Below are 72089 nucleotides of genomic sequence, written 5' to 3' on the forward strand. Positions count from 1 at the left end.
ATACATTTTACCTCCTCAAACATAAAACAAAAAGTCATATTCGGCTGGTATGTGTACAATGCACAGTCCATACCTGTGTTAATGCAGATATGTATGTTACCTTTGCTAGTTTGTGTGTTTTTAGAGCAAGGAGACCAGACATTAATGATCCAGGTGATCCAGCCTCTCAGAGTACCTCTTTTGCAGTTTCCTCAGAGTTCTACAAGCAGAGCAACATCAAGGCTGAGATGGTCCAGTCTCACAGATTACACTAGCTGGAACTACAGACAAGCGTTGGGCTTTCCCATGGCACTGGACAGCAAATGTTATAGCTAGTTTTCCTGGGACTTGACTATTATCTCAATTTTCTTAGGGTCTCTAAAGATGCCATCACCCATAAACAACAAGAAGCAGTCTAGAGAACACAACACCCACATTCTCAAGAGGTGGTGGGAGTGGGTTTTTTTTTTTTTGGTGTTTGGTGGTTTATGAATATTTGTCATCATTTAGGAGGGGTTGGTTACAAATTTTTTCTGGTCATGGTCATGGAGAAAGCTAAACAAAGAAGATTAGATTCAATAGTTTCTTTCTAAAGGGGAAAAGAGGGGGTATAGTGTAGAAATGATAGGATAAAAGGGTGGATTATTGAGTCTACCACTGAACAACCACTAGTAATAAATATTTTACATTAGTATGGAATTTTGTTTATTGATACAAATTTAAGGTTATTTTTGTTACATTGTATACATGTTTCTATTCTTGTTTAAGGTATTGTACTTATGAAGTTCATTTAAAAATGTAATGTAAAGTTGTAGTCCTTGAAAGTTATTTAGGATGACAAAGAAATACAGGTTAATAGTTATCTATAACAATTAAAATTATAGTCATGTTAGGTATGTTTTTCAAGACTGTACAGAGATATATTTTAGATAGATCATTTTCAAACACATCAAAGACCTACTGAATATGACATTTAAAATGTTTTAATAACATAAAGCTTTTCATGACTGAGACAGATCTGCTCCTGGCAGCACCAATTTACTTCAAAAGGGATGATTGGGCATTGAAGAACCTCCATATGAAGTTTTCTTTCTTTGTGGAAAAAGCTAGGCATCTGAGCAAGAAACTGTCCTTGTCTCAACTATTGACAGTATGCTGTCCAAATTGGACAAGCATGACACAAAAGAAGACAACTGTCAATTTTGCCAAGAAAAGGTAGGACAATCCTTCAAAATTCCTGCTTCACAGAAAAGTCTGTCAGATGTTTCAGACCTATAAGCTGAAGATGGAGGCCCCAATGTTGCAAAAGAACCTTGGGTGACTGTCCAGGCAGCCATTTGTCTCTGTCATTTCTATAGTGTTGGAAGATGCTTGCTATGACTTCTTGTTTGCTCAGATATTATCCTTCTCAGGTCTCTGATGTAGTTGAAGACAAAGATAGTTATAATTACAGCTTTCCTTGTTACCAAATTGAGAAAAAAACTTACAAAAGGTTGTAAGAAATAAAAGTTGTTTATCTAAGAAAAAATTTAAGATTTAGAAAGATATATTTAGGTTAGTAATACAAGCTATGATAAAAAATGGTTTAGGTATAAAACTCTGGACTCACAAAGATAGGATAGGTAATACAAGTTTGTCAAATACATATGGACTGGACATTGTAAATGTAATTCTTGAAAATTGTTCTTATTGTATATAGTTTTGCTTTGTTAAAGTTAAAACCTCCCGTTTTTGTTTAGACAATACCTGATAATTATTCTTACTACATATAGTTTTACTGTGTTAGAGTAAAAACTTTTCTTTTTTATTTAGGCAAAGGTATAAATGTTGTGGAATAATCTTTTTGTACACTGTGCAGATGTGTCTTTGCCAAGGCACCTTCTGATTGGTTTAATAAAGAGCTGAATGGCCAATAGCCAGGCAGGAAGAGGTCTGGCAGGACTTCCAGGCAGAAAGAGAAAGAGAAGAAGAGATGAAGCTAGGCACAAGAAGATAAGAAGAGACAGGACATGCAAGATAGAAGAGAGGTAAAAAGCTTGGAGGCAAAATGTAGATTAATATAAATATTAATTTAAGTTATAAGAGCTAGTGATGCAAACCTAAGCTATAGGCTAAGCTTTCATAATTTCATAAGTCTCTGTGCTGGTTTTTGTGAGATGGAGGACCAAAGTAAAATCCATCTACACCCAAAACATGCTCAGACAAAGAGGATGGCCTTCCTCAGTAGAGGAGGACCTTCAAGGGTATACAAGGAGTGATACTCCCCTTCCAGAACCCCAAAAACAAGCTCTCAGAGTTTCTGTCACCTCAATATTGCCACATGAGGGGCCACATTTCCAGCACATGAAATTCTGAGGAACACACAAATCTTATCTGAGCCTTGACATATGTGCTTTATAAATAATAACTTTTATAATCTTGTTATGCCCTGTAAGGTCCCCTTAACCCCCTCACAGATGATCTAGCTGTCCCCATAACCTCACACACTAAAACACATGGTCATTCCCCACTTGGTGGCACTGTTTAGGAAAGTTGGAACCTTTGGAGGTGGAGCCTTGTTAGAGGAAGTACATCACTGGGGCGGGGGGATATTTGAGGTTTATAGCCTCATTGCACTTTCTGTTCTCTTTCCATTTTCTATTTTCTATGTGTGGATGAAAATAGCATCGGCCAATGCCTTCCCTGCCATGATGGGCTGTATCCTCTCTGGAGCTGTAATTCCAGATAAAACTTTCACTCTTCTAGTTGATTTTAGTTGTGGTATTTTATCACAGTCACAGAAGAGTAACTAATACAGAAGCCAAGGCTAAGTCAATCATTCAAGCTCATCACTAGGTAGAGGCAGAGTCACTGGCTCCTCCATAACAGCAACTAGTAACTAACCACAGCCAACAGCCAAAGGATGTCTGAGTGTCTTCTATATAAATGGATGATATTTGTTTCCCTCTGAAACCACACTGCCTGGGTTCAAATCCCAGAGCCACCTCTTACTACCTTTGCAGGGGATTTTCTTCTCTGCCCTCTTCTTTCTAATCTGTAAGATGAAGCCAATAAGAGGCCTCACTGAATTATTGTAAAGATTGAGAAAACAGTGCAGGCAGAGTTGTGAGTGATAACTGGCATACAGGAAGTAGACAATGACATGCCAGCCAGTGCTCATAAGTTCTAGAATACAGCTGGTTACAAAACACGAGCCTCCGAAGGGCTGAGATGTCTCAGTGGGCAAGACACTATGCGTGTAAGGAATAGGATGCAAATTCAGGTACCCAGAGCTAAAGTGAAAAGCCAGGTAAAGTGTGCACATCTGTAGCTCCAATGCTGCAGGGCGGAGAAGGGAGGATCCCTGTGACTTGCTGGGTAGCCAGCACCACTGAGGAGTGAACTCCAGACTCAGTGAGAGACCCTGCCTCAAAAGATACCACAGAAGAGTGAAGACATCTGATGTTGACTTCTGGTGCTCTCTCTGTCTCTGTCTCTGTCTCTTCTCTGTCTCTGTCTCTGTCTGTCTCTCTCTCTCTCTCTCTCTCTCTCTCTCTCTCTCTCTCTCTCTGTTTCTCTCTCACACACACAAACACACACACACATACACACACAGAGAGAGACACACACACAAACACACACACACATACACACACAGAGAGAGACACACACACACAAACACACACACACACACACTCAAATACTCACATGCACACAAACACACGCATTCCCACATATGAGCACACATACATGAACACCCACAACATGCCATATATATATGAAACCATGGAGTTGACCTGGCCTGGCTGCCTTGAGAGGCATGCAGTGTAGGTTTTTCAGGTTAGAGTCTGTGGCTCCTGGGCACAATGTGCCTTCCAGTTCCTGAGAGACCAATGCATTCCCTCAGGCAGTGAAGCGTTCAGGCCACTTTGTGTTTCTCTGTGTGTTCCCTTAGTAGTCAAGGAAGCATGAAGGCTTGACAGGACAATTGGTCTGAGACATTAATCTTGTGTGCCCTGTATGGCTTGCAAATTTCACTGTATCCTGGCAACTACAACTGTATCGATCCTGGAAATTGCCATTATATTCTGTTTCTGATAACAGTATAAAAGGTCTGATTGCTCTCGATAAAATTGTCACCATCTGGGTTGTGCTGTGGTCCCTCCAACCCGCTTGATTTAATCCCTTGAGGCCATATCAAGTGACCTTGGCCTAATAAGTTTGGGCACTTACATGTGTCTTTAAGTCCACACTAATAATTTCTTTTCGTTCCCAATGCTGCTGAATATGTTATAATCCTAAATATGATCCCAGAATAGGGACTTGCTCTGTATTACCCCAATATATAATTCAGTGGCTTAAAAAAATCATATTTATTTTCTGACAGTTTTTGTGGGTCAAAAGCCTGGGCAACAGCTTATCTGTGTGTCCTCCCTTCAGTGTATTGACCTACAATCAAGATGTCAGCTGGGACTGGCATCTCATTGGAAGGCTCAAATGGGAACCAATCTGCCGCCTGGCTTACTCTGCAGTCACTGGCAGGATTGGGTTCTCCCATAGCTGTTGTACTGCAACTACACCTCCTTCCTGGGTAGGCAGGGCTAGTGATGGCTGTTGGTGGCCCTCAGCATCTTGTCACAAGGACCTGTGTAGTTCAGGGCACATTCAAAAGAAGAATGAGGAAGAGGGTGCAGGCAAAACAGAGCTTGAGCTCCTTGCAAGCATCACTCTTACAAGTCACTCACCAAGTCCCACTCATGTCAAAAGGGGAGGGAATTACACAGGGTGTGGACCACAAGTCAAGAGTTGCTCACACATACCCACTTGCCATCACAGGCTCTTCTGCTGAAAGTGGCAAACCCAGAGGCTAATTGTTTGGGGCTCTGCCTCTGGCTCTGGCCCAGAACAAGCCCCCCTTGAAACCCTCCAGGGCCCTTGGTACCCACTCCCATTTGCCTTGCCCAGGGGATGTCTGAACTGTCTTCCATTCAGCTCTTCAGAAACCCTGGATCCTTGAACTCCACAAATCTTAATTCAATTAAGCTGATAGAGTTAGATTTCTCTGCACTCCTGGAAGGCTTCCAGCTAGACAATCATATGGGTCCATTCCCAGATCCCAGACTGATAGGAGCAAAGGGTGGCTTTCTGCCCGGCTTCCCATCAGCCATGCTCCATACCCCAACAGGCCTTGCAGAGAGGCAAAAATCTCAAGAAAGAAAAGGCCTACGGTGTCCACTTACCTCCCTCACACTTCCTCGTCCTGATGGCTCTGAGACAGAATGAGAGCCCGGCACAGTCGGCCAGGCAGGCTGGCATCAAACCTCAGCAAGATGAAAGGCCCTTTGGAGGTGCATAATTCACAAAGCAAGCCCTGCATACGGCATGTGATTAGAACAAATGTGTGTCCCCGGGGCAAGCACAGCTCTGCGGCAGAGAGAGCTCCCACTGCTCCCTCTGAACCCCTCTCATCTCTAGTCCTACCACTCATTGCCCTGAGAATGACAGCTCCAGAGAAGCCCACCCAATGGGCCCCATTTCTCAAACAACATACTCTTTGCCATACAAAGAGAGCCATGCGAGAGTTCACAAAGTCAGGGGTGTGGTGAAAAACTGGGTGGGGTCTGCAGAACATAGCATGGGGACTGGTTGGGTTCCCAGTCTGAGGCATGGCCCCAAAGGAGGCCCTTTTCCTACTGAGCCTAAATGATCTCATGCACTCCAAGACAAAGGTTAAATTACAAGACTCCCCAAATGACATCTATAGCTCTTCCTTCTTGTGGTTCTTAGAGGTCCCCAGGTTGGGCAAAGACATCTGGGGTCACTAGATGAGTTAAGATGTCTTTGGCTGTGAGGAACTGCTAAGGTTTGAATGGAGGTGTCCATTTATAAGTTCCTGTTGGAATTGGCTCTCTGTGGTGGGTAGTTTTGTCAATTTGACACAACCTAGAATCACCTGGGTAAACAGTCTCACTGAAGGATTGTCTGGGTAACTGGTTCTCAGCCTGTGGGTCATGAATCCTTTGGAGGTACAACTTTTTCATAGGGGTTGTTATGATAAAGCATGAGGGGAACCTTAGCAGATTCCATGGCGGGTGAGGGGGACCAAGGTGGGGGACATGCCAGCAGACAGAGCTTAAATGAGAAGTTGTATTAGAAAGGGGAGGCAGAGGGAAGGGTAAGGAAAGAGAAAATAGGTAAAAAGACACAGAGACAGAGAGAGGACAGAAGAGAAAAGGGAGACAGGAAAAGTCCTGTCTGCCCCAGGGGAACATCGGGAAAGAGACCATAAGTGGGTGGGTGGGGGGCTTTCTTTTAAAGGGGTCCTTTGCAACTGAGTGCAGACTGTGCAACCATGAACCCTGGGCTGACCAGGGTACTGTCTGAGTGTATTCTTCCAGGTGACAGGGGCAGGCCAGCATAATGCATTAATCCTTACAGGGGTTGCATAAGACCATCAGAAAACACAGATATTTATGATTCATAATAGTAGCAAGATTACAGTTATGAAGTAGCAATGAAAATAATTTCATGGTTGGGGGTCACCACACCATGAGGAACTGTATTAAAGGGTCTCAGCATTGGGAATGTTGAGAACCACTGGTCTAGGTCAAGTTACCTGGGGGGCATGTTTATGAGGGACTATCATGAAGCAGCTAACTGATGTGCTTCGTGGTCTACTTCATAGTCTACTGTGGGTGCCATCATTCCCTAGGCAGGGGATTCTAAATTGTTTAAGAGTGGAATAACCAAGCATGCGTCAATTCATTCTCTCCCATGTGTCATCCTCTGGAAGGAAAGCCTTTTCCAAAGACCAGCCTTGTCTTAGTTGTATTGAATTCTGTACCCTAAGGGACAATATCGAAGTGCTTTAGACTGTGATATTGTTCATTCAGACTGCCACAGTCCCTAATCTAATGTGCCACAGTTCTTACCACAATAGGGGAGCATGAGAAGATAGCCACACAGAGAGGGAGGAGCACAGGGAGCACAGATGGAAGTTACTCAAGGCAGCTCTAACCCCAGACTAGATCACAGCTATTTGTGCACAGTTATTGGCTAGTCATCCATTGTTCAAAACAAAACAACACCTGTTATTAATCAAGTGCTGTGAATTTAAATGTGTTTGAACATTTGATCTCCAGCTAGTGGCCCTGTTTTGAGAAGGTGGTGGGACTGTTATGAGGTAAAGCCTTCCTGGAGGAATTGTGGGCCATTAGGGGTGGGTCTTGAAGTTTGATAGCCCCATCCCACTTCCTCTTCATGCCTAGCTTCCTGGATGTGGATGTAATGTGACCAGCTGCCCTCACTCATGCCGCCATGGGTTCTCTCTTGTGATGAACCAGGAGAAACCTTTTCTCCATTTCTCCATTAAGCTGCTTCTTGTCTGATATTTGGTTTTGGTGGCAAGAAAGATAACTTAAGTATCAAGTCGACAGCAGTTGATCTGAACTCACTACTTCAGGAGAAAAATCAGTTTCTACAAGGGATCCGCCCTGGATGTTCCCTGTAGGCTTACTTTGTTGGAGGCAGGAGCAGAGGAAAGACTGGTCTTGGCTCCCAGATGTGGGTGGGTAGAAGGGTTTGGAATCCTAGCAAAGGAAGGATGAGGGGGCCTGATGGAGAGATATGAAGGGTAGGCACCAGCCCAGGACAGCTGCTGTGGTCTGAGCAGCAGGTTCCCCCACACACACACAACTCAACCCCCACACACATTTCAATGAACTCCAAGATCTGGGCAGCTGCAGGAGCCTAGGGAGGTCTGCAGGAATACAGAGCATCCAGCCTGTTTTCCCCACCCCAGAAGCCGATTGGCAGCACACACAAAGATAACACACGACAGTACTTTCTCATCGTGTGCAGTGAAATATGTTTGTAGAGCTCTGCTGAGAGCCAGCAGGCAGGAATGGAGGGCAGTGAGATACTTAAGCAAGGATTCTGGGTCCTGTAGCCCTAACAATCATTTTCCATCCCTCTTTGAAGTCCAAAGATTCCAGCCCAGATAGAGCCCTTTCTGGTTCTACAGTGGGATTGAGGCATCTCAAAAGGTAAAAGGCAAGTGACTAGCTGTTTCCACAAGAAAGGGTTAAATGGAAGAGGATCTGGAAACCTCTGCTAACTGGCAACCTATCTTGGGAGTCCTGGGTCCTGAGTACAAAAGCCTAGGGCAGAAAGAATTTGAACAGTGGGGGAGGAGGGGTGGAGTAAGGAGAATGCAGGATCAGTGTCTCTAGGGAAATGCTGGGCTTTCATTCATTGTGTCATTCATTGTGTCATTCATTGTGTCATTTACTCCTTCAAACCTTTTCAAGGAACAGAGGAGACAGCTCTGTCTGTATAGTGCTGGCTATGAGCATGCTAAGGAGGGTTCAGATCCTCAGCACCTACATAAAAACCAGGTACAGAGCACAGCTGTAACCCCATCACTGTGGATGGGAGTGGGCTGTAGGATGACGGGATCCCTGGGGCTTGATGGCCTGTCACTCCAGAAGAATCAGCAAGCTCCAGACCCAGTAAAAGACCCTACCTCAGAAAATCAGGTGGAAGGAGATAGAGGAAGAAACCAGAAACCTCTGGCCACACACACACACACACACACACACACACACACACACACACCTCTATCAAGTAGCTATTATTGTCCCTATTTTACAACCCCAAGGAACTAAAGCTCAGAGAAACACACAACTTGATGAGTGGTCCCACCACGCCTAAGACCAGTGTACTGACCTTCAGAGCCTCTAACTCCTGCAGTAGCTATTATGTCCTGCCTCAAATGCATAGAGCCACACTGGTGTGCTACCTCAGAGTCAGCCTTAATTACCAATCACACAACACATGGTCTGCAGAACTGCAGAGCAGCCAGTTCTGGGTGACGGGTCTAAGAGTCTGGGTTCAACTGTGCAGAAGCCATCACTTAGGCATTTGAGGCCATCGCCCAGGCATTTGAGGCCCAATCATCTTAACTCACGCTGCTAACCACTTTCCTGGTCTGGGGTCCACATTTCTCTGGGACTCAGTAGCCTCGATCTAGAGTGATCTAGATTTTAAACACAGCATCTGTCTTAGTTTCAGCCTTGACCATCTCTCCTGACTTCCTGAGCAAAAACTGCCTCTGGTCACCTTCAACACAGCAGCTACCAGAGTCCTTTCCATCAGACCCTTGTGTCATCTCCCTTATAACTAAATCTCCCAGGGATACTTCATCTGGAAATGATCCCACATATCTTTATTTGGTTCTCTTAGGACCCACACTTCAGTGAGTGTGGTGATTTGACCATTTTGCCATCCTGAGCACACCTCTGCTTCTAACCCTCTCCCTTCCGATGGATCAACTTCCCTGTAAGCAAGAGGTATTTTACCTCATGTCTTGGGGTTTCCAAGAGACACCACGACTTCGGCAAATCTTATAAGAAAATATTTAACTGGGGCTGTCTTACAGTTCAGAGGTGAGTCCGTTGTCATCATGGCAGGGAGTTGGTCAGCGTGCAGGCAGACAGTGCTGGAGAAGTGGCTGAGAGCTCCACATCTGGATCAGCAGGCAGCAGGAGGAGCAAGTGAGCTGCTGGGCCTGGCTGGAGCTTCTGAAACCTCAAAGCCCACCCCCAGTGACACGCTTCCTCCAGCAAGGCCACACCTCCTAAAGTGCCACTCCCAATGGGTCTATGAGGGCCATTTCCGTTCAAACCACCACCCCTTAGCAAAAGGCCATTGCTTTAGATCAGTTCTAGTGTAGCGGTTCTGTGAAGGTTTTCCCAGAATCCTCTTCTCCATGCTCAGTATCCTTCAGTTGTCTGAGTTGCTGCTTCATATGATGATGGTAATAAAGGTGAATGTTGGTGATGGTAATGATGATAATGATGATAATGGTGGTGGTGAGGATGGTGGTGGTGAAGACAGTGGTGATGATGCTGTGGTGGTAATGCTGTGGTGATGGTGGTGGTGATGATGCTGTGGTGGTAATGCTGTGGTGAGGATGCTGTGGTGGTGATGCTGTGGTGATGATGGTGGTGATGATGCTGTGGTGATGATGCTGTGGTGATGATGCTGTGGTGGTGATGCTGTGGTGATGATGGTGGTGATGATGCTGTGGTGATGATGCTGTGGTGGTGACACTGTGGTGATGATGCTGTGGTGAGGATGCTGTGGTGATGATGCTGTGGTGAGGATGCTGTGGTGAGGATGCTGTGGTAATGATGGTGGTGATGATGCTGTGGTGATGATGGTGGTGATGATGCTGTGGTGATGATGCTGTGGTGATGATGCTGTGGTGAGGATGGTGGTGATGATGTTGTGGTGAGGATGCTGTGGTGATGATGGTGGTGATGATGCTGTGGTGATGATTCTGTGGTGATGATGATGGTGGTGGTGGTGATGATGGTGGTGAAAGTACCAGCAGTCGCTCTGGGGAGCAACCCCTTTGCCTTTGTGCATTCACTCCTTTTGTCCCCATGAGCACTTGGTGTCATCATCCTAACATTACATAGAGAAAGTGCAGCCCCAGGAGGCTCAGCAGCTCACCCACAGTTATACAGCTAGTGAGGGGGAAGAGTCGGGATCCAGCCACAGCCATGCAGTTTCCCAGTCTGGCTTTTAGCACCCAAAGCTCCTCCACATACAGAGCACATGGCAAGTGCCAGCTGGACACTGCTAGGAGAGGATCCCACCCTATCACCCATGCTGGCACTGGAGTCTTCTCTGGTCATCTGAGTCCCTGAGGTCAGAGACATCTTTGGGGTAAGGAGTCCTTGGTATCAGGCTCAGCAGTAAAGAGGACAAGCAAGGTTTTTGCTATTTTTCCAGGAAGATCAAGATGGGCAGATGATAAATGCTCTGCCCTGGCTACTCCGGGTGAGGAAAAAGCCCATGAAGAGCAGCCAGTAGTGAAGGGGCTCGTTTTCTATTGCACCTCAGGCAGGGATGTGAGGAAGAGGTAGGGAAATGGGGGGCTGCAACGGGGCCTTGTCTACACAAGAGGAAGGAGGAATAAGTGGCAGCCACAGTGTCATTGGGCCGGGGGCCTGGGGCTTAGGGCAGGGGCAGGGGAAGAGCACACCTCCTCCTTTCTCCCAAATATCTTCATCCCAAGTAATGCTGTGGGCTACTCTTCACTCTGTGAGACCCCGCCCCACTGCACAACTCTCACCCAGCTTGAAAAACACAGCATGTTCTCTGTGCCTTTCAACTCACACACAGCTTGGCTGAAGGAGGGAGGTGGACCTTGGAATGACAGAGGCCAAAAAGAAAAGAAGATGACAGTGTCAGCAGTCACAGCTTCATAGTGTCCACTCTGAGCCCATCAGTCACACCCATCAGCTTTCCTCAGAGTCCCCATTAGCCCACCGCCAACCCACCAGAGACCCCGTGTCCTCCAGCTACAACTGCTCCTCTGTATGTCTGTTCTCCACAATCATGACCCCAGCCCAGAGCTCAGCTGTGCCATCTGGAACCAAAAAGCCAGTTTCCCCAGCCCCACCCCATGCCAGAAAGTATCTTGTCGCTTACAAGTGGGATTATGTTACTTCCAGTTAAAATACTTCTAATGGCTCCATGCTGCTGAACAGATGACATTTCAAGTTGTAACTTTCTCTCCCATCTAGCCACATGATCTCCTTCCCCTCCATGGCATACATGCTACTGTTACATACACAGGCTACACACTCTTCATCTTCCACCCAGATCAACTCCCCATCTCCACACAATGCCTACTATGCCTTCCTCCCCGGGAAGATGGCTCAGCTCCTCCAGGAAGCATCCCATCCTTCCCTGGTTCTGCCCCGTCAATGGCCCCCAAGTGTGGCCTCTGTCCTCCACTGCTTGTATTTCCCACTGAGCTATCCTAGAGCCAGCACCCCCAACTTATTAATGTTCCCTCTTCCTGTCTCTACAGCTCCTCCCAGAACAGAGCTTAGAGGGAGCCCAGGGAACATGTCTCAAGCTGAACTGAAATTACCCTTGCATCATCCATCTGCAAATAAGTAAACGTCCCAGCCCATTGCTCCTGTGAGGTTAGAGAGTGTGAGGGCTTGTGAAGGACTTAGAATATGCACGGTGGCTGTTTGAGTTTATCATCTCCTTGGCTGCTGAGATTCAGGCAAAAGGTATTCACCCAGGCATTGGGAGAGAGAGAGACTAGTCCTGTGCAAGTTATCAGCTGGAGGATAGCCCTGGGCAGGTCTCTTATCCTGTCTGAATTAGTCCTCAGTAGCTGTTATTTTCCCTCCGTGCTTTATTCCCTGTGTTGATGGCTCCTTGTATTATCCCCATATCTCCCTCACTTCAGCACAGATAATTAAGAATGTGCAGTAAATTAGTGATGTGCCTTCAACTATTAACATCCTACCACATCACAAGCCACTTAGAGACCAATACACGGGAGATCTTGCCCCCACCCCCCATCCCCACTGAACATTCTCCCAACACGTCTCCTCGAAAATGTGCAAAGAGGGGTTGGGAAGATATCTCAGCAGGTAAAGGACTAGCTGTGCAAGATAGAGGACCAGGGTTTGGACACCCAGAACCCATGTGAATGTTAGGTGGGTGTGGCAGCCTGCCTATAATTCCTGTGCTCCAGAGGGAGTCAGAGATAGAGGTCCCCAGCACAGCTGGGCTGCTGAATCAGTTGGATCATCAAGCTCTAGACTCCGCTGAGAAGCTCCGCGTCAGCGTGCCAGGTGGGAAGCAGTTGCAGAAGACACTAACCATTCATTTTCTGTCCTCCACATGTGCACACGTGCAAGTGCACCTGGATGCACACCTGCACTCACACACCTATGAGCATTCACACACATGGACGCATGCTCCCCACATACACATACATGCAAAAAAGTAACATGGAAAGACAGGCTGTGGATGCAGATAAATTAACTGAGTGCTTGCCTAGCACACACGAAGCCCTGGATTTGATCCTCAGTATCCTGGGGCTGGGGCTGGGGCTGGGGCAACTGGATAGACAAGTGATATTTGACCATCAGAGACCTTTGTGTTTTTCATGAGCATCTTGCAGGGACGCCCCAGGCCAAGCCCAAGCCCCAGCTCCAGCTCTACCCAGCCTCATCAAGAGGAGAAATAGCAACCTCTGCAGTAAAGTCAAATAAATAGCAACTTACCAAAACCAGGTTTTGTGTTTAAAGCAACCTACCCAATCTTAAAACTCCCTAGCTTGTGGCTGTCAGGAAAAAGAAAAGGAACCTGTAATTCTAGGGTGCTCTTAACACCCATGGGTCTGAAGAAATAAGATTTTCATCTCACAGAGACCACTTTGGTGGCTGAAGAACATCTCCCTCCCTTGGAGGGAGACAGGTAACTACATTACCCAGAAATCCCTGGGTCAGTGGCTTAGATTCTGACAGACTGCAGCATAATGCAGCATAATCTACTAAGTGGGTGGAGGGTCTCCTCCAAGCACTAAGGGCTCCTCCCAGTCAAAGGACGAAACTAAAATGGCACCACCAAGAACTCAGACCCAGAGTAAGGAAGAGTGGGGTAGAGTGTTAAATTTTCAGAACTTGCTTTAGGAAATATTATCAAAACTGGGCAATGCCAACCACTACCTTAACCAGTCCCAAGTGGAGCCTGGTGCAGATGGGCACAGTCACCCCATACATTATATAGGGTACCATTTATTTCTAGACAACTTAGATGGGAAGAAAATGATGCTGTGTGCTCAGGGAAGCCTTGATTTCCTGGGGGAAACCAGCTCCAATCCTCAGACATTGAGCAATCTGGTGGAGTCACGCCCCTCACTCTCAAGGGCCTCTAACCTGATGAGGAGACAGAACTTCCATCTTCAAGGGGTGCCCAGGTGATGGAGATTGCAGGGTCCAGATCTCCCTTCTGTCTCTGTCCAGTTCCCCGCACTTCCTGCCACAGCGTCCTCCTCCAGCCAGCTGTAGCGGGCTTGCAGCTGTCATGGACACAGGTGGCTTGGCACTTGTCCTTGTCCTCGCTCCACTGAGCCACAGGTCAGGCTGGCTCCAGAGAGGAAATAGGCAGTTCTCATACCAGAGAGGAGACTGCATGGAGCAGACAGAACACATAGCAGAGACTGCAGCCTGAGGAGGTAGCCAGCCAGGGACAGGGCTTCCTAATGCTTTTCTCCCTCTAGTCCTGTCCTCTTCCTGCCCCTAAAATGCTGTTTCCTACTTTCTCTCTTCTTTCAGAAATGGTTGCTTCCCTAGGTCAGGAAGCTGCTATCTTGCCATTCTGCAAAGGGCCAGCAACTTCGTGAGGTTACCAAAGACAGGGCTTCACCTCAGGTGACACCCGCTCTGCTCTCGGAGAACTTCTAGTCTTAGGAAATATGTGGGCACTCTGAAAGGAAGGCTTGGTCTCCCTCATTTAAACCTCCCCTTCCCTATCCCATTTTGTGAGACACACACAGATGTACTGTTTCGATTTTTATCTTCCAGTGTGTGTGTGTGTGTGTGTGTGTGTGTGTGTGTGTGTGTGTGTGTGTGTGCGCGCGCGCATGTGTGTGCCTGCTTCCCCACACCTCACAGTATCATTGGTCCTTGCTCAACAAGAAGAGCTGAGAAAATGTACTTGCCTCGCTGTTACTGTTAGCTGAGAGTCCCTGCGGTACAGCCTAGACCCACAGACCTCATTCCACAGTATGAAACTAGATCAAAAGTAGAGTTAGCTCTAGGGTGGGATTTCTGCAAGGCCCTCCCTTGTGTCCTGCTCCTTTTCCCCCTAACAGCAGTGTTACAAGCACAGAACACCTCAGTACCCCCACAAAAGCCAGAGGCCTCACTTGTTTGCTTTGTTTTGAAATGTGCCAGGCTCAAATACATGGTAATCTACCTGCCTCAGCCTCCTGAGTGCAGAGATTATGAGTGTGCACCGTTTTACCCTTTTGAAAGGGTTTGCTTTCGGTGCCAGGATCAAAGCCCAAGCTTCATGAGTTCTACATACAAGTGCTCTGGACTGAGCTAAATCCCTATCCTCCTTGCTTCAGGTCAAGCTAAGGTTAGCACACTGCTCCACAAGAGCCTTTATTCGTGTGCTGGTGCACACACACACACACACACACACACACACACACACACACACACACACACTCACACAAACCCACCAGGGGGAGGGTCAGAGAAAGGCTTGCACACCTCAAACAGGATCCCCCACTCAGACACATACATGAAACACAAAGTGAAGGCTGCTGGTGTTGGTCTGGGGGTGGTGAAGTGAGGTGGGAAGGCTATATTGAGGTTACCACTATTAGTCCCCCCATGCTTCCCTTCAAGATGGGAGTCACTGTTAGCACCCTGTTGGCTGCTCAGCTGTAAATGACAATGCTAACAGACTCAAGTATCTCGGGACCCCACTTTCAACTGTGACTTTCAGGTTCCCACCGTCACTCTCCCTATGGCCCCTCCTATGACTTCACTTGACGCCCTACAGTAGTAACACACATGCCTGGCAACCCATCAGATGGGCAGCGCAGGACTATTCCTGGTAGCAACTGGAGCACCTTCCTACTGTTCTGATGATTGCAGAAGCCCTATTCTCAGACCTCATCCCATCCCAACCCAGCCTGAGAAACTGTCCGTTTGCCTCATTCAAATGCAGGCAAATTGCTGAGAAAACTTCTTGAATGCAGCCAGATCAGACGCCTTAAATCATCTTATCCTGTTCCCAACACTTAATAAATCTGTGGTGGACACCTTCTTGCTGGTTGCTGGCAGCTAAAGAAAAGGGCAGTTTTACAGCTAAACCCACAAAGAAATCACTTTGTATTTGGCTTATCGGACTCCATTACCCCCTCCTTAAGCAGGGACACACTGTTTTGTTTTGCTGTGAAACCATCATCTTAGCACACACTACAGTATTATTAGCAAAAGAATCCAAGAACTTCCAGTCACCAGCAAACCCCTGGGGTGTTGAGATCTTTGGGTGCAGAGGCCTTGAGGTGCAAACGTCAAGGGAAATAGAAAGCACTCTAGGGGGAGGGTGGCTGTCTGGGTACCCACAAGATTCTGATGGGGACACTGAAGCATAGTACAGACTGTCAACTTAGTAGAACCTAGAACTACCACAGAGATAGGCCTCTGGGCCTGCCTGAGGGCTTTCTAGATTGAGTAACCGAGGCAGGAAGCCTCGCCCTACTGCTGGCAGCATGGATCCATAGACAGGGATCCATGGCTCTGTACAAAGACAAGGAGCTGAGTGCCAGCATTCCTGGGTCTCACTTTCTGACTAAGGGTGCAGTTTGCCCTCCGCTCTGCCACTGCCTGACCTCCAACACAATGGACTACATCCATGTGAGCCACGACATAAACATTGCCATTAAGTCCCACTTGTCAGGCATTTTGTCACAGCAGTGAGAAAATTAACCAATATGAAGAAGAAGGGGGTGTCATTGTCACTCCACCCTCAGACTACAGAGGTGGCATTTGTGTGGAAACAAGGAGCAGATCTGCTGGTTACCCCTAGGAAGCTGAGCCTAGCTACAGAAAGTGGATGGAGCCTCAACTCTGAGTATGAAGCTCCAGTCAGCATGTACAGGTGCAGGGAAAGCTGTAGCCATGCCTGCTTAGGGGCTGGCTACAGGTGTGCCTGACCACGCCTTCGAGGGCGGGGTCAGGGTGACGTAGAGTGAGAGTTGGTCAGGTGGCTGCTTTCTGGTTTTCGGTTTCCCTTTCGGCTTGCTGTATAGACTGCTGCCGTGCTGGCTGGCTAGGTCGCTCTGTAAGTAAAGCTTTTTCCCTATTAAAATCCCCTGTATTTCTACCTGGCTCCGTATTAGTAATTTCCCACTTTATACATGCCCTGACCCTAGACCACTCAGCCTTCATGCCTCAGTGTCTCCCATTGGAGGGCAGGTGTCAGAAATAGCACCTGGGTCCTAATACTCCACAGAAAGTTACTCTTCTGCTCTCTCTCTAAGCCAAAGTGGAGCCGGGATCATTTGGTGAAAGTTACAGGGGCTCTAGTCATGACAGAATGTCTGTGTCACTAGAAGAGAGTAACAGCAAGCCACCCTGGTTCACAGGCACAGAAAGTCATGTTAGAGATGGGTGTGGCAGCCAGCCTCCAAAGTGGTCCTTGGTGTCCCTGTCTCTGGTGAAGCTGCCTCCAACATCAGAGTGCACGTTTGCAGCCCAGGGAGCACAGCTGAGTGTGTGTCTATGGTTAGGATGGTTTGACTGCCCAGGGCTTCCTCTTGGTGCCTCCAGTTGTTCTGTGCCAGCTATCACACCATGACTGAGAAAAATCCTAGGTCAAGTGCCAGCACCCGCTTTTCAGCTATGTAGTCGTCTCCTGAGAAATGGGGCCACAGCCTCAGTCATTCCACAGATAACAGGAAACAGGAGACCACGAAGCAGGGCTGGTCATCACGAGCTAGCTGAGTCATCAAAGTGTTTGCTGAACAAGTGTAAGGATCTGAATTCATTCCCAAGGATCCATAGAAAAAAAGCCTGGGGTGGTGGCATGCACATGTAATTTCAGGGTTGGGAAGGGCCAAACTGGAGGATCACTAGCCAACCAGACTAACCTAATGTCTGGGTCGTAGGACCTAGACAGACACCCTGTCTTAAGGAAACAGTGTGGACCTCACCAGAATCACAGCATGGAAGAGAACATCCCAGAGCCCATGGACCAAGAGCAAACTCCTATGAACTGTAAAGAAATCTTTACATGTTTAACCATTGGAATCTCGGTGCTTGTTACCACAGTGTGACTTAGATTAACTTGACCCGTTAGCATATGCTCCAAGCAGCATAGCTACTGACTGGTGGAATTACCCAGCTCAGGTAGGAGTGCAATGGAGCAAACAACAAAGCTCATGATGTCATCACTGCCATCTCAGGCCTTTGCTGATACCACAGGAGGCTGTCTGTGCTGTGCTCATTAACAAACCATGGGACACAGCTTGTGACCAAGGACTCCTTACAAAGGAGGGGACAGAGCGGCAAAAGGCAGCAACAGACACCAAGCTGTTGGTGAGTTTCTTAGCACCATTAACAGCAGATCAAGCTGGTGCTGACAGACATCATGAGGCCATTTACTGTTTATGTGACAAAAAGCTACGCAGTGCGAACACCAGGTCATCTACTAAGGATGTCCAGACGCTTCTCCTTTCTCTGTGGTTCCTCAGCGAGCTGATTCTCATATTTATAGTCAAAAGATGACTGCCACAGCTCCGTCCACTTCATCTTCCTACACTCACCTTTTAACCAGAAAAAGAAGAATAATTTTTGAAAGAGAGTATTTCCCCTTCAGTGCCTCTGTCCATTAGAGAATGTCTTTCCTAGGAGTCCCAGAAAATCTCTTCTATGGGATTGGTAAGGCTGCACAACAAGAAATAGGGGACACTTTATTCCTAAACCTATTTCCATGTGAGAAAAAAAACCAAGATTTATTTAGCAAAAAAGGGAAGTGACAGCCATTGAGAAAGTTGTCAAGAACCTCTGTCTTCTATACAAATAAATAACATTGTCTGATAACAAGGCATTAAATCCAAGAGCAGGAGAGGCTAGGGAGATGGTTCAGTCAGTAAAGTGCCTGTCTTGCAAGCATGAGGACCTGAGTTCAACCCCCAGGGCCCACATAAAAGCAGCCAGGAACAGTGGTGTACACTTAAAACCCACTGTTGGGGACCCACGGTCAGATGGAATCCTGGGGCTCCTGCCTAGCCTACTTGGTGAGCTGAAGGTCTAAAATAGATCTCTCTCTCTCTCTCTCTCTCTCTCTCTCTCTCTCTCTCTCTCTCTCTCTCTCTCTCTCTCACACACACACACACACACACACACACACACACACACACACGTTAAGATAGCTTTTCTAATCCCTTCCCCATACTCTAGCAAATCCTATGTCTGCTCTTCTTCAAGTCAACTCCTTCAAATTACCCGAGGCTCAGAGACAGCAAGGGTCCATCAAGGTCCCCTGATGGATAAGATAATCTCCCAACACCTGAACCAAGTCTGAGCCCATGACAACCAATGTTTTCCATTGTGGGTTCCAAGGAACAATACTCATCAGGCCCCCTACAAACAAGAAAGCACTGGGTGGCCAGATGCTCAGCCTCTGCCTTGGCGATTGCTGGGTCCCACCACCCGCTGAAGTCCCTGAGAAGTCAGTCCTGCAGCCAAGGGCTCATCTGATTATATCTAATTCAGTGACTCCCAAAATGTAGCAAAGCATGGAATTGTCATCTTGTGGAACTAGTCCCACTGTAGGCCTGGTGTTCTGGAAAACACCCTTTGGGAATCCTGCCCCAAAGCAGCACAGTTTCTTACCACCCCACCCACCACAGTCACGGCGCTGAAGACAGCCATCTGCAGAGACAGTAATTACCCAGCATATGTTGCAATCCAATGCCCATTCTGCTCAGGTGGTGGCTTCTTTCTTACTTACTTTCTTTCTTTAATTCTCTAGCTAATGAAGAAATTTATTTTTGTTCGCTTATTTAGGAATTGTAATCACTTTCAAGAAAGATCTAGCATGTGTCGTTAGAGAGAGTGCATATGGAGTTAGAGATATTGTAGAAACCTCGAGGGCTGCCTCTGGCTCAGGGAGACTGGTGATGTCATCAGGACACTTCACCCTGAACATCAGGCACAGGGCAAATGGCTCACGGGCTTCTAAGAACCCTCACGGCCAGGGTAAGGCTGAGGGCTCTGCTAACCCTTTGCATACATGCTGCCTTCTCCCCCGGTTCTTGTCCATCTATACATAGGGTGGTGAAGGAGGCGAAGTTGTGGAATGTTTTGGAGGCCCCAGCTCAGGTTGGCAGGTTCTGGATTCTAGGATGGCTGCCCATCCACATGCAGAGGAGGGGGTAAAGACAGGAACCACCTCCAGGTCCATGATTCCAAATTACTCTCAGCAGTCTTGTCTAATGTAACACATTTTAAAGTTATATAGTTATATGTTTTTCATGTGTATGACTGTTTGTCTACAGTCATGTATGAGCCCCACATGCATGCAGTACCCCCAGAGGCCGGAACTGGAGTTATAAGATGGTTGTTAGCCACTATGTGGGTTCTGGGAATCAACCCAAAATCTCCTGCAAGAACAAGTGCTCTTAACCCTAGACAATCTCTTCATTGCTGCCCCCCCCCTTATCTTTTTATCCAGTGCTGAGGATGGAACCCAGTCTTGCATGTGTTAGTCACATGTTTCACCAAGGAGCTACGTCTCAGCCCATCCATTTCATTTTTCAGTTTCTTGTGAAAATAATCACAGGGGATCTGTCAAGATGGCTCAGTTGGTAATAGCACCTGCCTCCAAGCCTGACCCGCTGGGTTTGACGCTCAGGTCCCACATAGCAGAACTGAACCAAGTCCTGCAGGTAGTATTCTGACCTCTACATATAAGCCGTAGCACAAACATGCAAACACGCAGTAAAGAAATGTTATTTATCCAGCCGGTGGTGGTGCACACCTTTAATCTCAGCATTCAGGAGGCAGAGGCAGGCGGATCTCTGTGAGTCTGAGGGCAACCTGGTCTACAAAGCAAGCACCAGGATAGGCTCCAAAGCTACACAGAGAAACCCTGTCTCGAAAAACAAAAAGCAAAATAAAGAAATGTTATTTAAAAATAATCACACAGAGGCATGTACATGTCAATGAACTCTCTGAAACTGAACATGCCAGAGTAAACTGTCCTTCTGGAAGATACAAACACACCTCATCACACCACAAAACCCCCAGCACTGCCTTCTAGCTCTTTCGTCTCCAGAGCAACCATCCACCCGTCTTCTAGTACCACAGACAAGTTTTGTCTGGAACTGCTATAAATGGAACCAAATGGTGTGAACACGTCCTCACACCCAGCGTATTCGGTTCATGAAATTCTCCCAAGATGTTGAGTGTGATCATCTGTCACCACTTCTCACGGCTGTGCAGTGTTCTATGTGTGAACACACCTGCTTTGGTTTGTCCACTCTAGTCCTGAAAGATAATTTTCCAGTTTGGAGCTATTAAAAAGCAGTCATTTGGAGCCTGCAGGAAGGTAAGGAAAGGAGTTTGGTGTGAAGCCTGGACACCTGACTTTGATCCCTAGGACCCATGTAGTAGAATGAGAATGGACTCTCACAGATAGTCCTGTGATCTCCTACACATGTGCCATGGTGAGCATGTGTGTGTACAAACACATACATACACACATATGCTAAATAGGTGGGTGTACTTTTAAAAATAGTGCTTCCATGAACATTCTAGTCCAAATTTTTTCAGAGGAGCAGATGGACACATTTATGTGTTTTAGACTCAGGTGGAGGTCTTGAACCATAAGTCACACCAGGCTAAAATCATCCACACCTGTCTACATGAGATAGGTGTATGAGTTAAGTTGCCTCCCTCCCACTAGGCATCTAGTGTGGTCCACCTGTCCTCGTGGTCATGGTCATTCTGACTAAGTGGCATCAACATGGTTGTAATGTACATTCTCCTGCAGATGAGCTAGGTTGTTTCCCTTTTCCTGTGTATTGGACACTGGGCTTTTGTGATGGTTGAACTTAGTTGTAAGGAGTTACCTGGGAGATACATTTCTAGGTGTGAGTGTGAGGGTGTCTCCAGAGAGGTTTAACTGAGAGAGGAAAACAGTAGGTGGAGACTTCACCTGGCAACCAGGATAGATTCAGATCCAAGGAAAAAGCAGGGTCTCCTGCTTCCCCCTGTCTCCTGAGGGAGTGTATATATCAAGTCAGTCTCCCCATTCTTCAGCCTTCCAAAGTGGATTAGACACCAGCAACTCTTAGCAGTGTGACCAGGCATTCAGTGATGGACAGAGACCCCCTAGAGGCTTCCAGTTTTATGGGCTGAGCACCTTTGGGGTTCTCATCCTCTCCAGGACGCAGGCAGTCATGTTGGACCCCCAGGCCCTTATTACATGAGCTAGTATATAGTAAGTCTATATTTACACTCTGTTGGCTATGTTTCTTTAGACTGACAGTAAGCCCACTCTGAACCGTGTGCACAGAGATTAACCATTCTTACCTTGATTTTCCTGTTTCTAACTTGCATGTTGTGGTATAAGCATCAGGCCTGCTCTGTTTGTCCCTCTCCCACACTCCACTCTAGCCAGAAAACAAGTTCTCCATAGGAAAATCTGTCTGAAAGTGGAATGCCCCTGGCGAGGGTAAGTTCACATCCCAGCTCCTAGGGTACCTCTGCTTCAAGGCCAGGCTGACAAAGTGGGAAGAGATGCCATGCATGTACAGCAAGCAGCTTCAGATCTACACAGTGCCTGCCACATGGCCCTGTGAGTGTGCAGTGGGTGGGATGGGGTAGTGATTGTTTCATCATGCTGTCTGGAAGAGCACATTTCTCCTGCAGACAAGAGCCTCTTTGTGAAGGGTAGAGGCCAGGGATTCGTAAGGCAAATTCCAAAAATTCTAAGAAATTCCAAAAACCAGACTGGGGAGATGGGGCATCTTCTGAGAATCCTGGACAGTCCCCAAAGATGGTGAATGCTAAAGGCAGAGAGGCCTTTTAGCAAACGGGTGCTGTGAGTGATTTGCTTTAGGACATGGTGTGAAGCCACCAGCTAGTCACCCCAAGTTCCCTGCAGATTCTGATGCTCACACAGCTCTGTAGACAAGTGGTACTTGGTTTAGGGAGCAAACAAGATGGGAATGAAGTATAAAGACAGCATCCATCTACTCTCAGGAAATGCAGACAGGCTCTCAGATGCGTGGCACACTAGGAGACAATGCAGAAAACATGATGCTGACAAAGGGAAAGGAAAGAAAGGCTGAGGGCAGTGGCTGGTGGAGAACAAGGACAGATCTGCCATGTAGGCCTCAGGCACGCTTCGGGAGTACAAGGTGGTGGGGCGCTGCTTGCCTGCCCCAAGTTCAACACACCACCCCTATACCTCATGCGCATCTTTGCGCCGAACCATGTGGTGGCCAAGTCCCGATTTTGTGCCCAGATGAACAAGATGAAGAAGTCATCCGGGGAGATAGTACACTGTGCAGAGGTGAGACCTGGGGCCCCACTGTGGGTGAAGAACTTTGCTGTATGGCTGCGCTACAACTCACAATATGGCACACACAACATGTGCCAACAATACTGGGACCTGACAGCTGCTGGAGCTGTCACACAGTGCTACCCAGACATGGGTACCCCGCACGGTGCCCGTGCTCACTCCATCCACATCATGAAGGTTCAAGAGATTTCAGAGGGCAAGAGCTGACGGCCGTCTGTCAAGCAGTTCCAGGGCTCCAAGATCGAATTCCTGCTTCCTCACCGTGTGTTGTGGTGCCAGCACAAGCCACAGCATCACCACAAAGAGACCTAACACCTGCTTCTAGACTAACTGAATAAAACTCAAGTGTCCTGCCTGAAAACAGAAAGAAAGGAAGGAAGGAAGGAAGGAAGGAAGGAAGGAAGGAAGGAAGGAAGGCTGAGGGCTAGTAAGATGGCTCAGCAGATAAAGGTGCTTGCCAGCAAGCCCAGCACCCTGAATGCAGTTGCCTGGATTCACATTGTGTAGGAGAAAACCAACGCCCACTGACCTTCACACCAGCACTGTGGCACGTGCACACCTACATATAACTTACAGAATATACTTACAAAATAATTCTTTTTTTAAAAAAACCCTCTAATTATGCCTCAGACTCAGATCCAAGCTAGAGACCGGTGCTGGCTCGTTTTTATGTCATTTTGGAAGAGGGAACCTCTATTGTGAAGATGTCTCCACCAGACTGGACTGTGGCCAAGCCTGTGGAACGTTTTCTTGATTGATGGTTTATGTGGGAGGGCCCAGCCCACTGTGGGCAGTGCCACTTCTGGGCAGGGGAGTCCTGGGTGCTATAAGAAGCAGGCTGAGCAAGTCATGAGGGGCAACACTCCTTGGAGGCCTTTACTTCACGTTTTGTCACCAGGTTCTTGGTTTGAGCCGCTGCTCTGACTTCCTTTGATGGTGGACTGTCCTGTGGAAACAGAAGCAGAAATAAACCCTTTCCTCCCCACGTTCCTTTTGGTCCTGGTGATTTCTCACATCTTTAGAAATACCAATTAAGACACTGGCCCACCCTCCTGTGGACCTGAAGTAGCAGGCTAGGCATGGAGAGGAAGGGGTGTCCACCCTAGGTGGCCCTGCAACCTTCCTTCCCTGCACTGGCAGGACAGAAGAGGGGTTGCAGCCCCAGGCAGAGCAGGAGTCTCCTCATGAACTCCTCCCCTGCACAGGCTCCATATTGTCCCCACATTTCTTCTGAAATCTGGGGTGACATCAAGGGATAATTGTGAGTCTGTCCACCTGAGGGGGTGAAAGGAGTGTCAGCAAGGAGGTGCTCCCACTTAATCCCCAGGCAAGGGGTGCTCCTACTGGATTCTATAGCAAGGAGATGCTCACAATTAGATCTCACAAGGAAGTGCTCCTGCTTACAGCCATGTGCCTGGACCTGGAATCATGTCCCTGTTTCCTCCCACTGCTGTCTCCCTCTCCCCTTCTCCTGGGCGTCTACCATGACTGGGCAGCTTGGGCTGGTAAGTGGCCTCCCTTGTGGTTCTTAGTGCTGTGCTGTGTGGCTGTGGCTAGGGACACTGAGTATGGGAACACCAGGCCAATTCTGTCCTGAAGGCTGTCCTCACAGCACCCCCTCCTAATCCTACACCCTCCATTTTATCCTCAAGCCGCATGCTTGTCACCTCCAATGGACAGCATTTACTGAGCCCTGGCTATCAGAATGAGCGCTCAGCTGTGCACCACAGAAACCAAGTCTGGCTGGTTCACAGAGAAAAATACCATCTGCAGACTTGATCTAATGAGCCTGAATTGAACATGTAGGGCCACACACAGGAAGAGCCCGCAAAATAAGGCTGCATATGTGGTCCATGCCTTGGCTCCCAGTCTGGCCGTGGGCTGTCACCATGATGCCATCTGGACACTGGCCACCAACAGGATAGCACAGCCAGTGTTGAACTCTTCAAACAGCTGTGGTCACCAGAGAAAGCCTCTCAAGGTACCCATCTGCCACAGGTGCACCCAGCTGGCAGAGCCCTGTCTATAACAGAAGGTAGGTTCTGCCAGACTGCGCCATGAGGGAGGACCTCCAGACCAGGGGAAGAATGACAACATGCTGACCACAAAGAAAGACATATGTCCACTGCACATGCAGGGTCTTAAGTTCCTCCTTAAATCTTGTGCAAGCGCAGGGACATGGATTTCACCCATTCATCAGCTCAGCTATGCATGGCTCAAAAATGCAGAAGTGTGAGAGCCCACAGCTTGGATATGGGGGTAGCAAGTTGTAGACAGCTCTACTCCTTGCATAAACCCACTAAGTCCCCTGTCTTCTGAGATAGCGAACTGTGCAAGGTTGTGTGTGCCTGTAAATGTTACTGCATGAGAACATATGTGATGTCTGTCTATGTGTTTGTGTCCAAGTATGTGTTTGTATGTGTGTATGAGAATTGTATGTGTTGTATGAATGTGTGTACGGTAGTTTGAATGTAATTGACCCCCATAAACTCATAGGGAGTGGCACTATTAGGAGGTGTGGCCTTGTTGGAGGAAGTGTGTCACTGTGGGGGCTGGCTTTGAGGTCTCTTATGCTCAAGCTATGCTCAATATAGAGAAGGACTCATTCTGCTGCATGCAGATCAAGATATAGAGTTCTCTCTCCTTCTACAGCACATGTCTGCTTGCACGCTGCCATGTCCTGTTGATAGGATTTCTGTCGCACATGGTCCTATCGTCGTTTAGCCCCAAATAAAGATACTATATAACTATAAACTGTTGGGCTGATGGCTTAGGCTTTCTATTGGCTAGCTCTCTCTTAATTATTAACCATTTCTATTAAACTGTGTATCTCCATGTGGTTTTGGCTTACTGGAGAATGCTCCAGCATGTTACTCTTTCAGTGGCTACATGCTGTCTCCCTCACCACTTCTCTCTGTGTCCTCTCCCCAGAATTCTCCTCATCTGGTAGGCCTGCCTATACTTCCTGACTGACTACTGGCCAATCAGTGTTTTATTCATCAATCAATAAGAAATATATACATATATATGGAAATCCCCCATCATTGTCCTGCTATAATGGTAATAAACTGAACCTCTGAAACTGTAACCAACCCCAATTAAATGTTTTCATTTATGAGAGTCGCTGTGGTCATGGTATCTCTCACAACAATAGAAACTCTAATCAAGACAGTGTGTATCTTTTTTCTGCATAGGTAAATTGTGCATGAATGTGTGTGTGTGTGTGTGTGTGTGTGTGTGTGTGTGTATCTGTGAGATTGTGTATGTAGAACTATGTTAGCACAATGCATTGTGTGTATTATATGTAATGTATGATGGCTAATCTTGTCAACTTGACATACCTGGGAAGAGGCTGAAGAACTGAAAAATTGCCATCATCAGATTGGCCTGTGGACATGTGTGTGGGGCATTTTCTCAGTTGGTGATTGATGTCAGAGGCTCACTGTGGTTGATGCCACATCGGAGCAGATGGTCCTAGGATGTATAATAAAGCAGGATGAGCAAGCCATGGACAGCAAGCCAGTAAGCAGCATCCCACAAGGCCCCTGCTTCAGTTTCTGCCTCCAGGTTCCTGCCCTGATTACTGCCCGACTTCCCTTCTTGATGGATATAAACTATAAGCTGAAATAAACCCTTTTCTTTCCTAGTTGTTTTTGGTCATGATGTTTATCACAGCAACAGAAACAAAACTAGGACACTATGTGTTGAATAGATGTGTTAATGTATTGTGTAAATGTGCTTATGAATATGACTGCCCATGATTTGTCTGTGTGTCTATGTACATCTGTGTGTGTGTGTGTGTGTGTGTGTGTGTGTGTGTGTGTGTGTGTGTGTGTTTGCATATGTATGTCCTGAACATGCTGGGTTAAGGTTGTCTCCTGGTCAGCCCACAGAGGACATCAGAGCCATCATCCTACAGTGTGATGGCTCTGCCCCACCTTCCCAAGTACATTTGTTCTGGGCATGGGTTTGCCAGTTTACCTGCCTAATGCCAAACTATGGAGGTAACCAAAAGGCTCCATGAAGAGGCTTGACATCCAAGGCCCCTAATGCCCAAGTGTCTCCCGCCACAGCCCCCATCCGCACTGCCTCACCTGCTACACTCATAGTTCTCTCTTAGCAGCAGACACATTGGGCTGGGTAAAGAAGCCATGTGTACTTAGAAGGAAGGGGTGTCTTCCAAAATCAGTCCGTGTGGACCCTGAGTCTCCTGTCTCTTCTTCAGCTCCCCACCAGGTTGCCACTGCCTACAGAAGGTGCCACTGTACACAGCAGGTGCCCATGTCTGTGGGATAAATAAGTGGGCAGGGGTGTCCCGACCTGCAGGATGTCAGTCTGGGGCAAGAGAGTCAGGGATAGGGAATGGGGACAAGAGACACAGAAAGAAAGACCACAAGACAGGATTCTGATCAAGTGGCAAACTTTACTTTTCTCAGGCTAGCTTATATAGTCAGAATATGGGGAGGGGCAGAATGGGATGTTTGAGAACCAGGTGTTTGTATAGGCAGGATATTAGGAAGCCACAAAGAAGATGTGTAGGGGAACCTGTAGCCACACCTGCTTAGATGTGTGCCTGACCACATCTGCGAGGGCGTGGTCAGGGTGGCGTAGAGTGAGAGTTTCAGGTGGCTGGTTTCACTTTCAGTTTCACTTTTTGGCTTGCTGTACAGACTGCAGCCCGAAGGTTTTTCCCTTGTATTTCTACCTGATTCCGTATTAGTAATTTCCCACTTTATCTGGTTGTCAGGAGCGAGATATTGGAAGCCTAGGCTCCATTTAGGACAGCTTGTGTGTTCCACCCTGCCAGCGGTAAAGCCGCATCTCTTTCAGTGGTTGAGGACGCAAGGCCATATATTCTTTAAGATAAGTGCAGCCGCTTTTATGACCTCTCTCCCACCGCTACCACCATCTTGCCTGACCCACTGCTGCCAAACGCCGAGTAACTGAACACCTGTGCTACCCGCTAGTCAAAGATAGTTACTGCATCTGGAGTAGAAATCAGGTAAAATTATGGCGGAATATTTATCATTTGCTAAAATCGGTAATATTTTTGCTTATTACGTGAATTCAATGTTTGAGGAGGATGCTAATTTGCCAATTACTGGCCTATATGTCGTAATGACAGTTAGCTTGCTGGTACAAATAATATTACTAGCCAAAAGACTCAGGAATAGGGACAAGGATAACCTCACCACCTACTTACAGGAAATAACAGCTTTATGAAATGAGGTTTTAGAAAACAGATTAGCTCAGACCACAATTGTGCAGCAAGTGGAACAGAAATTGGATGATAAGTTGGCCCTGTGTCCAATACGATAAACACAGAGCTGTCTGTTACCCAAGATGAGATGCAGCATATTTATGATAAGATAAACACAGAGAGATCCTCCATGTCTGAGGCCTTAGAGGCTATGCTGTCAGAAGACCGTGATGAGCTGAAGACCATCTATAGCCAGCTAGAAACTCAGATAAGCACTGTTACCCAGAAACTAGATGCAAAGGTGCAAAATACCCAGGATAGGGTTGAAGAATTGGACAAGGCCATTCAATCAATTATTGAAGCATCTAAGGTAGCAGATCACATATCTGAGTCTAGAGTTAAATGTTTGGAAGATAATTTACAGTACAGGGCTGACAGATTACATAGGTCCATACAGTTGATTGCCGAGGACTCAAAATCAGCAAATCATGACCTCAAATCTAGACTCCAATACCTAGAAGGCAGTTTCCATACCATCCAGATGCTGCCTAAGGATGATTGTATTAAAAACCTAGAAAAACGTGTAGAGGAGCAGTTAGAGCAATTTACAGATTCACTAACATCCTTGGAATCTTTTATGATTAAGGAGATTGAAAATTTTCATAAGGATAACATTACTAGGCTTAAAGATCATTAGGATGCCTCAGAGGCAGAATCACTCCAATCTGAGGCACCTACTCCACCCAGGTATCATGACTATTCATTGGTACACCATTAGTGTACCCAGCTACCATGGTAGAAAAGCCAGCCCCTAAGTAGGCGTGGCTACAGGTTCCCCTACAAGGATGTTTGACCTGGTAAAGAGTTCATGAGTAAGAGGTCCAGGAAGGGTTGCCTAGGTGACTGAGCCTGTGGGTGGAGGACTGGGTCAAGTTGTTTCTTTTCTTGAGCTGAGGTTCTAAGGAGCTGCTGTGTAAAGGTTAACTATGTGGCCTGCCAAGCATGGCCTAGAATCTCATGCCAAGCTCCCAACACAGGTGAGTGTATGAGGGGGTGTGGCTTCTCACCCATGAAGTCAAGGAGTCCTGAGCCAGGTTGATGGGACAGTAGCCTTTGTGCAGCGCTGGTCTGCAGGGCTGCTTGGGTGCTGCTTCTGGTCCCCTGGACCTGCTACAGTCTGTGTTGGTCTTTTGCTTCTTTTGTCTGTGTGTTCCTAGCCTGGTCTTCTAGTTATTTACTGAAAAGCTCTTTTGGAGTCCCATATCCTCCCCATCCATCTCTCCATGAAGACTCTGACCCCTTTAGCACATGCTAGAGAGGCCAGGCCGGCCTGGTCAGAGCTCGTGCACACTCAAGAAGAGTGTCTGGGTGTGAAGGCTGGGCCTCGTGCACACTCAGGAAGAGTGTCTGAGTGTGAAGGCTGGGGGATGGGGAAGGGAACAGGAAAAGGCTGTTTCTGCTCTCTAAAACGGCCTCACCCCAGCCAGGACTCAGGAGACTCTGAAGGTCAGTACAGTACACTGAGATTTCATTTTCCTGATAGGACAGCCACATAGCAGACAAGATTCTGCAATGGCCCAGTGGTAATCCACAACTACTACATCCCCAAGGGCAGACACCTTTGCTTTGGGTGTTAGGAGGCAAAGGGGGGGCAGAGGCTGTGGACCCTGAACCTGACTGCATGTACCCTGTGGTGGTGGAAGCCTCCTGCATGGGGAAACCTGATTCCAGCCTGGGAAGCAGATACTCTTGATGTCCTCTTACCCCTGCCTGCGGCCAGCTCCCTCCCACCCACCCCCCGTGTCATCTCTCTTCCCTGCTAGCCCCATAAGGGAAGGTTTCAGGAGTGGTTCTACTCACTGTTGCCACTCCCAGCAGTGAAGAAAGACCACCTCCAGTCAGTAGTCTCACTTCAGTCCCCATGCCCATCTACAGAGGACAGAAATGGTCAGTGTCCAAGCCAAAGCACATGTCACACACTACACACACACACTGTGCCAGGAAGTGGACAGGGTACCTTGGAAACAAGGCCTGGGCCTGGGCAAAGTGTGTCTGTGGAAGAAACTCAGTCTTCTCTGGATCTCAGATCTTGAAGTCTAACACCCCTGGTGAGAAAGCTGAAAAGAGAGAAAATACCCAGCCACTGAGGCAGCTGGGTGGAAGGCCACACTGCTTTCCTGAACACACTCCCTGACTGGGTATCAAGGTGGGGATCTACAGGAAGAGCCAGTGACAAGCTTTGGGTCCTGGGGGGATCCATGGCATATTCCCCTCCTCTGCCCCAAACACACACAGCCCTCAGGCAGCCAGGCTTTCTATACCGCCCTGTGTTCAAGCAGAGGAGAAGCAGGGACACAGAGAGGGATTTAGGGCTGAAGGAGGTAGAGGTGTGGAGGATGGGCACTGTAGGAGCCAGGGTCTGAGTACCCGTATGCACACACCCCATGTGCCACACTGGCTGTCTGCAAGGCTCATCCCACACGCATCACTTCTTGTCCTTGCCTGTGTCTCCATTTATGGAGCTCAGCACTGTCTCTCTGAGAGACCTGATTTCCTTTGCAGGCCTGGTTGTTAACATAGGGAGGACAGCACTGCTTGTGTCCCTGATGGTCAGGCCTGCCATTGTATTGTTGGTGAGGCATGAGGTGCAGTTGTGTGTGTCTGTGTGCATACATGGGAAGGCCAGAGGCCAACTTTGGCTGTCCATTTCTCAGCCTCTCATTGGCCTGGTTCTCACCAAGTGGGCCAGGCCAGCTAGTCTTGAGCACCAAGGACCCATCTAACTTCAGTTCCCCAGTGCTGGGATTCTAAGCAGGTGTGACCACACCCAGGTTTTATGTGGACTCCAGGGACCAAACTCAGGTCCTTCTGTTTGAAAGGCAAGCATGTTGCGCTGTCTCCCCAGTCCCGGAGCACTTTTGAAAACTGGCCTCTGCTTGTCCTAAGACCCCAGCCTTGGCCTCCCTATCATGACCCTCCCTGTGGGTCTTACAGCCTACTTCTTGAACCTTGAATGTCCTGAAGATTCCAGGCTGTGTGATGGCTCTGGACCAGGAGCATAGGCAGACATACAAAGGGACCCGAGGTTGGCCAGGAGACGAAAGTGACACAGAGAGAACGGGGGTGTCAGGAGAGATGAAAGTGTTTCACATCTTCATCTGTCGGGGCTTGAAGGCTGCAGTCAGGAGGGAGATGGCTCTTTATGGCAGACGGTGTAATTAATTAAGGGCGAGGTGCAGCCAGGGCAGACGGCTGGTGCAGGTGATAAAGTGGCATCGTGCAGCGAGTCCCTAGTGGTGACAGAGATAAGGGATGGCAGCCACAGACACCCGGTTTGCTGTAATCTGTGCCAGAAAGTGGGCTAGGTGCCTTTGGAAACAAGGGACCAAGGCTGGGCAGAACATGTCTGTGGGTGAAGCCCAGCCTTGTTTGGACCTCAGATCTTGAAGTTTACACCCTGGTGGGAAAGTCAAAAATAACTACTTTAGGGCTGCTTACTTCTTGAAGACAGAAATGGAGAAAATAAGGGTCGTTCAAGGAGGCAAGATCAGGAGGAATGTTAAAGAAAAGTAAGAAAAAAATAAAAGCATAAGAAGCCTATAGACTGTTAAAAAAAAGAAGAAAATCCTTACTGAAAGCCAGCAAAAAAAAATTGTGTGCTATGGGTCAAAAAGATGGGCTTCGGGAAAGGAAGGAAAAAAAATCTCTGCATGACTAAAATGTAGAAAGGAGTAAGTCTTGTAAAGAGAAAGGCATTGCCTAAATGTATATAATTTATGTCATATATTTACATTTTATTATTCATTATTTATTACAAGAAAAAAAAAAGGTGCCATTTACTTGAAGTCAGAGGTCCAGAGAAAAGCAGCTGAGAAACCCCTTGGGAACAGCCCCAAGGCCAGTAATAAGAAAGCTTTAAATAACCTCACAGTGGGAGGAAAAGGTGAAAAAGAGTCAGGAGCCCTCAGTGCCCGGTGGGAAAGGCATATGCAGGATTTAAAAGAGGCCCCACAGAGTCCATACCAGAGATGACACCCAGACATCTCCCTCCCAGAACTGTCTTTTGATAGCAAGAGTTGAATGGACAAGACCAAATATTAAGGATAATGGGACCTGACACCTCCACACAGCCACCATGGTCTGCCTTTTTATTTTTTCTCTTGCATTATCTCATTTGATGTCAATATCACCCAGCCCTGAGGGTGGGAATGAAAGAAAATCTCAGCAGTACCATTTCCTAGACCAGGAATTAGCTCCAAGGGAATACCATCATCCAAGTCACATTGGGAGGCAAGCTCCAGATCCTGAGACCCAAAGTCCTTGCAGTTCCTCGCTTTTTGCCTGGGCTCTGCAGAAGCAGGCCCTACAGCAAGGATACAGACCCAAGCAGTTTCCTTGGGAAACACTAAATACAGGAGTGGGGTCTGGAATAGGGGCCAGAGAAGAAGAGGAACTATCCAGGACCATGACCAGGATGGTAAACATGGTACCTCAGATCGATCCTAGGAACCTACAGGCTTCATTCAGCACAGCACAGAGCCTCAGAACTGTCTCCTGGAAAGCACCCTATCCTGCATTCCATTCAGAATGTGACATAAGCAGGCCTTCATGGACTGCTGAAATTCACTCAAGTCTCCTGGATAAATTCAGAAGTGGTCCTGATGTCTGAGACAGGTTCCTGGCTCCAAATATTACTCACCAACTTGTTCCTAAGGAGTAGAGCCCTGTGGAAGTTACCAGTAAGATAGACATTTCTAAACCCACATTTTGCAGATGGATGAATTGAGCTTCCAAGAGATTAAATAATTTGCCCAGAGTCCCAAACTATTACACGTGGAAAGCGGTATCAGATTTCTGGACTTTTGGCTCTCAGCTCTATGCTAGTATATTAATGAGGGTTCCCCAGAGAACCTGAATCAGGAGAAAGATGTAGATAGCAGCAAGATAGAGAGAGATGATGAAGAGGACACAGAGGATATATAGATGTTGATACAAATGGTGTAGATGATAGAGACATAGATGACCTAGGTACAGATGATATGGAGGTCGTAAACGTAGAGATGGCATGGCTGTTACCAGTACAGATTGTACCTACATAGCTATAGATGGTATAAACAATATAGATAGAGATGATATAGGTGATATAATGTTAGATGATATATCATATATATCAGTGCTATAGATGATATAGCTGTTGATGATTTAGAAGTAGATATCCATGACATAGATGACACAGATATAGATGAAGTCACTGATATAGGTGATATAAACAGATGAACTAAATATAGAAGATGTAGATGGCATAGACACATAGATGATATAGACATAGAGATGGTACAGATGTTATTGGTACAGATTATAGATTCATAGTTACAGATGATACAAACAATATATGTAGATATAGCTGATATATGTGTCATAGATGAGAGATGACATATAAATGATATAGGCAGCATAGATATCAGTGCTATAAATGATATAGCTATCAATGATATAGATATGAGTGCCATGGATGATATAGATATCAATTATATAGACAGCATAGATTTAGATCTACCATGGAATTGATATACATGATTATGGAGGCCAAGATAGCCTAAGATCTGCCTTGGTGTCCTACTGTAATCTGAAGGCTAAAGAAGCAGAAGATGCCATCATTTTGGTCCTGACTGAGGCCCTAGAACGAGGAGCTCCGATGTCTGAGTGCAAAAGAAGATGGGATCCAGCTACAGCCAAGAGCAAGCTCTCCCTCCCCCATGACCGTCCCACTTATTCAAGGCCTCTGTGGACCAGCTCAGGCTTGCTTACGTTGCTAAGGGGGCAGTTTCTTTTCTTTGTAAGATTTGTGTGTGTGTGTGTGTGTGTGTGTGTGTGTGTGTGTGTGTGTGTGTGTGTGTAATGTGGTGCCTTGTGAAGGCCAGAAGAAGGCATCTGATCCCATGAGCTGGAGTTAGAGGTGGTTGTGAGCCACCTTGTGTGGGTGCTGGGAACTGAACTCGAATCATCTGCAAGAGCAGCAAGAGCTCTTCACTACTGAGCACCTCAGCTCCAGAGGGGCTCTTCTTTACCAGCCTCACCCATGCAGATGAGATTCTTTCCCAAACATGCCCAAGTTGCTTTACCAGTCATCTGGGCATCCCTTATCCCAGTCACGCTGGTTCATAAGCCCTATTGTCACCCCGATGTCCTCATATCTCTGAGGTGGTCTTCACAAACATGAAATAGAGGGTTTATGTTTGGAGAGTCCCTTCCTCATACCCAGGACCCTGGCAACCCATGACTCACTGGAGGAGGGGTCAGTGAGATCACCCTGGCAGATCCCAGATGAGATAAGAAAAGAATGTGGAGTCCCTCTCAGGCTTGTAAGGGTGACCTCCCTGACCACTGTCCATGACAGGCCTGAGGTCCAGAAACTATGTGGCCGGGACTGGGGCTTTTGCCTTGGGAAGAAGAGGATCTGACTTGGCACAGGACTCTAGAGAGAGCCAGCTGGACGAGCAATTCAGATCCTGGAACAAAGTGAGCACACATATAAAACAACCCACAGATGAGGAAACGCCCAGTGTCCTTAGCTCCCGTCACAGCCTAGTAACCCCTGGCCCAGGTTCCAGAGGTTCTTATGCCTCTCTACCTTGATATCTCTCTCCCTCTCTCCCTCTCTCCCCCTCATTCTCTCCCCCTTTGTCAATCCCCCTCCCTTCCCTCACCACTCTTTCATGTTAGAGCAAAGGCCTAGCTTTGGAAAAGCAGTAATTAGGGATCTTTTGTTCCACACAGTCCTGGCAGCCAGGCTCCAGGGTTGGAGGGTTCCTTTATACAGCTAGGCACATGGGTTTGGCCTTTTTCACTTATTTGCACATTTCCCATCAGCAGGGACGGGTAGGGTGAGGTGCAGTGAGAGAGAGGAGAGGAGGGGAGACCGGCTGCAGAGGGTAAGGGAATCACTGAAAGGAAGATCAGAGTACTTGGACAGAAGGAGGCAGGCTGACTCCAGAGGAGAGACAGGCAGCATGAAAACACCTAACAATGAAGGCCTCAGAGGCAGCTGCAGCCTGGAGGAGCAGCCGGGAGACACAGAGCCTGAGATCCGAAAGGATGGAGAGGAGATAACCTGAAAGAGAGCAGACAGATGCCGAAAGGCAAGCTGGGAGAAAGAATGGGAGGGGCAGGCCAGGGGATCTCCAGCTCCCAGAGTCCTAAGGTACCTGTACCTACTAGTCCAGAATATTAATTACAGGTTGTTTTTAACAATCCCTGGAAGCTCAATCCCTGGAAGCTCCCCAGAAAGGGACGCTAAGCAAGCCAGCAGGAGGCACTTAGCAGCTGCCTAGCCTTGAGGAGGGAGCAGCCAAAGGTTCCACTGTGATCACAAGGAGAGACAGGAGCCAGACAGGAGGAGGGGGTTGTGGGAGGAGCCAGATTCTAGCTCAGCTCAGACCTCATGAGCCACACAGGACAGCTGGCCAGCTGAGCTAAGAGAGTTCGATGCTTAGAGCCTGGAGATGCTTCCAGAGACTGGACATGCCTAGGCCTCACCCACTCTAGCTTGGGGGTTATTCTATTTTATTTTTGTCATCTTATTTTGCAACAAGATCATGCTTTGTTGCTCAGACAGACCTCAAATTCTTGTATTCCTCCTACCTCTGCTTCTCTAAGGCTGGGCTTCCAGGTCTATGCTACCATGCCTGATTTACAGGCGTTTTAAAAAATATCTCACCAAGGCAGGCAGGAGGTGCACACCACAGGTTCATGTGGAGGTCAGAGGACAGTGCTTGGTGGCTGGCTCACTCCTTCCATAACAGCTTGCTGGGCAAGCACTCACCTCTAGGCTTGCTGGGCCAGCACCTTCACTCAGGACCGGTTCTCAGGAGCTCTTGCACCTTCTTTCAGGAGCTTCCTCTTTGGATTCCGCACCCTTCCCGGCTCTACGCAATACATTCTTCCAGGTTCATCGGCATGTGGTCTCCGTGGCTCTGCTCCCAAACCCTCCTCAGCCCAAGCTTCCCAGACAACAATCTGTATGCCCTGAGTTGTAGAATGGGAATGCAGATTCCTCTGAGGAGTGAGACCTGCCGCGGTGTAAGCTCACCTCCGTTCTGTGTTCTGCATCCTCAGGTCCTCCAGCCAAGGTGGATTTCCAGATGCAGCCTGCGAGTCATCTGGGGGCAACTAAATCTTGGGGTTGTGTGCCAGGGGCACCAACTGCCACTATTTGTCCCTCTGTTCCTTAAGAGAGACAACGGGTAGGCCTCTCCCCATGCCCAGAGTGCCCAGGCACCCCACATCCATGTCTTCTTCACCCACACCCGTGCCTTCCTTCTCTCCTCTGCCTAGCCTGCTAGCCCGGCGGCTGCTGCTCAGATGAGTGAGAACAGGAACAGTAGAGAGGCCGGGTGGCTATAAAGGGAGGTCTTGAGCACAGATTAAGGACAGAGAAAGCACCGTGTTTTGATGTCCCCAGAGACGCTGGTAATGTGAGATCCTGGCAGCCATGAGATTTGCTGACTCCATCCCCAAGGCAGAGCCTCCATTGTAAACAATGCTTCCTCTGGCTGTCTGCACATCACTTCTGCCCATGCCAGCCCTGCGTCTCTGAGGAAACTCACTTCCGTGCACCTCTCCCAGGAACACCGAGCAGAGGGCGCACATGTGGGCATATAGATGTAAGTCAACCATATAACACGTGTGTGTGCGTGTGCGTGTGCGTGTGCACATGCTGAAGGTGGACTTGCCTGACAAGGGAGCACACATGCACACAGGGCCCAGTATAAACACACAGCCTGTATCGATGCATACATGTAAACCTAATTAGGCATGCATGAACATTCCATGAAAGCCATTCCCAGGCAGCTCTGCCCCAGGTGAGGGAGCTGGTGCTGAGCACACTGCACAGGCGCTTTGGATTTGGCAAATAAATTACATTTCTTTTCATTAAAGAAAAGGCTTTGAAGATTCAAAGCCTCATGCCAGGGGCAGTGACCACCCTCGGGGATGTGGCAGGGGTCACTGTCCACTGTCTGTTCTTGTTACTTTGAAACTGTTGTCTTCCTAGGCACCTTGAAAAGACTTTGAAAGTCATGGCTCTGTGAGGCTGGGAGGTCAATAGGCTTTGTAAGCCACCGTGTGGCCTGGTCACACACAGCTGACCCAGAGGTCCCCATGCCATCTCTGAGCATTCCTCAGGCTCTCTGACACAAGACCAGGCCTGTCTCCTTCTAGGCCAACTCTGTGTTCTTCCTTTTAGGGTGTTTCCCCAAGAGCCTGGCATGCTTCCCATTGTTTGTCCATCAAAGGACTGGATCTAGTCTCCCAGCCTGCCTGGAAACAGAGAAAGGATGCATTGTGGGATGGGAACATACAGGCAGCATCCCTGAGCTGCACAACAGGGCTGGAGGCCAGCAGGTTCGACAGACCCCTCTCCAGCAGCCTTGTCCACAGCAGGAAGCACTCAGGCCTCCAAACTACCTGTCGGTCTCCAGGGTTCTTCCCAGCCATTCCTCTGCTCCAGGATAGCCACTGATCCCTGTTAAAAAGTCACTCCCGTTGGCTTTAAATGCACTTAAATCTTTGGAAATGGACAAATTTCTCCAAAGGTCACAGTAATGCATGGAATAGTCCAGTCCATGCTGCTCTGTGAGTCTCAGACAACACTGATGAGATCCTAGGGGCAGGGGTGGGGGGGTGGGGGAACCTTCTCCCTAGCAGACCCAGCTCTCCTCTCGCCTCCCTTCAACAGACCCATTCGCAAGCCTCAGCTCCCCTTCATCTAATGAACACTCCGTAAACGTCATGCCATGTACTGTCAGTCTGGAGGACAATTCCATGATTACCCAAGCTGCCATTTCCCAGATGAGAAAGGGAAAGCACAGAGAAGGGAAGTCACTTGTCTAAAGATGTCCAGCTGGTCAGGGGCAAATCCCTGACCCCAGCCTTGTGCTCTGCAGACGTTAACTGCTATGCAGGGGTGAGTTTCATTTCCTTTTGTTTTGTTTTGTTTTGAACACTTAGCCCCCATGTCCAGGCTGTTATTTCTGCTTAGACTGCCCTCTCCTCCATACCTTTCCCAACATTTCTCTCTGATAAACTTCCATTTGTACTCCAAAGCCCATTTGCAATGTCACCCACTCCCTGACACTTCTCCCAACCCTTATACAGTGACTTGCTCACTTCCTGGGTCTCTAAAGTTCTTCCCAGAATCCCACTGGGCACTTGGCACATTCATGTCTGCTTCTTTCCCTGACCGGTGTCACCTTCAGAGAGGGAGGATCCCCGATGAGCCAACCCAGCCCCACATCTATCTAGACTGACAATGGTACCAGTGAATACAATTCCCCAGTCAGAGGACACATGCAGGGAGGATGATCTAAAAATGTCCACAGAATTTGAAGTCAGCTTTCTGGAAGTCTGTCTCAGGCAAGGGATTGTGACTCCAGGGAGACAGCTTTTTCCTTGGACATGTTCATAGCTCTAAAGATCCTGAGTGTCACTCTACCAGGATGAGACACATCTAGAAAAGGAGATGCTCCAAGGAGATTTGAAGTGACCTAATAGGGCCCCTGTGCCATCTTTTTCTGTGGGTCTAAGGTTTAAAGTCGATCTGGAAGCCTGAGCCTTCTGCCCAGGGCTGTTCTGCCTTCCATTCCTCCCAGTGGGTTGGAAGTGAACACACCCCAGCAGACACAGCCCTGTCAGTTCCTGAAGCATGAAAGCCCAGACAGAAAACAAGATTGGACTCCGGGGAGACGCCTCAGTCAGTACAGTACACACTGCACAAACATGAGGACCTGAATTCCGGTCTTCAGAAACCATGTAAAAAACAAACAAATAAACAAACAAACCCTTGTCCACAGCCACTGGTGCCTATGACTTCAACACTGGAGAGAGACGAAGTTCCCGGTCAGTCCTGACCTGACCAGATCAGGTAGCTTCAAGCTTGGTGGAAGGTTCTGTCTCAAAAACATGAAGTGGAGAGTGATTGAAGAAGACTTCATTGGAGGTTGACCTCGGCCTCCGTATGAGTGCCTGAGTCCATGCATTCGTGTACACTACACACACACACACACACACACACACACACACACCACTCTGGGCGCGCGGGGGGGGGGGGGTGGGAGGCTGGGATTTGAGAGGTCTGTACAGTTTGATAGGCCGGGTATGCTTCGATCTCAAAGGTGGTCACCACCATTTGCAGGGAGTCGTTGGCTGTAGAGGAAAAGTAACCCTCCAGATGTTCCAGTGTGCCTGGATAGGAGACAGGAGGTGGGGAAACAAGGGACCACCGTGAGCACAGATTAAGGAGGACTGAGTTGCAGGATAGAGGTCTGTCTGAAAGGCAGTGGGCAGTGGGTGAGAGGCAGTCAGAGAGGAGCCCTGTCTACCTGCTCAAGCTGGGTACATGCCTCTCATGTGACATCTCTCTCTCTCTCTCTCTCTCTCTCTCTCTCTCTCTCTCTCTCTGCCTTCTGGAAGCCTCAGCCATGGCTCTGTGTGTGCTTCTGTTTGGCAGGAGGAGAAGGGAGGCGGGATGAAAATGGGACAGGACATTCAGAGATGAGCGACTAATTTTCTGTTAATGGCTGGTTGCTTGGCAACCCAGCTTCTCTCTCTCTCTCTCTCTCTCTCTCTCTCTCTGCCTGTTGCCCTCCAAATTGGACCATGGAATTTTCAGTGTTAAAGCACCTCCCATGGAAGCTCAATTCTGTGACAGCTGGACCTGTCACTGCCCTGCCCTGCCTTGTCATTGTCCTCCTCTGTCCCGTGATAGACTAGAACAGAGTGCTTGGCTTAGAGAAAGAAAGCCCCAGATGCATACACAGCCTACCCGAGTCTCTCCTGCCTTGCCTGCCATCTAGCTATAAGCAAACGCACATATGTATGCACACACGTGTTCACAGTGCACATGTGCACAAATGCTTACTCCTATAGAACAATAATAAACCACTACTCAATCTGTTAGCCCACGCATGCCAAGCATTTTACTATGCATTTTATATTAATGTCCTCTATTCCTCTTCCCTGTGGCTTTATGCAACACATTAGCATCCTCATTATATAAATAGGAGCCAGGAAAACATGCTGAGGAACCAAAGCACTCATGTACAGATGTCATGGAGCTCATGCAGGGGGGAGACTGCCTTAAAATAACCCCACCTTGGTCTATACCCGTCATGCCTGATGCCCACTCCCACCCTCAGAACAATGGACATTAGAAGCCTATGAACATGCCTGTTTCCTTCATGCAATCATCTCCAGGCTTCAAGGAGCGCCCCATTCTCTGTCCACAAGAGCCAGTGGGCCCGGGACAAATGGAAGTGGTTTATGTCTTTGTAAATGGGACAGACAGCTAGCACCACATGTCCAGTGTCTCATCTGTCAGAGCCATTTTTTATTTAGAGGCAAATCTGCCACTTCCACAAAGAGGCAAATGAATGCTTCTCAACTCCTTGCAGGGGGCAGGGAGTACCAAAAAGGACCCAAGAGTAGGTCCCTCAAATAACGGACACCCTTTTACTCTTTCCCAGTTGTTTCTACTCTGTCTGCACTGTCAGGTTAGGAAGCAGGGAGAGATAGTAGCATCCCAGGTATTGCGATAACCTTGAGGGAGAGAAAAATGGACAGAGACTTGGACATGGTGAGGACCTATGGACATAGGAGGACCTATGGACATGGAAGGACCTATGGACATGTGGACATGGAAGGATCTATGGACATGGGAAGAACTATAGACATGGGGAGGAGCTATGGACATGGGAGGACCTATGACATGGAAGGACCTATGGACATGGGAAGACCAATGGACATGGAAGGACCTATGGACATGGGAGGACCTATGGGCATGGGAGGACCTATGGACATGGGAGGACCTATGGACATGGGAGGACCTATGGACATGGGAGGACCTATGGACATGGGAGGACCTATGGACATGGGAGGACCTATGGACATGGGAGGACCTATGGACATGGGGATGAACTATGGACATGGGAGGACCTATGGACATGGGAGGACCTATGGACATGTGGACATGGAAGGATCTATGGACATGGGAAGAACTATAGTCATGGGGAGGAGCTATGGACATGGGAGGACCTATGACATGGAAGGACCTATGGACATGGGAAGACCAATGGACATGGAAGGACCTATGGACATTGGAGGACCTATGGGCATGGGAGGACCTATGGACATGGGAGGACCTATGGACATGGGAGGACCTATGGACATGGGAGGACCTATGGACATGGGAGGACCTATGGACATGGGAGGACCTATGGACATGGGGATGAACTATGGACATGGGAGGACCTATGGACATGGGAGGACCTATGGACATGTGGACATGGAAGGATCTATGGACATGGGAAGAACTATAGACATGGGGAGGAGCTATGGACATGGGAGGACCTATGACATGGAAGGACCTATGGACATGGGAAGACCAATGGACATGGAAGGACCTATGGACATGGGAGGACCTATGGACATGGGAGGACCTATGGACATGGGAGGACCTATGGACATGGGAGGACCTATGGACATGGGAGGACCTATGGACATGGGGATGAACTATGGACATGGGAGGACCTATGGACATGGGAGGACCTATGGACATGGAAGGACCTATGGACATGGGAGGATCTATGGACATGGAAGGACCTATGGACATGGGAGGACCTATGGACATGGAAGGACCTATGGACATGGGAGGATCTATGGACATGGAAGGACCTATGGACATGGGAGGATCTATAGACATGGGAGGACCTATGGATATGGGAGGATCTATGGACATGGGATGACCTATGGACATGGGAGGACCTATGGACATGGGAGGACCTATGGACATGGGAGGATGTATGGACATTGGGAGGACCTATGAACATGGGAGGACCTATGGACATGGGATGACCTAGAAAGCCTCTTAAGTGGATTGTCAGCTTCTTCATGTAAGAGAAAAGCAAGTGCTGATATAAACAGGCCACTAGCCTGCCCCACAGTCGTGTTTTCTATCATACAAAGAAACCAGTACAAATAGGTACAATGGAGATGGTGCTGAGACCCCGGGAGAAGGGAGGGTGAGGTAATCCATCCCCTCTTTGCATCTGAGGCCCTCCAGCAGCAGGCGGTGCCTTCCCATCATGTCTTCCAGCAAAGTTCACCAAGCTGCTCCGTTATCCTCAGACTTTCTGATGGTCCTTCCCTGTTCCGTTCCACTGGGTCATGCCAGAAGGCCCTGCACATCCCTCTTCATGAGACTTGAGGCCTCCTCCTCAGTGCCCATCAGAATAATGAACTGAGACTCAGGGGACCAGGGCTGCTCTCTGTTAAGGCTAGAGGTGAGTAGGAAGGGGTAAGGAAGTACCAGGAGGATGAGTCAGGCTGAGCACTGAGGCAAGCGTGGTAGAGGAGTAAGATGGGTGATGAGAAGCATGGGAAAGCCAGAGTGCAGGGTTGCAATGAGATATTTAAGCTAAAATAAGTTCTCCCTCTCACCCAGAAAATGAGAGGGTTTCACTGGGCTATCTCTGTGGCCATTGACAGAACCTAGAATCATGGAGAAGATGAGCCTCCAGGCACATGGAGTTCTGGACTGGATTAACTGAAGTGGAAAAGACATACCAGATGTGGGTGGTGCCATCTCACAGGCTAGGGTCATGGACTACTGAGTAAAAAGGAGAAAGTGAGCTGAGTGCCATCGTTCATTTCTCTGCTTCCTGACTACAGGTGTCATGTGACCAGCTGCCTCATGTTCCTGCCACTGTGACTTCCCACCATGATGAACTGTGTGCCCTAAACCAGGAAGCCCAAAGCTAAGTCATCTCATTGGCTGGTAAGCAGCATCTCATCAGATATTCTTATCACAGGTTTATGAAAAGGAGCCAATACCTCTGTGAGGTCCCTTCCATCCTGATGTTCTGGTTCCATGTTACTGGGTACACGTGAGTCATTGTCCCTCACCCTGCTGCGTGCAGGCCTACTTGGTATCCTGAATGTCCTGGCCCATTCCTGTGTCCCCAGCTTAGTAGGAGCCAGACTCCTCTCACTCCTAGATCACTAATCCTCCAATATCCATGAACCTTGACCTTCACCCCCTCATCTCTTTCAGGCACCTACTTCCGTGTGTCCCTCAGGGAGGCCTTCCCGGTCACCTTACCGTAGTGTGCACCCCCAACAATCTCTATCCATTTCCCTGCTTTGGCCTTTCCCCTCAAGAGTATGTGCTTGCTTGCTGGAAGATGTTCTTCCTCTCTCCTAGAGACAGGGACCTCGCCTGTCTGGATGCATGGCACATCCTCTTGTTACTAAACTTGAAGTCAAAACCTGTGTCTCATGTCAGGTCTGGTCACAACAAGACAATTAAAAAGGCCAAATTAAAGTGGAAAGCAGAAAAAAATTATTCAATGTAGTTATATTGACAAGGGGGACAGATATCTAATGAAACCCTGAAGCCTGTCTTCGGGGTCCTAAAGTGAGATCAGAGTTTAAATAGAGGGCCAAGGAGGTGCACATCTAAGCAGTCTGCTCAAAGTGTGGCCCCGCCCACAACTGACCCATTATCCTCTGGGCTTCCTGCTCACCCTGTCACGTGCTCTGATATGTTACTAGAACTCTGTGATGTCTTCTCAGGGAGACAAGCTCACCCTCTGGCCTGCAACTTTTCCTTCTCTCAGTAAGACCATGAGAAGGTGTCCCTTTAGAATGGCTGCATTTTGCCAGGCCTCTTGGACTTACCCCTAACACAGTAGACATGTTAATTAATGACAGCTAAGAAGCTGATAAACTGAGTTATGACATGTCTCCATCCCAATGCACACACAATAAACACAACACTCCCTGCAGCACAAGCTGTACACAGAGAGATAGACATAGAGGTAGCTTTTTGTGTGTTGTTTTAGATGCTCTTGGAAATCACACACAAGTGGGGACAGCCAAAGACTCACTCTCAGCAGATGTCAGTCTGTGTGAGGAAGCATGCAGGACATGCTGTGGAATTTAATGTTCACATCACACAATAAAGTATTTTTATTTATGCCTTTTATACTCCCTTTCTAATAAAAGTAGCAGTGTTTTCATGGCTGTCTTCTTATTAAGTGTGTAGCTCTCTCTTGCCTTTTACATGAGGCCCCATTAACAATGTCTCCAGGCACAGAGAGAGATGGGCAGGTAGGGAGAACTCATTGTTATTTACTCTTTCTTATCTATTTCTATTTATTTATTTTGTTGTGGTGGGGGATGAGCACTGTGGAGGTCAGAGGGAAACTTTGGGGAGCTGGTTCTCACTTCCCACCTTATCGACAAAGGGTTTCTCCTGTGTCTGCTCTGCAGTGTACTCCAGGCTAGCCCACATGGATCACCTTCTGTTACTGTTTCATTCTGTTGGTGATAAACACTCTGACAAAAGAAGCTTAGGGAGGGAGAGTTTGTTTCAGCTTACAGATGATAAGTCAGTGGTTGGGGGAAAGGACTCAAGCATGAACCTAAGGGAAACCACACAGGAGGGCTGCTTTCACCCTGACTCAGGTGCAGGCTTTCCTAGAAAATCCAGGCCCTCCTGCCTAGGGAATAGTGCACACAGAGTGTCCTGAGCTCTCCTATATCCATTAGCCATAGAGATGACCTCCCAAAGACATTCCCTCAGCTGTGTCTCCACTCTCAAGTGACTGTGTCAAGTTGACAGTTAAAGTTTCCCTGGACACCTTGTGACACTGCTAATCCCCTGGCTACCCCAGGACCTACCCCACCCCACCCCCAAGGGAAGAGAGGGAGGGACAAGGAGACCTGAGCAAGGACAGGCACAAGAGGAGAAAAGAACAGGATGTAGTCACAGCACATGAGGAAGCTCGGTTCCCTATCGCCTCTTGTTACTGCTGCATCAGAGACTAATTGCTTCATGTTTGCTCAGGAATGAAAACTGGGTCAAAAGGGGAAAGTTTCTTGCAGGTACAACTTTTCCCCTCCATGAGTAAATATTAGTATTGTGTCATGGAATGCCGTAAATTATCCATCTTGAATGCTCATTAACAGCTGTTAAACTTTATTATTTATTAACAGACTAATAATCCATTCGATGCTTTTTTTAAATTAAATATAGAACCACTAATGGATTACATTTAAATAATTAAGTGCAGGATAAGTGGAATGAGGCCTGGTAGTGTGCTCGGTTCTGTGGCACGTTTCCAAGGTGAGAAACGTGCATGCATGCTGCCCATTGTATGTGAGAGGGCGCAGTAACCAAACGGCCAACATGACCACTCTGTGGTAGGGTTAAGGTGAGGAGCTTTTCATAGGTAAAAGAGAGAAGGTCTACCCACCGGCATCTGGAAGAGTCCATAAAAGAGAGGAAAAAAAAGTAGACTGAACATGGCCGGCAGAATGAACAAAGCCAGGGCTAAGAAAGCAGGAGAGTGGCAGAGAACAGTGGGGACAGCAAGGGGCAGCAGAGCAAAGAGAACCATTGTCTCTTCCCAATGAGGCACATTTGCACCCTGGGGTCTCCCATGAGGAGAGCACAGGGGTCGTGGGCATGGACCACACCCACTCCAACTTTCCTGATGATGAGGGAAGTGCTTCTGCATACATGATTGTCTTATTGGGTGATAAATAAAGTACTGTTTGGCCAATGAGGCAGCAAGTTAGGCGGGACTAGTAGTCAAGGAGGATTCTGGGAAATGTAGTAAAGAAGTGGTGATCCAGGCAGGAAGTGACATCGCAGGGAGACTCATATATAAGCAAGGGAAAGAAGGAAGTCGCCCCTTCTCTTTTCCTCCTGCTCTCTGCTCTGAGCCACCATGTGATCCCGGGATGAGGACCCCAGAGGAAGGCATCCTACATAAGGTAAGTCTTATAAAATATATAGATTTATGATAATTAAGACTGAGCCAGCAGATGAGAAATCCTAGTCATTGGCCAAGCAGCATTTGTACCTAATATATGTCTGTGTGTTACTTGGGACCTTACCGTGGTGGCAGGCAGAACTCGGGCAGCTGACAGAAGGCACCCACGTGGTGGCAGGGCTCAGGCGGTTTTGGCAGAAAGACTTATTGTTACATCCCACCCCCATGCTGACTGCTGGGATTTAACTCATAAACTCTCTCAGAGGCCACCTTTGGAACTCAGCTCTTGCCTACCAGACATGTGGTGCCTCATAGTTTCACAAACAATCAGAGCAGGTACTGGGGAGAAAGACAGGGTAAGGAGCTTTGGAAGCAAGCATGAGAACTAGAGTTCAGATCTCCAGAAACCCATGCAAATGCCTGCCTGTTATTCCAGCCTCAGCAGGTGGAGACAGGAAAGCCTTAGAGTGGCTGGTTGGTAAGGCCTAAGAGGTATCAACCCCGAGCCTTTACGCACATGCTTTTTTTTTTACTTAATAAAACCCTAGTTTTCATTAAGCAAGAGACCAATAATGCCACCAGACAGAATCTGAGGTCTATGGCAGAAGTATGCTGTAACCACTTACTTACTGTCCCACCAATGTTTTTGAAAAGTATCTTGATTTACGACTCTCTTTGTTCTGTTACTATAAAACTGTTACCACACTAGAAGCTTGAACCTGTTCCCTGGCCATGATCACACTTGGCTCCATAATAAACTCTCTCTTATCTCCTTTGGGGCAACAGTTATATTTTTAAACAATAACAATGGTAAATTAGGGGTCCCCCTAAAAGTTCATTTCCCAGACATTTGCCTTGCTGCTCATGCATCCAAAACTAGTTCAAGCCCAACCTGCCCTACCTCCCTCCCAGATATGTCATGAAATGTGTTTGAATAAAGTGACTGCAAAAGGGGAGCCATTCAGAGTTGCTAGGGGAGGAGAGAATAATCCCACTGTGTAAAGTGGGGTGCATGTGGTACAGCTCCATGCAGGTGAGGGGCCTAGGTTGCGAGATGCATTGGAAGGAGAGGGGCCCATGCACAGCCCAAACCAAAGTCTTAGGTTGCTAAGACATCCCCAAGCTTGCCTTCCCCCTTATTAACATCTGCCAAGGCACAGGGGTGGGGACCATTTTATCTCCATCCACACTGCCTCATGTGTGTCAGCTTCCTCCTCTGAGCCCCAATGTCCTGTCTGTCCCTTTCTCCTGTCATTTACTTTGTTTTCAGCATCTCTCTCTCTGCCTCTTCTCTCTTCCTCCCTTCACTTCTCTCTTCCCTCTCTCTAGTGACCAACTATGGTGGTCAGCCATTAACTCTGTCTCTCTTCTCTCTTACTCTCTCTGCTCTGCCGGGCCTATAATAAACTGGTTAATAATGTATTCTCTATAGTCTCATGTCTCATCCTGGGACCCTCTCTTTCTAATTTAAGCAGAAATCTAGCATCCACCATCCTCAGAAAGACACAAGAAGAGAATCACTCTCTGCCTCTGGGGTTCAGGCTCTCGGTGATGCCTCCCCCATCCTCAGAAAGACATAAGAAGAGACCCTCTCTCTGCCACACAGGCCATGATTCTTCTTTTCGGGGGGGCCCACCATGGTGTCTGTCTATGATACTTGGGCCTAAGCTTTCCTCAGAGCCCACATGCTACTGTCTGTCTGCCTGTCTGTCTGTCTGTCTGTCTGTCTGTCTGTCTGTCTGTCCATGGCATTAACAACTCTTTTAATAAACCCTACACTATGGCTATAGTTTTCTTTCCAGCCTGGTCCCACAACCTCTTCGGCCCCAAATAAGTACACAGAGACTTATATTAATTATAAAACTGTTGGCCAATGGCTAGAGCTTCTTACTGGCTAGCTCTGTCTTAATTATTAACCCATAACTACTAATCTATGTATTTCTACATGGCCTTATCCAACTAGAGAACACCTGGTGCGTCCTATCCTCCCGGTCTCCACATGGTGTCCCTTCTTGATCTCCCTCTGCCTACCTTTTTCAGAATTCTCTTTGTTTCCTAGACCCGCCTATCTTCCTGCCTCTGTTGGCTAAACAGTGTTTTATTCATCAACCAATAAGAGAAACATAGAAAACCAAGGACATCCCCCATCACCACACCCCCCAACAGTGCCTCTCAATGTCTCTCTCTAACTGGAGACCTCTCAGTACCAGCTAAGAATCAAGAACTCTAGCACAATTAAGGACATTTGTTTAAGGCCTTTCTCCCTTCTCCACCATAACCAGCAAGGTTCTAGGAGTCTTTCCAGAAGACCATTTACGGTAAAAGGATATGACCTCATCTCTAATCTATGCAGAACTGGTGTCTCCTGGTTTGATCTTTTCAGATGCAAATCCCATCCAAGATACCTCCAGAACCACTTTATAGTCTCAGTCATTGAAAGGGCAGCAGCAGGCGAACGGGATGTTAGCAGGCAAAAGGCTCCGGCTGCCAAACCTGAAGACCATTGTTTGATCCCTGACCCCAGGTGATGGAAAGAGAAAACTGACTCATGGGAGTTGTCCTCTGATCTCCATGCAGGTGGCACACAGGCACCCTCCCCCAAATAAATATAAAATTTTTTAAAACTTGAAAGACAATAGAGTTAGAGGACAGGAGAGCCCCCCTAGAAATACATCCAACATGGAAACTCCAGAGCCCTGTATTCTGTCACCCCAAGGTCACCTGACATTAGCTCTTCTTTGAGAAGCCCACACCTATGACCAGGTGGTCAGGGGAAGTTGGAAGGAGAAACCATGTGACAGGTCTAGAGACCTCCTCTTAAATACCCTATAGGCATGGTCTTGAGCATTTCAGAGAGATGAGCCACCCTTTGGTGGGCTTTCTGAGGGGTGGGGTTTGGAGAGGGAGGAGGAGGAGCTGAGGTGGAGCTCCCACCTAACAGCTATTGGCTAATCAGCTTTTTTATTAAAGCAATCAGAATTACACATCTTCACAGTACATGGAAAGATTATTCCATAACAATACCCCAAAGGCTCTTGGACCCCCATCCCTCTGTGACTTGAATAAAATTGGTATCTCCACAAGGAGACCCACTGGAAAAGTCCAGGAAGCCTGCTATCCCCAGCCCCTTCCCTGGCAGATGGAGACATCACCAGTTCTGCCCATTCCCAGGGCAGTCCACACTGTGCCATGGTCCTGAATTCCTGAGTGGCCCAATGAACTTCCTCCAATCTCTAAGGCACAGTGAATTGCATCTTAAAGAGTCTAGATGGCCTCTGGGGGTTGTTGTCTTATCCATTTGTATGATACCTGTGGTGAGTCTTTCCCAGCCAGCACAAACAGGGCTGAGGAGTCAGACCTCTGGCAGGTCCAAAGCCAGATGTTGATGTCTGTTACCCTATGAGAATCAACAGTGGTGGAATCAGAACCTCTGTCTTCAGTCACCTCCACCACAAACAAAGAGCATGCTACAGCAAATTCATGAACCTCCGTGACCTGGGGAGTGGGTATTATAGACTCTCTGCTTCTTGTTCTAGGGGTGGTCAGGGTCTAAGGGAGACCTGCTAGAGTTCCTAATGTCATAGAGAGAAGGAAATAAACCAAAGACCCATGGATGGCAATTAAAAAGAGATTTGTTACTAAGAAAGAGAAAAATTCCAATTGAGCAAGTAGGCCAAAGCACTAGGAAAAGCCAGAAGCTCAATGACAACCATTCCTAGCAGAGTGGGACATGTGCACAGCACTCACTTTTGCTGCACACGAACATGCCATCATTAGTGGGGAGGCATTCCCAATATTTTTCTCTGTGGTGGGTTTATTTCATAGCTAATCTTTTTAAACAGTGGGGGGGGGATGCAGGCATGCTATGGCAAGTGTGTAGAGGTCAGTATGCTGTGTGCTGGCTCGTTTTTATGTCTACTTCACACAGCCTAGAGTCATTTCAGAAGAGGAATTCTCAATTGAGAAAATGTTCCCACTAGACAGGCTTCTGGGCAAGCCTGGGATGCATTTTCTTGACTGATGATTGATGTGGGAGGGCTCATCTTACAGTGGGCAGTGCCACCCCAAGTAGGTGGTCCTGGGTGTATAAGAAAGTTGGTTGTACAGTCCTGACTTCCCTTTACAGTAAGATGGACTATAAACTGTAAGATGCAAGAAACCCTTTCCTCCCCAAGCTGCTTTTGGCTGTTTTATCACAGCAATAGAAACCCTTACTGAGACATAGGACAACCTTGGGTGTTAGTTTTCTACCACCTTGTTTGAGTCACGGTCTCTTAGTGTCCATCATTAGGTATGTATGGCAGGCTAGTTTCAGGAGATTTTCCTTATTCTGCTTCCCATCTCACCACAGAAACACCAGGACTACAGGCCTACATAGCCATATGGACTGGGGAGACAGGCCTATGCAGTCACATCCGACTTTTGATGTGGATTCAGGAGTTCAACTCTTTGCACTGCACAGCAAGCACTTGACTCATGGAGCCATCGCTCCAGCCCTTTGCATACTAGTCACAATGCCTCTCTCTCTGCCCTCCTCTCTAGCCCTCCATACTACCAAGACTCCTAGTGACTAAATGAGAGGGCAAAAGCAAGGAAGAGATAGCACAGCTAATAGGTCTGGCATCTGACAAGATCTTCCACAGTGTTTTCATTATTATCAATTACTAGGAGCCACTCCCCTATCCCCACACCTCTGTTATTCCTTGGTCCTGCCCCTTTAAGACATTTGTCACTCTAAGTTGTCAATGACACCCTGTCAATGGCATCTCTCTCCAGGTCAGAGGGTTTAAAAAGCCATGCTGTGCTGTGACCTAACAACTTCTAATTTATGGCACCTGGCTCCTCCATGCTCCTTGTCACATAGGTCATGACAATTTGAACATATGTGTATGTCTCTCTGTGTATACCACTTGGGTACAGATTCCCTCAGAATCCAGAAAAGACCACCAGATCTCCTGTTACTGGAGTCACAGTTAGTGGTGGGAGCTGAGCACTGAACTGGGGTTCTGTGGCAGAACAATAGGTGCTCTCCACTGCAGAGCTGTCTCCTGCATCCTCTCTAGGTTTTAAAGGGAACCCCTCTTTCCTTTTAGGGTGCCACTTATGTTGTCTCTTCACCTCTGAAGTCCCAGTCATGTCTCCCATGGTCTCAAGAGCCCTCTGTTAATAAAGCCCATCTCTGGAGGATGATTATATATCAGTTCCTTCCTCCAGCTGTAGACCTCTGATTTTTAAAACCATCCAGCTGGAAAACTTTGTGTTGTGGTCAAGCTTACTCAATAAGCCCTTGACCCTACCCACCCCTATTTCTATGTATCTGATAAAGGTACAAAAAGTGCTAGCCTTCCAGAGACATTAGGAGGAGGTATCAGCACCCCTGCTAAATGCACCCCTTGTGGTGTTACAAGGAGCCCACCAGAGTAAACCACTCAGACACAGTTTAAAGCCAATTGAAAGTCTTTATTTCAGCTGGCTGGGACTACATTCAGGTAGTGTAGCACTGAGTGTTTAGAATAAGAGAATTTTAAAAGCAAAAACCTCATCTTGTTATCTCAGTTGGCAGCTGCAAGGGTGGTTTTGTACAAGCAAGCAGTTTAACAGCAGCTAAGACAAGTGATTAGCTGTTTTGCACAAGCATTCAGTTTAACAGAATTTAAAACTAGCTGGCTGGGGCATCTTGACCTCTGGTTCCTCGACTAAAGTTGGGTAATTTTCTATAGGGCTTTCCATCAAGGAGACCAAATTCTAATGAAACCTAAAGTAACCTCAGCAAGAATACAAGATGGAGCAGCCTCTTCACTGTCTTGCCCTGTCACAGTGAGACAGTCCCAATGATACCCTAAAATGGGAAATTCATGACCTCTCATTCTAAAGTCTTCTAATGGAAGAGTAGTCAAATCTGGGAACAGAAAACTCTAATCTGTATAGAAAAATTGCCTCCTTCTCTGTTGTATTCTTTGGCTTCCTAGCTCCAGGGAAATGTAAAAGGCAGATTTAACAAATTCTTCAGCCTTGGGAACTTAGACATTCAATTTACATATAAATGGAGACCAGGAGCTTCAGAGGGAAATTTTAGCTAGAGGATAAAACCTGAGGGAAATCCAGAAGAGGAGAATGCCCTAAGAAAGAGAACTGAGAGTTGATCCTGAGACTCACTTTCACATGTCACTTCAAGGCCCTTTGTGTCCAAGTGACCAAAGCTGAGTGGTCTCCCACACTGATGGTTCCCGAGATGGAGTGTGGCAAGGATAGCCATGACTGGGTCAGAGGTATGGAGCCAGCTGTGGTCCTGATGACACCCTCCTTCGGTGTCCTGGGTGGCATTGTCATCACCCCCTCATCTTTACAGAGGAGGAAACTGAGATGCCAAAGTAACACACTCAAGACACCCAAGAGCAAATTCTGCCATTGGAAGGACAAGACCAGATGCCACTGCCTCCTTGAGCTTGAGGCAGAAGGAAGGGACCAGACATGAGTGCCCATGAATTGTAGGAAGGTTAAGTCTAACACACAGCAACTGAAAAAAAAATGAATATATGGACTGCCCATATCTGCTCTGGTGCAAACCCATTCCAAGAAACAGAAAAACCAGACACATGTGACAGCCAAAGAAAGGCCTGTGAGAATAGTGTCCTTCCCTGGACCCAGGAAACAGAGTTCTGAGTTGAGCTCCCACTCACCTATTTTCACTCTGTAGCAGGTGTTAATACCAATGGTGGGAATAAGGCCACTACCACAATTTTAGCCAAATCATGGATGACATTCTTTTATCAGATTCTAATCAGGAAACTCTGGAATGTATGTTTGAAATGGTGAAGGAAGTTCTGCCTCGTTGGGGGTTACAGGTTGCCCCAGAAAAGATACAAAGATACCTATTAACTATTTAGGTTACAATATAGACTTACAAAGAACCAGACCTCAAAAGATACAAATTAGAAGGGATCATTATCAAACTCTTAATTCTCTTCAGAAATTATTAGGGGGAATTTCTCAATTACAGGCGATTATTGGGGTAGAAGGACATGACTTAAAGCATTTAAAAATGGCCCATAAAGGTGATAAGGACCTAAACAGTCAGAGAATATTATCCACTGAGGCAGTAAAGGAGTTACAATGGGCAGAAAACAGAATATTGGATGCACATCTAGATCAGATGGACCTTAATTTAGACTGTATTCTGGTTATCTTGCCATCCAGGGAATATCCTTCTGGGATTCAGATACAGAGGGAAGACACCATATTGGAGTGGATATTTCTGCCACATAAACAGAATAAAAAGTTAAAGACATATATAGAAAAAATTCTGATTTGATTTTAAAGGGAAAATTAAGACTTCGTCAACTGACTGGAAAAAATCCAACAGAAATTATAGTACCTTTACCTAATGAAGAAATTTCCTCCTTGTGGAAGGATAACGAATATTGGCAAATAGCTCTTACTCACTTTTTGAGAACGATTAGCAACAATTATCCCAAAACTGACAGAATTAAATTCATAAAAAAGACAGTCTGGATTCTTCCACATATTGTAAGATAAACTCCCATTTCTGGAGTTCTTACCTTCTACACTGATGCCAACAAATCAGGTAAGGCAGGTTATAAAGCAGGTGAGGTAAGTAAAGCAGTTCAAAGTCCATATACATCTGTACAGAAGGTAGAATTATATGCAATTCTCATGGTACTCATGGACTTTACAGAGCCTCTTAATATAGTTACTGATTCTCAATATGCAGAGAGAGTCGTGTTACACATTGAGACTGCAGAATTCATTCCTGATAATACAGAATTAACTTCTCTGTTTTTACAATTACAGGAAACAATCAGAAACAGAAGTAATCCTATATACATTACACATATCAGATCCCATACAGGTCTGCCAGGCCCACTAGCACAAGGCAATGATGAGATTGATCGTTTATTAATTGTAAGTGTGCTAGAAGCCTCAGAATTTCATAAGAAACATCATGTAAATAGCAAAGGTTTGAAAAAGGACTTCTCCATCACTTGGCAACAAGCCAAGGAGAAAGTGAGAAACTGTCCTACTTGTTCTTTTTATAACCAAACTCCACTGCCAGCAGGTTGTAATCCCAAGGGCATTCAGAGAAATGAGGTTTGGCAGATGGATGTCTTTCACTTTGCAGAATTTGGAAATTTGAAATATGTGCATCATTCTATAGACACATTCTCGGGGTTCCAATGGGCTACTGCTCTTAACTCTGAAAAAGATGATTCTGTTATTACACACCTGCTAGAGGTGATGGCAGTTATCGGTATACCTGCACATATAAAAACTGACAATGCTCCAGCATATGTCTCCACTAAATTGGAACATTTTTTCAAATATTGTAACATAAAGCATGTCACTGGTATACCACACAATCCTACAGGACAAGCAGTGGTTGGGAGATCTAATAGAACACTTAAGGAGATGCTCCATAAACAGGCTTAGAAGACTAAACTTCCAAACATAGGTTGCATAACTTTCTGAATTTCAATAAGAAACGACAAACGGCTGCAGAACGACACTGGACGATGGAAAAAAAAACTGCTGAATTGAATCAGCTGGTATACTTCAAAGATGCACTAACCTCTGTATGGAAACCAGGACATGTGTTACAATGGGGTAGGGGTTTTGCATTGGTTTCCTCAGGAGAAGAAAAACTTTGGATGCCAACCAAGTTCATCAAGATTCAAATTGAAAATGAAAAACTTCTCAACGGGGACAAATGACAGGTATTTTACTAAGGTATATCTCATAAACTAAATAGAAACCTCCCAAAGGAAAGGGAAGTGTTTTGCTTTTATCTTCACACAAAAACTCGTCTCCAGAAGGCAAAGGACACTGCATGGGTAAATACTTAAGAGAAGGTAGCTATAACCATCAAACAAAAGGAACATGCCATATGGTAAACTTTACAGCTATCTCTCAGAGAACTCTATTTCTCTTTATTTCCTAGTCTTATTCAATTAAACTAATCCTGGATTTGGAGGTGGATTTGGCTTTCCTCCTCTAAAATCCAAGCACATTGTTTAACTAAACTTAATTTCTGTATTGTATTAAGAAGCCAATTGATGTAATACAGAATAAGAGAAGAATTTGGGGACTATCTTTGTCTTTTCTTGGCTCTTTCCATCAAGGTGTACACCCTCTCATAATTTTTATGCTCCCAAGGTTGCCTTTTCCAGTATAAATACTTACACAAGCAAACATTTCTCTGCTAACATTTATGTTTGAGTCCCACACAGCTAATGAAGACCTACCTGACAGCAATCCCTAGACATCCCAGAAAGAAAATGGGCCACACACCTCCTCAACTACACTGGATCCAACTTTCTCCATTTCAACTGACACTCTGGCCAGAGGTACGGGTACTGACTTCGGTCAAGTTGAGGATTTCAAGCAAGATCTTCAATCAAGTGAATCCCTTCTAACATGAACTGGATACAATACATTCAAGACTTTCACTATACTAACATTTTCTTCCTATATGACCCCACAAGGATGTCGCCATCTCATTTCAGCAGGAAGTAACTTGGAGGATGCTACGCCCCCTTTCCTCATTGTTGTCACTTAGGATAGTGTATATACCTAGTTAGGGATAGCTTCCTATTGTTTATGGTTGGGATTGGAAGGAGGTGTTCAGGCTTGGACACCTCTTTCAGATGACTTTAGGGTTTAGTTAAAATAGATAGTTAGGATGTGACATAAGCAGATTGTTTTATCTTCTTATATTTCACCTTTATGATTGTTAATTTGGGATACTTTACACTCTTAAGTTTTAATCCTCATATAGACTAAAAGGGGAATTGTAGTGGATGCTGTAGCCACGCCTGCTTATGACAGGTGTGCCTGACTATGCCTGCAAGGGCATGGTCAGGGTGATGTAGGAAAAGTTGAAGATCGATGGATGCTCACATGTTGGGCTGCTTTCGCTTCCATCTTCAACTTGCTGTGCTTCTGCTGCCCTGATGACTGGCTAGGTCACTCTGTAAGTAAGGCTTTTCCCTATTAAATCCCTTGTATTTTACCTGGCTCCTTACTGGTAATTTCCCACATTAGGGCAATAAGGAAATACAGAAAAATTTATCAAAAACAGCATCATGTGAATAGGGAGGGCAAGGGAATTCTCAAAAACAAATCAAGGCCATGGGCTGGGGAGGGTCAGATTCCAGGAAACAGAGAGCAACTCAGCTCTTACAGTAATTAGAAACTTATTTTTAACAATACACCATAATGTGCCCTGCCTTCAAAATGGAGTCAGGCAGGTTCCTCATAGGTACCTAGCTTTCCTTTTCATTCTTAGTAACATGCTTTCACTTTTGCCTTTTTATGTCTTATTCAGTTCTTGGGTTTGAGTCACAAAGAAGCTGGACATAAAATCACAGAATGCCAGAAAAACTCCCCCTATACCCCACCCCTACACACACACCCCAGCAAGCACCCTAGCACACACACACTCTACACACACCCCCCAGCAAGCAACAGGCTGGCCTCACTTAGCTGGGGCCCAAAGGTGGTCCCCAGGCTGGGCCCACAGATCTCAGGACCTAACCTGGAGAAGTTTCTCAAAGAGCTGCCAGCCTCTCCCCTGCTGGGGCACTCCCAGCTCCGAAGACAGTCCGTACAAATCCCTCTATGGAGTATGGGCAAATTAAAGAAGGGGCAAGGTTTCATGTCACTGACTTCCAAACACCTTCCCATCAGCAGAGTTGTTTTCTAATTAGACAAAAGCAAAGGAGAAGCCAGACTGCCTTCCCCACAGTCCAGGAACCTGGTATATTCAGAGACCAATTGCTGACATACCTGCTAAGAAGTTGATTAATGAAAAATTGAGCCCAGAGGTGTCTGGCTGGATGAGTAGACAGGGGCTTTGTTTTAGTTTTGTCTTTAAGGACGTTAATACCTCCCCCATCAAGGTTATTCCTGTTATAAAACTCCAGGTCTGATGGAGACTGAGTGGCGATGCTTCCTCTAATCCATCCCTTGAGCCTCTGCCCACACACACCCCATGCACGTACGTCTCCAAACATCAGAACACATAAAATGCTTCAGAAATGTGTGCCAATCTAATGGTCGATTCTGTTTGAAATTGGCTCTCCCTGCTGTGGTCCAGTATCCATCAGGGGCCCCAGACACTTGCAAAGACAGAATGTTTGAGCCAGAAAAGATCTTAGAAATTCCTACGTGGGGCCGAGTGTATTGATGTGCACCTGCAGTCCCAGCACTTGGGAGGGAGAAGCAGAGAGATCAAATGTTCAAGGTTATCCTCGGCTATGTTTGAGGCTAGCCTGAGCAACGTGAGACATATCAAACAGAAAAGAAGGAAAAGGGAGGAAGGGGGGAGGCTGACAGATACCCAGTAGTTAAAAGCAGCTGCTCTTACAAAGGACCTTGATTCAGTTCCCAGCCCTGACAACAGGTGGATTACAACTGCCTAATTCTCCAGTTCCAGAGGCTCCACTGCCCTCTTGGTCTCTGCAGGTACCTTCACATGTGGGGTGTACATGCATATACTAAAAGCGGGCATGTGAGCATGCACGCGAGTACACACACACACACACACACACACACACACACACACACACACACACACAAACACAAACACAAATCCAGGAAGAATAAAAAATGTTTATACTACCTCCTGATTTTTCCAGAAAGGGAGGGAAGACATGCTCAAATCAGGACCCATCAGGCAGGTTCCTGCCAGTTCAGAGTGCTGCCCCAGGAGCTCTTTGCTGCTGGAGAGGAAGTAGGGAAGCCTCACTAGCTCAGGGAAACAGAAGCCCTGGAGTGGATGAGTGGGTCCACCCTGTACTGTCACACCACCTGGGACCTCCATCAGAGCTCAGCAAGCTGACCTGGGGTTAGGACAGTCTCTTGTCCCCAAGGAAGGGAAAGAAAGAAGCTGTTCCAGGCTGAGGTCTTGCCCTGTGCTCAGAGGCCTCGCCTCCTTGAGGATTCACAGTAAATCTGAGGTGGTGTGTGCCCGTGTGTGCATATGTGTTTTATAGATAAGTAAACGAGAACTTGAGAGTTTGTACCCAATCACACATAAATCAATAGCTGAGTTGGGTTTCTAGAACAGTCATCCAATGCCCAATGCTCAAGGTAAAATCTAAAGTTTCTTCAGCCAGACCCAGTACCAGAGAATTAACTCATTGAATAAAATTATTGCTGCTTATACTGACAAAGGACAGGATATACCACACAACCCATTATGGTGGGAAAAGAGATTGGAAGGTGGGAAGGACCCCCCCAAGCCCATACAATGGAAAGACTGCTTTATTTGGTGCAGGACAGCAGGGAGTTGGCTGGGTGGGACCATGAGGCCACAGGGTCTGCAGTGGCAGGGCAAGCACTTTTTGTGTGGTCTCCCTGAGTGTACTTCTCATCGAGTGAGAGTAGTGCAGTCTGGTCATTGTTCAGTCCAAAGAGATAAGTGTGAGAGATTGTGCATGTCTTTCTCAGTTATGCGGTCTCTGCAATGTGAATGAGGACCATGCCAATAAGGGCAGCTCTGATTGGTCAATAGGATTCCATTCCAGGCTGCAGCTCTGGGCTCACCGGATGGGAAAGGGTGAAGTGTTTCTGTTTTGGGTGATGTCTGAGGCAGGTGTGTAGAAATTCCCTGCTGGGGACTGTCTTCCCCTTCAGTTCTCTACATTACAATGGTCCATAAGATTGTCAACCAGACAGAATCCAAAGTCACGTGGGAGATGGGCCTCTGGGCATGTCTGTGGGACATTACCTCAATTGCCTTGAGGTGGGTAGACACACCCGTTATGGATGGCACCATTTGCTTCCTGAGGTCTTGGACCGTGTGGGTGGATAAAGGGAGCTAGCCTGCACTTACCCCTCTCTGCTTGCTGTTTGTGGGTACCTCACGACCAGCTGCTTCAAGTTTTGGCTGCTTAGACTTCCCTGCCATGAGGAAGTGTACACTGAACTGTGAACCAAACCTTTCTTCTTTCAGTAAGACATACATGAAGCAGCCTGCCCACAAGTGATGACTACAATCCAACAATTAGAAGACCAACAAATCCATTTTGTGAAGCAACAAAGAGTCTAACACTTGATGAAGCGAATACAGCCGGCCCATAAGCCCAAAAGCGATCAATGAATTAACCCCCAAAGAAGGCGCATTGCAACCATTGTGATTGCAGTGACAACATATTTTAATGATGAAAGGGGCTGGGCAGATGGTCAGCAGCTAGGAGCACATACTGTTACTACAGAGGACCTGAGTTGGTTCCCAACATGCCCATCAGGTAACTCACAACCGTCTCTAACTCCAGCTCCCGGGGCCCAGCGCCCTCTTTGGCCTCTATGGGCACTGCAATCATAAGCACACACTCAAACACAGGCACACACATACACATAAAGTAATAAAAATACATCTTTAAAAATGAAAAAGGCCAGAACCACCAAATGCCTATGAGTTTTTTATGGAACCAAATATGCATCAACCTATGACCTGATCATTCCCTTGGGTGTTTACCCAAGAGAGTGAAAATGCATAAACCTCAAAAGGGTTTGTCCAAAACCACTCAGCGCTGAGCTCTTCTTAGTAACCTCAAACTGGAAGCAATCCAAATTATTTATTAGTGGCAGAATGGATCATCCGATTGTATTACACTGAGAGAGGGCGCCTCTCGACAATGCAGAGGAAGAAACCATTGATGTGGTGTGGATGAGGGTCGAAGCTGTTCCACTGAGCTGACCCCCTCAAAGACAGATGTGCTGAGCGATCCCGTAAGTGTGCCTCTCTGCAATGGATGCATCCACGCAGTACCGAGCCCCAGCACAGTCTTGCCTGCAGTGTGTGTGGAGTCAACTGAGAGGAAGCAGGAAGGAGTAATAGTGTGGTCTGAGAAGGATATTGTTTTACCGATGTAGGCGTGTGCCAGTGGCATACAGTGGGTACTCAGGGCTGGCATGCACTGCCACCTAAATTTACTAGGTAAGAATGGAATGGATTAATAGATAAGGGATAGACTGGGGGGAAGATTATGTAATCAAACAAATTGAGCAAGATATTAATTATAAACAGAGAGTGCCCACTGTACAACTTCTATACTCTGTATACATTTGTAAAGTGATTTGGGGCAGCAATACTTGGGTCCACTGTGTCTTCACACATGGCTTCCCATGACTCCCCTGGTCTCTAGAAAGCTCCAACTCTTCCCCTCCCAGCTAAGGTTTCTGACTTGGGATCAACCAGTGTTTCTCTGGATTTCTTTCCATTTGGGAGCCACCGTAGCCATCACACCCTGGAAGGCAGGACCATGACATTTCCAGGCACGAGGGTATGGACACACACAGTATGAATGGCAGAGTCATCCCTCCTCCATTTTCTCAGCCATCAAGTGACCAGCTGAGATGTAATCTTTATTTTCTTTTTTCTTTTCTTCTTTCTTTTCTTACCCCCCACCATTTTATTTATTTTATTTCTTTTCCCACAGTGCCATTTCGGAACAAATATTCAGAACCCGCATGTTGAACCCAAAATGAAAACAGCTTTAATGAATATGAACAGAAAACACAATGAGTATCCCGAGATTATCCACTTTACTGAAGAAAAGCATTTCAATGAGAAAATTGTTGCTGTTCTTTAGACCCTGGACTGTTCCTAGCTGGGCATTTTGAAAAGCAGGAAGGAAAGTGAGAGCTGTTCTCTGATCTCTTCCCCTTAAAATTCCATGGGCACTAGCACCACAAGGCTCATCTGTGGTTGTCAACCTTGTGCTCTTTAAGTAGTCCCACCATCATCACCTCTTTGTAGATGGCTAAAATGTGGCTAGGAGAAGTATAGAGACTCACCAAAGTCACACAGCAACTTCACAACAGAGCAAACTTTAGTGGATTCATTCACTTAATGAGAATTTTTTCTGGCCATCCATTCTTCCCCAGCACCCACATGGCAGCATGTATGGCCTGGAACCCCAGTTTCAAAGGACCCAACACCCTCTTCTGGCCTTTTTCAGTGTTGTACACATACATACATAAAGGAACAAAATTAAAAAATCTTCAATAACATATTATTCAATATTTTACACTCTTTTCTGCTACTAAATTGTTTTATCCTCCAGTGTTCACGTGATGTCACAGTGTCATCAGATTGAATACACCTGAGTCAGTCACTAGGTCCTAGCCTATCTTCGGAGAGATATGAATACCTTCTGATGTCAACTACTGTCTTTTGATCCTCTATTACAGCAACCTGACCTGTATTATGACCCAGACAGCCCAGAAGTTCAGTTCATATTGGCTATAAAGAGGCGATTTCATGTGTACAGACATGTGAGTGAACTATATGAATGTACAACTGGAGGCCAGATGTTGACATCAAGCATCTTCCAGTTCTGTTCTCCACCTATCTTTCCAGACAGTCTCTCACTTCACCCAGAACTTACCAATTGACTAGGCTGGCTGGCTCTGAGAATCTGCTTGCTTTACCCCATCCTACCCTAGCCCAGGCCCTGCTTGTATGTAGTGAGAGGGGCTCACATTCAGTTTCTCTTGCTTGCAGAGCAGGCCCTCACCAACTGAGCCATCTCCCTCCAATAAAGAGTCTACTGCTATGATCAGTAGGTCCAACCACAGGCGAGTCCACCTCATCCTGACCCTCAGTGCCTGTCAGGTCCTGAGGCTATCATGCCAGTTTTCAAAGGCTGGTGTGGCACAGAGGCTTTGCAGGGTGAAATGAAGATCTCACAGGTCCTGATTCGGGACAGCAGGAAGCCTCCCTTGTGATCAACTGTAGACTTTGCAGGGCACAAACATCACAGGGAAGGCTGGGCTAGTGAACTGCAGGGAGGCAGCAAGACGGGCATGTTAGAAAAGGATGGCTCCTACAGAGCACCCATAAATAAAAATGAGATTATTTTGCAGCAAGAAGGATGGAGAAAAGCTGAATAAATACAAAGGAAAGCCCTTGTGAGGGAGACTGGATAGATGTGGGGTGTTCCAAAGTCTTCTCAGAAGACCTGGGTCTTTGCCAAAGCAGATGCTAGTTCTGGGGTGGGGCCAAGACCGAAGACCGCCAATTGAATTCTTCTCTAAATTCTGGGGTCTCCCAAAGTGGAACCGCTGAACATTCTGTGTGACCCAGAACTGCTGTGAGCAGGCATTATGCCTTCTTCCATCTCTTCTCAAACTTTGAACATAATCAAGGTGGTTTCTATACGTGCTCACTGAATATAAGCAAACACGGGTGAGTGATCAGCAGCCTTCCCAGAGGTTCAGGTGCTTTATATGCAATGCCCATTCGCCTCTTCTTTCTTTGTTTTTGGAGGGCTCCACAGCAAATGTCGATACTGGGGTAGTAGCTTTAAGGGATGTGTCAGCTTCTGGTGCCTGACTCTTGACTGTGGAACATGCCTTCAGTAAACATCTGCCAAATTAATCAGTCAATCAACTCTATTTCCCATTGAGAAATGGGACCAGTAAACATGTTTGCCCATGAGAAAGGCATTTATTTAAAACAAAACAAAAACCTATCTGGAAAATAAGAATCAAAGCCCCCAGAGAATGAGGACTGTCTCCCTTCAAGATGAGACTCTCTCCAGTAGAGGCTTCCTGAAGAGAAGCTGTGTCCCTCAGACCTGGGCTTCTTGAGGACAGCCTGCCCACCCCACATGAAGCCCACACCCTGGCATGAGCATGCCTGTCCCAGCAGCCACATTGCAAGTGTCTCCTTCCAACAGCTCCTTCTGCTGATGAACTCAGAAAAGCTCAGCCATGTCACGTCCACAAGCATTTGTCATGCTGGTTCCTGAGTGTGTTCAGTACTCATGAATACAGGGAGAAAAAAGAGGCAGAAGAAAAAATAAGAATACTGGGAAATAAAGGCCACATTGTGGCTAAGTTCATTCCAGCAGGGGCTCTCAGCCTAGAGGGAAAATTCTAATGCTCTCACAAAACTTCATGAATAATAATTTCTGGGAGGCTCAACATTTTAAACACTACAGCTTTTCCCCCTCTTCTCGGAAGCACAGCACTACTGTTTGTGGCTGCAGAAGCTGATGGAAGGTGATTACATCCAGAAGGTGTGACGCCTGGGTAGAGGGAGGAGCAGAGAGCCAAGTTGTGGGGGGCAATGAGAAGAGGTGGGTAGGCTTCAGCAAGAGTTCAGAAGAGACACAGAGGACCCTTCAAGGACAGGCCTGGCATCGACTGTGTGACTTCTTCCTGAAGGCACGCAGAGCTTATGACCTCAGCCCTCACTAACTATGGCATCCAGAGCATAGGATGCTGTGCTGGGTGGGACACAAAGCCTCAAGGTCCATGTTAAGTGTGAGGGTGGGAGTTTAAACTCCAAGATATGGAGCCTCTGGGTGTCTGGTGTCTCCAGGTGATTGTGGGGTATGCTTACGTGTGTGTGTGTGTGTGTGTGTGTGTGTGTGTGTGTGTGTGTGTGTGTATAAGTATGCATTTGTGTGGAATCCATAGGTTGTCTTCATGTATCTTCCTTAATCTCTCTCCACCACAGTTTTTTTGAGACAAGGTCTCTCACTGAACAGATTCTGATAGGCTAGCAAGACAATGAGGTCAGCCTGACGGGTGATCCCACATACCCCATCACAGTATCCTGGCTTTTACATCAGTGTTGAAGAGCCTCAGGACCTCATGCTTGCATGGCAAACACTTTACCAAATAAGGCATCTCCCCAGCTTTCCAAGTTATCCTCTAGAGCAGTGGTCATCAACCTTCCTTTAATACAGTCCCTCGTGTTGTGCTGACCCCCAACCACAAAATTACTTCATTGTTACTTTGTAACTGTAATTTTGCTACTGTTACAAATCATAATGTAAATACCTGGTTAAACAGGATATCTATATGCAACCACGTGGAAGAGTCGTTGGACTGCCAAGGGGTCACAACCCTCAGGTTGAGAACCACGACTCATTCACTTGAGTTCTCTTCCTAGTAGTTCTAAGGACTGGTAGGCGAGCTGAACAATTCAGAGGAAGTCTCCGATGATCTGGGTGGCCCACCCTTGCAGCTCCTTGTAGCATATAGTTAAGTCCAAGAAAGCAGAAGGCTAGGTGCTGTTATTTCCATTTACTTTTATTTCATGTTAAGGAGACCGAGGCTCAGGGCAGCAAATGACTTGACCCTAATCTTACATTCTTTAAAAGGTAAAGTAGAGAGTAAGGCCTCAGGTTCCTGGATTCCAAGTCAGCCCTCTTTAGGAAACCTCCAGGGTGAGACACATAGCAACTCAAGCTGTGCTCACTTCCACTCCCTCAAACCTATCCTACCCACAAGTCTTAGGGATCCTGGGTTATGAAGGGGTCACTCTGGTCCATGTGCCGGCCCGAGTGTGGCTGCTTTAAGAACGGACACCTAGCCTCCTCCACCAGACGACATGTTGTTTCTCATATGTCCTCCACAGGGTGCACACAGAAAGGAACACACTCAAATGAATCCAAACAGAGTCCTAGCAATGGTGGTTGACATGTACAGGCTCTTACTCTGCAAAGCTCTGGACTTGTCAACTGTCGGAGCTTATTTTATCCTCCCCAAAACCCCATTAGAAGTGTGTCATTACCTTCATTCTCAGGGTACACAACCGGAAGCTTGGGCATGTGGAAGTTAAGTAGCTTTCCCACAGTGACATAGAGAGAAGCTACCCTGACAAAATATGAGCATGGGCCACTGTGCTCTGAGCCTTCACTCCCAAACCCTACATTAAACAGCCAGCTTTTTGCATCTATGGATTTAGTCCACTGTGAATCAAAAATAACGGAGAAAAAAGTCATGTCTATACTGAACATGTACAGGCTTTTTCTTCATCATTCCCTGAACAGCCCAGGATGGCAGCAATTTGCGAAGCACTTAGCTAGTATTAGGTATTGTAGGTATCAGATAATGTTGCAATGACTTAAAGTATCCGGGAGCGTGTGCATGGCTACATGCTAATGCTATCATTGTGTGTATGGCACTTAAGCATGAGAGGATTTTGTTAATGATGGGGTTCCTGGAGCCAGTCCCCTGGGGACACAGCACAGGAGCCCTAGCTGCGTGCTTACATCTGACATCTACCCATTCATGCTTTCACCCTCTGTGTGTGCAGTGGGGGACACAAGTGTATGGGCACACATGCATGCAGAGGCACATGGAGGCTGGGGGTTGACGTCCAGTGTCTTCCTCAATTGCTTTCCACATTCTTTTGTGATGCAGGGTCTCTCCCTGAACCTTGAACTCACTAGTTTGGCTAGGTTGGCTAATTGGCAAGCTCCAGAGACACAGCCCTTCCTGCCTCCTGAGTGCTGAGATCACAGATGTACACCATCACACCCCACCCCACCTGCATTTTACACAGGTGCTGGAACTGAGCTTTGACCCTCTAGAGATTAAGCACTCTCTTCCAGCTATCATTCCTAATTTGAATATTTTATAGAATAGCAACTGTCTCCATTTTGGTTTTTCATTTGTTTGTTTGTTTGTTTGTTTTCCTGATGCTGTGATAAAATACCCAGCAAATGCTTAAGGGAGAAAGGGCTTATTTTGCTCACAGTTGCAGGATAGAGTCCATTGCTGTGGGGAAGTCAAGGCAGTAGTGACTTTACAGTAGCTGATAAGAACAGAGAATAATAAATAAACATGCCCGTTTCTTGTACTCAGTTCACACTTAAACAATTCAAGATCCTCTTTCTAGGGAATGGTGCCTTCCAAAGTGGGTGAGTCTTTCCACATCACTGAACATAATCAAGACAATCCCCCACTGAGATGCCCACAGTCCAACTGAACCTAGAGAGTTCCTCATTGAGACACCCTTCTCAGGTGATTATAGACTGTGTCAAGTTGACAATTAAAACCAAGCCTTACACTAACTACTTCTATGACATGGTGTTAATGTTCCACAATTACCTGTATTGTCACATCCTGACTATAGTGTGGGTACTACAGACAAGAGAGGTAACATTGCTTTCCTAAGGTCATATAACCGGTAACAGAACCAAAATTTCTACCCATGCAGTATTCATCCCCCTTCGTCTATGCCTACTTTTATTTGGAGAAATTCAGCCCTGCCAGAGGACAGCAGCAACGGGAACCTGAGACTGCAGGAGTTGCTCACAGTGGAAGTACTAACATTGCAGATGCCATGGCCTCTGCAGTTCTCACTGTGATGGCACCCTCAGTTGGTCCCAACTATGGAACATTTCGGAGTCAAATAAGATCATAGATACACTCTCAGCACAAGTGTACAGGCAATCCACTTCCTTGTATTCTTCTACCAGCCTGCTAGCGTGTTCTTATGTTCTGTAGGAAATGGAACCATGTCCGAGTCCAAGCCAGTACTCTACATGCTCTGACTTCTTCAATGGGTTAATCCATAATCCAACATGGGTTTCAGTTTCTCCCTCTTTTACGATGGGAATGAGTCTGTAGTGCCCAAGAGCCTAAATTCTAGATGTCTATAAGGTCCCAGAGGAGCCAGACACAATTTCCTGACATACTTAGATGATACAGTCCCTGCACAGGTCATGACAGGCCTGGGCCAGGTATGTGCTTCACGTGGAATCAAGAGCTCTGGGTCCATGATGGCTTTTGTCAGTCTGACCAGAGACTGGCATAGCCATCACAGGCTCGAGGCAGCCTCTTCCTGCCATTCCAGAGCCTCGTCCCTGCAGTTGGACACGAGCAGCCCTGTCCCAGCTCCAGGGACACCAGGGCACCCACATCTCCGCAGCTTCCAGACCCCTAGAGTTTTGCATGCTTGCCAAGGGCCATGTTTAATGGTGACACGGAGGTTCTGAGGACCAATTCCTTTCTCCTTTGAGTTCTCTCCCCCTCCTGCCTCTCCCCATCCCCAGTTTGTTGCTGTAGAGAACTGGACAGCTTCCTTTTTTTATCTCTACCTTGAGTATTCCACGCTCTAGTTAAGCTCATTTCAGCCTTCTGATTCGAGAGGCCTTATCAGGAATAGTTGGCCTGTCTAAAAGATATGTGGAGTCGGCCAGTGCAGGGCCTGCATGCTAACTGAACTTCATTCAAGGTCTCAGGCAGAGAAAGGGCCTGTCACTATGATGTCACCCAAAAAAGGATCAAGGATGTGAGACGGCTACTTGGGTCTTTCACAGCCCAACATTCCCAGTCACCTGGCCAATGCATTGCTCAGCAAGTGAAGTATAAGGAAGGAAGAAGTGCTTTGAAACCCCATTCTGGCCCCAGATATGTAACATTACCCACTGGCCCAGTGTGGCTTCATGGCCTGCTCTCTGGATTCCTGGGCCATGCCTGGTGATCAGGAGAGAAGACTCGGCCAAGAGGGACAACCCTTCCTAGGAGGTAAACAGGAAGGGATGCTTAGACCCAGGTTCTAGCCCCTCCTCTGCCAACCTAACTAAGCCACCTCCCTTCATGGCATCAGTCATTACTGGACCCACTCAGAACGGTGGCTCTGTAACAGAAGGAGCTCTTGATTCTTATGTAACAGGGCACCAACCCTGCCTTCCAAGGAAGCTGCCATTGATCAGTCGGCTGTCAGAATCCATGAAAGATTTCACTTGTGAGAAACACCATTCTGAAGAGCTGGCTCTGTAGCTCAGTTGCTAGACTGCTCACCTAGCACACATGAAGTCTTGGGTTTCATCTCTAGCACCACGGGGCATAGTGTGTTATATTCTTGACATCCCAGCCCTTAAAGGAATGCTTGAATTAAAAGTTCAAGGCCAGTCTTATGCTAGAGGTCAGTCTGGGCTACATGTGACGAGTTTTAAAAACATAGCTAGCTAAAAATTAATTTATGCTATTGAGTTGTGTGATATCTGCACTTTTCCAATTCTAACAATTTTAGCTTCTGAATTCTTAAAAATGAGGCTGGAAAGATGGCTCAGTGGTCAAGATTGCATATTACTCTTGCCAAAGAATGTACTTTAGCTTCCAGCATCCAAGTTGGGCAGTTCACAACACCCTGTAACTCCAGCTCTAGGGGATCTTATGCCTATGGCTTGCAGAGGCACCTGTACTCAGGTGTACAGACATGCCTAACTTAAAAACTAATAAAAAATATTTTTATGAAAATAATGCCCTGGCTCAATAACCTATCTTGCTCCCCAGAGTTGGGGACCCATAAATATATTACATTTTACTTCTTAGCTGTGTTTCTAAGTTCAGGGAGGATGAGTCTATAGAGCAGTATATATTCCCACCAGCCACATCCATCCTCCACAGATGCTGGTGGAGCTGGTACAGATGCTAGGGGAGGAGTTGGGGATGGTCCAGTGAGCCTATCCTTGAGGGTGATCATAGTCCAGTAGGCCTAGAACCCACATTTGAGATCCAGACCAAGGAACAGCTTGATCCTGTAAGGGACACCCACCCATGGGACAGAAGGGAGGACATGGCATGGGTGGGTGATCAGGAAGGACTTCCTGGAAACGCAGGGAAGTCTAGACCTGTGAAGTCAGGAGTGAGCTGGGGCAGCATTCCTACTGACAAATTCTAGGATTCTGGAACCATTCGTGCCAGGCAAGCATGGTATAAGGAAGGGATTTTGATGGTTCCACTTCAATGGTGCCCCAAAGCCACTTAGAGCCAGCTACAATCAAACAGAAAACACCAGGCCCCTGCTAATGCCTGCCAGTCAACTGTTCCCTTTTCTCACCCACACTCGGGCACTACTCACCTAAACTAAAAGCTTAGCGCAGAAAATTCCTGACAGCAAAATTTGTCTGCAAGGTCACATGCCCAGTGAACTTTAAAATATACAATATATAAAACAGAGAGACGAACCCATACATATTTTTGTTTAAAAAAAAAGTGAGTGACAGAGGAAAAGATAAAACCCAGACAGTGGGTGAGATTGTCCCTCCTGATTCCTCAGTAGGCAGAAAGAAAGGGGACCACACACATTACGGTTTAACATCTGTTCTCTGCACTCAGCTAACATCCTGCCATCCCAGGCTGATACCTAGCCTTGCTGAGTTGTAAAATAAACCCTCAGCTTTTGCTACTGTGAGTCTCCAGCACTAATGAGTAGATGTTTTCTTCCCATCCTTAGGTGAGTAGGCACACAGTCCTGAGATCCAAAGCAGCCACTACTGGACTCAGCATAGCCTCCAAAGGAATGTGAACTAGGAGGGAAAAATCTAAACCAGTCTCAGTCTGCCAAACTGGTCCTCCACTACCAAGAACCCATGGGGAGGGGAAGTAAAGAGGAGATGAAGTCTTAGCTGGCCTGGCTGGAAAGGGAAGGGCCAGGCAGTCAGCAAAACTGAGGCCTAAGCTTGACTGGCACCCCAACTCTTCCAATGTAATACTAAGCCACAGCCAAGTAGAGAGCAAGACAGGTCAAGAGGCCACAAGGATGGCTGCAGACTGCAGGGCTAGCATCTTCTACTGGGCACTCTGTAGCTGCACCCTCTCCTTGCCAGTACACTCAAGCAGGACGGCCAGGCTCCCTGACCCCACTACATTCTGGAGAAGATGCATCAGGGAACAGAATGAGACTATGAAATGCTTCTGATTTGAGGCTCAAGGGGAAACCAAGGCAGACCGTCTTTTGGGATACAAGATTTATTAGAAGGGCTATTAGCACCTGTTGTATGACAAAACTGTTCCTGGAAAAATGCAACACACATGTCTACTCACCCCAGATAGGGAGCCCACAGCAGACCAAAGCAGGAACATCACCAAAGTCCAACCTGATGAACCAGTGAGCTTTATTGGGGTTACTTACAGAAGCACAGATGACGCAATGTCAGCTGTGTCTTCAAAGTCCACCCCAGCATGGATTACAGTTCCCAGAGCTGGGGACCTGAAACATACTACACAGCCTGCAGGAAGCTCATCTGCTTGGAAAGAGTCCTTTGCAAGTTCCTCAGTTGGTCTCAACCTCCTCCAGGCAGCTGCTGTAGTCTCAGAGTCTTCTTTTCAGCTTGGCTTTGCTCTTCAGAGGACTCTCAGATTTTATTGCTTACTGTGGCAGGAAGGGACCTGGTGAATCTGGTCAGTTTCAGGGACTTCCTGAAGCTATTTTGAGTTGTTTGCCTCTCTGCTTAAGGAAATTCCTTGCAGGATAGAACATTTCCATCTTGGAGGAAACTGTTACGCAACAATGTCAGATAGACAGACAGGCAGGCTGTGGCATGGTAGGGTCTCTGAGGAGAGATCAGGCCCAGTGGCAAAGTGTGCAGCCCTTCTTAAAGGTTTCAGAGCAATGGGGGTAGTTCATTGCCTTGTGGTTGATGAATAGTCCATAATACTTGCTTATAGTCAGGCTGTCTCTGAATCAGCTTTGACGGTGGGAGGATAAGAATGTAGAAAAAAGCCACTAATTTAGTTCTAGAAACCAAATGACTAGCTTTGAGCTATCACGGTATAGCCAAAATGGTGGAGCTTTACAAAGTGGTGTGGCCCCAGCTAACAAAGTGGGCTCTCACAGCCTTGGGACTCCTCTTAATAAAACAGCTCTCTCTAGCCTCCCTAGACAATTCCCTCCTTGACTCTTCATACCCAAGGAATGGCTCTGAATATAGAATCATCTTCTGCAATTTCTCTGCTTTCCCCTTTCAATGGGCTCTTCATAAAACTCTACCAATTTCCCACTTTGTATGTGGAGTGTGTCTTCTGCCTGGGCCCTGTGATTTGAGCAGTCTGTACTTCAGCCCCGAGCTGACAGTGCCTGGGGCACTTTGTCCAGCCACATTCTTATCCTGGCTCCACCCCAAGTGTATGTTCCTTTCTGTCTCTCCTAGGCTTTATTTTCCCCAGATGCTGCTCTTTGAGCTCTGTCCCCGGCAGTGGGTCTTTGTGTACCTGTCCCTCTCATTACAGGCGCGAACACAGTTGGCTCACATTAATGAACAAACACAATAGTGCTTAAGTCCTGACAACACAGCTTTTATCTTGCATTTCCTAGGTGCCTGGCTGTTTTGAGCTGAACCAAGTTGATCAAGGAATTAAAGAAGGATTAAGCAAGCTGGAAGGCTCCTGCTAATCCGGCAATCAGACAGACCTGTGCAAAGCCATCCCACCTCCTTTCTTAAACTGCGAACATAAAATAATAGAGTGACTGGCTCTTTTGTTAATTAGAAGATCAGCAAAAAGCAGGTCAGCTGGGTGACCACATCTGGGTGGAGGGAAGGGAAGAGAAGGGATTGTCTAATCCACAGAGACAGGTCCATTCTCAGGGGAACCCAATTGCCTCAATGCTGGCCAAGATGAGCTATTAGCATCAACACACACACATGTGTATATATTATATATATAATTGCACTTACATTTTTATTTACTTGTGCATGGGAAGGGTGAGTGTGTTCATGATACCATACACTTATGGAGCTCAGAGGACAGCTACAAGAGTCAATTCTCTCCTTCTACCATGTGGGTCCCTGAGATAGAATTCAGGTCATGAGGCTTGGCAACAAGCTACCTGCTGAGCCATCTCATCACCCTCAAGCATCTAAATCCAGCCTACACTTCAAGCCTTTCTGGCAGCCTGAATTTCAAGCTGTCTCCACAGCTGTTCTCTTTGGTAATTGGGAAGTCAGTGTCGAAGGCCAGCGTTATTTTCTCCTCCCAAACTCCAGCAAAATGCCCCATAGGATGCAAGAAAGTATGGTGGTGGGGAGAGCTGAGGAGATGGCTCAGCTGTTAAGAGCACTTGCTGCTCTGCCAAGGACCTGGGTGTGCTGCCCAGCAGCCATGTGGTGACTTATAACCTTCTACCACTCCAGTTTTAGGGAACTCAGTGCCCTCTTTAGGCCTTCAGGCACTAGGCATGTACCTAGTGCACTCAAATACATGCAAGCAAAACCCTGGTACACATAAAAATTTAAAAATCTGGGTGCTAAGGCAGAGAGAAGGAGAGCTTGAGTTTGGAATCAATCCAGATCCTAAAGGTTGATAGTGGTGCCTCCTTCTGCCATGCTCCAGTGTTACAAGAGGAACCCGCCCCACTATGACAATGACCCTCCTAAGGAACCAGATCCCACAACCTGAAGGCATCAATCCATCTCCTGCTGCTGTCTCCTTGGGATGTAGAGTTAAGAATGGTCCTAATTTATAATCTTAACCAGTACCTGACTCCTCCATGCTCTGTCATACATGTCGTGTTGAACTAAATCATGTGATTAAATGTACCACCAGCCCCTCAAAACATATAAAAATGTTATCAATACTGTGATTATTTACATCTTACTTATGCA

At 47.0% G+C, this 72089-nt stretch overlaps 1 pseudogene; it reads left to right on the forward strand.

The window, feature by feature from the left end:
• Nucleotides 1–22699: 22699 nt before the first annotated feature.
• LOC100772669 lies at nucleotides 22700–23221 on the forward strand (annotated as a pseudogene).
• Nucleotides 23222–72089: the final 48868 nt, after the last annotated feature.

This window comes from Cricetulus griseus (genome assembly GCF_003668045.3).
Source record: "Cricetulus griseus strain 17A/GY chromosome 1 unlocalized genomic scaffold, alternate assembly CriGri-PICRH-1.0 chr1_0, whole genome shotgun sequence".
NCBI lineage: Eukaryota > Metazoa > Chordata > Mammalia > Rodentia > Cricetidae > Cricetulus > Cricetulus griseus.